We start from the raw sequence: 72089 nt of genomic DNA on the forward strand, positions 1-72089 counted from the left end.
TGACGTCCCCCAATTGTTCGATCCTATGCTCCCCAGCAATACTAGAATCTCCAGCCGTCTTTAAAACGACATCCCCCAGCTGTTTGTTAACGTTTTCCACCGAAAGAGGCTGTTGTGCATGGCAAACTTCCCTCATATCGCTAGCATCTCCCAGCTGTTCGATTCTATGCTCCAAAGAGGTATGCATAGTGACAGCAATATCCATGCCCTTCTCTCGAGAATCCTGCTCATTGTTCTCCAAATCCTCATGGATCATAGAGTTCTCAAGTATGGGAAATCTGTTACCATTTGGAGACCCCAGCTGATTGTGCTTGTTCCCCGAGCTCCGATTACACAAATTTTCGAGAAGATCAGGCCCTGAAAATTCCTTGGGCTCACTCACCTCCTTAGCCCCATCTTCCGACTCCGAATCAGAAGCCACCTCTCCATCGATAGGCTGCTTGTCCCTGGCATCATTATCCTCCACAGGCTGCCATGCCGGGCCTTTAATAGATTTCGCCTCAAGCTCAACTTTTTTCCCTACTTTTCCTCGCCGACACTTGTCCGGCGAGTGACCAGTTATCTTACATTTAGTGCAATATAAGGTAATATATTCATAACTGAATTCAATATTGAAAAAATACTCGCCTCCATCAATTGTCATGAATTCAGGAAGAGTTTGAGAGAGATCTATTTCCACTAAAATTCGCGCGAAGTGCGCCACTTCATCATCAATGGAGGTACCATCGATCTTCAATGGTTGCCCCAACCATCGACCAATGCCCGAAAGGACCTCCGGGTGCCAGAACTCAACCGGCAGATAGTAGACTCTCACCCAGACTTGCGCCAAAGAGGACGACTCTTTATAGGGGTTGAAATAGCGAACCCAATCACGGAGACGTATCGAACCAGCCGGAAGATCCCAGATCACATGACGTTTAGCAGTAGCCTTATCTTCCTTGTTTAGGAACTTCAAGGTATAGAACCCTTTTTCCCATCGGCATGAGGAACCAAGGAGATTTAATCGCCCACAACGATTGTAATTCCGCCTTAAGTTCTCTGGTGGTCCTAAGTTTTTCACCCTTGTTCATCATGAAGCGGCCAATAAGCGCATGTTGGAATTTCGAAGCTTGGAAATTCTGAATTTCGCGGGGGACTTTGAGCACAACGTTTCCGTCTTGAGCAAAGGGCTGAAGCGCGCGAAATTTATGTGCCGGGAGGTCCGGCTTCCTGGCTTTTTGGGGTGCCGTGACATGGGCATAAGAGGTCGTTCCAGCAACTTTCACGGTGGAGGGGGAAGAACCAGGCAGCGGAAGTTGCTTCTTCTGAATAGGCACAGCGGGCAAACTAGGGTTAGCCCTTGGATTAGTAAATGCGGAGCCAGCAGCGTCCGGGTAAGCGGCTTTGGTGAAGTTGTTAGACACTTGGGGCAGGTTAAGACCACCCCTGTCAAGCGAGGGCTGCGGGAGTTCGCCGGAAGACATGATCGGAGAAGAGTTAACGATGGAAAACTAGGGTTAGGGCACGCACGGTATAGAGAGACGACATCTGCTTTTTCCTTGTTAATGGTGATTGTATAATGAAGTAAATAAGTATTAAAATTTTAAAGCACATATTTAAGAATATTTCTCTGCATATGTCATTAAATGAATAAAACGAGTGGTTCTTGTTATATATATATATATATATATATATATATATATATATATATATATATATAGGGGACCGCTCCAATGAGACCCCCTAATTTTAGTGAGATCTAGGGCACGATCTGGTGCATTTATTTTATCAATCCTATGGCTGATATTGTATCTGGAGGGTGATTTTTTTTCGCAGGGTTCGAATCCTGGAGGGAGCAGAATATTTTAAATTTTGTTATTCATCAGTATATACTGCATTGTTCATCAGTATATACGGCCATGTTCATCAGTATATATGTCTTATTCATTACGAATTTTTTAAATTTTATTTTTCATCAGTATATACATCTTGTTCATTAGATATACGTTTTGTTCTTTAGTATTATATGTCTTATTCATTGTCCTAGTGTTTCACGAAAAATATGGGGTCTCACTGGAGCGCGCCCCTATATATATATATATATATATATATATAGGGGCGCGCTCCAATGAGACCCCCTATTTTTCGTGTAACATGAGGACAATGAATAAGACATATAATACTAATGAACAAGATGTATATACTGATGAAAAATAAACTTTAAAAAATTGGTAATGAATAAGACATACATACTGATGAACAAGGCAGTATATACTGATGAACAATGCAAATATATACTGATGAATAACAAAATTTAAAATATTGTGTTCCCTTCAGGATTCGAACCATGCGAAAAAAAAAATCACCCTCCAGATACAATATCAGCCATAGGATTGATGAAATAAACGTACTAGATCGTGCCCTAGATCTCACTAAAATTAGGGGGCTCATTGGAGCGGCCCCTATATATATATAGTGAGAATGCTATTTTTCATGAGAAATGAGAATGATGAATAAGTGACATATGCTGCTTGTAATTACTGAACAACAGTATTTAATTAATTGATAAAATTTTAGCTCTCTCTAGGATTCGAATCCAAGTAAATTTTTGTTCCCTTTAGGTAAATAGCATATTTAAAAATCTAACATTACAAATTCATTCTCATTTCTATAGACATGTATTTCAAAAAAAAATTAAGTACGATACATACACTACAAGAATTCAGGTCATAGCAACACGATATAGACAACAAGGTTTGAAAATCGTTGTCTATATGTCAATAGACAACGGTTTATAGCTTGGCTGTTGTCTATAATCGAGAATTCAGACTACAGGTACTCGAAATCATTGTCCAATATACATATAGACGACGCTTTCCATGCCTACAACCTTTGCATTCTAGGGTTTACTATGACTCAATCAGTCAGGATGACCTGAAGGCCTCTTTTAAGACTATATATATCAACAACTTATACCAACCTAATTACTCCCTCTGTCTCACTATAAGTGAGAATCTTTCTATTTTGGGTGTCCCACCGTAAGTGAAACTCTTTTCTTTTTGCATAAAAGTTTTATCCTTTAAATGTCTTTTCACTTTTTCACCTACACACAAAATACATATTTTTTAATTCTCGTATTAAAAAAAAAGGTCTCACTTATAATGGGACGGAGGGAGTACCTTTTAATAAAAAAATCATTTCTCTCTTTCACACACACAACACAACAAATAATTTTAATAAAATTAATTGAAGAATCCAATAACATGATGCCACATGTCAACATAATAATAAGAGTGCCTCAATTGTCAGAAGTTGGTCTGCAAACCTTTTTTTTGTTTTTGTTTTTTTTGTCTTCTTACTACAACGTATAACAACCGATTGTCAATATACATAGCCTAATGATCAATTTCTCTTCAATACAATCGACCAGGTCGATCAGATTCTCTTATTCTTTTGTTATGCTTCAATTATTTATGATTGGATTAATAGTGTTTTATGTCTCGAATTTTCAGCATTTTTTATAAAATGTCCTGAATTTTTATTTTCTCCTAAAAATCCCAAACTTTCAAAAAAAAAAAATCCCATAAAAAGTTCCGCTATACAAAATCTGATGACAGGAAGATGACAAAAAATTATGAACTTTTAGCGTTTTTCAATAATGGTGGTTCCTAATAGATTTTCCAACAATTACGATGTTCAAAATATTTCATTCGGTGAGATAAGTCATCTTTTCGTCACCGAATTTTATATAGCGGGACATTTTATGGAAAAAACTGAAAATTTGAGGTTTTTTAGAGAACAATGAAAGTTCAAAACATTTTATCGAAAATGTTGAAAGTTTGAGACATAAAACACGTTTAACCCTTTAAGATTTTATTATTGCTTTTCTGTCGATTACTTAGAATATGTATTGATTTGAGTGTGGAGTGAATTTTAAGACCTTGTCGTGCAACAGTGAAGATTTAGAGGGTGTTTGGCTGAGCTTATAAGCTCCTCAAAACAGCTTATAAGCTGTTTAAGAGCTTATAAGCTCCTTCAAAGTGTTTGGCAAAATAAGCTCATCAACAGCTTATAAGCTCCAAAAATAAGCTCCAAGAGCTTATAAACTCCCCAAAAAATAAGTTCCTCTACCCCCAACTTATTTTTTTATAATCTCATATGCAACAATTTTTACAAATATTTTTTAACTATAATTTATTATTTTCATCATATATTATTTAAGTTCATTTTTTTCGATTTTCTCTCTCTAGCCAAAAAATTCTCTCTCTAGCTTATAAGCTCAATTATCCAAACACTTTGACAACTTATAAACTCTTAAAAATGATATCTTATAAGCTCTTGAAACATCTTATAAGCTCCAAGAGCTTATAAGCTCTTTAAAATAAGATTAGCCAAACACCCTCTTAGAGCAACCACAACGGGCTACTCGATGCCCTTACTCGAGTGGCTATCGAGTAGCCCCTTACTCGAGTAGCCCCATTGCAGAGCTTGCCTACTCGAGGTATACTCGATTGTTCGAGTATACCCGAGAATCACCTTTTTTTTTTCTTTTTTCTTTTCTTTGAAATTAGATATTTTAATGTTAGTTTTAAATATATTTTTTAGGATTTAAGTAATTTTTAATGTATGTCTTTAGGTGTTTTTTGATGTAATATTTATGATCTTTATTTAATGCAATTTTAATTATTAGTAAATTATTTTATTTAAATTTGAGCAATTAAATTTAAATGAAAAACATAAAATCAAAACTAATGTTATCAAGTAGGCTATCAAGGAACCTCAATGCAGCACTACCTACTCAATAACACAACCACTATCAAGTAGGCTATCAAGTAAGCTATCAAGGAACCCCATTGCGGATGCTCTTAGATCAAAGTTAGATTCTGGTTTTGACCTTTCTCCTTTTACTTCTTGTTATAGTCTCGGTAACTGAATTTGCAATTCCACTGAATAAAAATTAAATCAAGATTCACAATAAATAGAGAAATTATTTGCTTAATCATAATTATTTATTTTTTGTCCAAATCAAATAAGAAATCATTGTAGTTAAAATAATACTTTCTCTTTCCACATAGTATACAACAATTGCCTTATTTGGTGTCAACAAAGAGTATAATACATTTCCTTTTTAATACATGACCTCACACTTTCTCCTTATATTTCAACTTTACAAACACCTCTTATTTATCAAAAATTACATGTGGCTCATATTCAATTCGACCACAACCACTCCCTTTTATATAACAAGACCTTTTATTCATAAGGGGGCAATTTGAAGTATTAGAGCACCCGCATCGCGGGTACTCGAGGGTGTCCTCGAGGAGATGGCCGGCTTCGAGGAGGGCGATGCGGCGTGGAGGTCCTCGAGGAGTACCCGAGTTATCGAGGAGCCTCGAGTAGGCGCGTGCTATGCACGCGCCATAATTAAAAAAAATATATATATTTTCCTATTTTCGATTTTCGACCGTTTCTTCAATTTTTCTTTTTTTTTTTTTTTGCTTTCCAACGGCTCTTTCAACGGCATTCTTCCATTTTCCTTTTTTTTTTTTTTTTATCTTCTTTTCTCTCTATAAATAATACTTCTCCCTACAACTCATTCACCTACAATTCATTCATCACAACTCACTTTCATTCATCACAACTCATTCCTTCTTCCTCCTACAATTTTTCTTCCAAAAATGTCGTCACCTGAACATGATTCATCGCCCGATTCCGACGAAGTCGCTGAAAAGTTCATGGAGTTGGTTGAGTTGCAGAAACAAGTGCTTCAATCATACTACCCCCAACCGGCGCCGGAGCCGGCGCGTGCGAAACGTCCCCGATCATACGTCCACCGTGATCGTGAAGAGGCCCATGTACGTCTTATGCAAGACTACTTCGTCGACAATCCAACGTATGGCCCTACTTTTTTCCGGCGTCGATTTCGCATGCAGAAGGAGCTCTTCTTGCGCATCGTCGATGCTGTTCAAGGTGAAGATATTTACTTTCATATGAGCACTGATGCACTCGGTCGAGATTCTCTTTCTCCTTTGCAGAAATGCACGTCGGCTATCCGCCAATTAGCCACCGGGGTTAGTGCGGATGTGTTCGATGAGTATCTCAAAGTGGCGGACTCAACCGGTCGTCTATGCCTAAAGAAGTTCTGCAAGGCGGTCATACGGGGCGTCTAGCAGTGGTTCGACGGAGAGTGCTGGACAAACACCGGTGGCCTTCGAGGAATATGTGCGAAGGGATAGCCTTCTCCGAGATAGACAACTACATGCTCAGCTCCGATATGATTTGACTGAGCACCTTTGGGCACGTTTCGGACCTCTAGGGCCAGAGTAGTTAATTTTTAGGAATTGTTTTTATTTTATTAAAGTTTTATGTAATATTTAGGATTTTATAATTAATGCAATTTAAATTTGTAATAAATTGTGTTATTTAAATTTGAGCAATTAAATTTAAATGAAAAACATAAAATCAAAACTAATATTATCAAGTAGGCTATCAAGGAACCCCAATGCAGCACTACCTACTCAATAACACAAACACTATCAAGTAGGCTATCAAGGAGGCTATCAAGGAGGTCCCAATGCGGATGCTCTTAGCCTTGATAAATAAAAATAGTAACATTGATCTTTTGTTTATTTAGATGTATTAAACCTTTGAAATATTCTAAAACCCTTTATTATTTCTATCATTTAAATTAATTTTGCTTCTTGAAAATAAAATTACTCAATCACACGTCTTATTAATTTAATGAAACGAGTAATTATTACATAGAATCCTTTTATATCGGTTTTTGTTCCGTGAAGATTTATTCGATACACTTTTATTCGTAGGTAAATAGCAATCAATGTTTCTACTTATTTTATATTCTTCATTTGCCCAATATTGTGGTCTCGTTTGTCACATATCTATTTAGAGTTATATAGTAATGACTATTTTCCATTTTTATTTTCGTTCCTTCTTGTGACCTTATCTGCCAAAGTTTTCATTTGGAGGTTGTTACCTATGACCAATCTCCAAAAAAAACTTCCTTCTCGCAAATTCACCTATCTATCATTATTATCCTATTTTGCTAGCTACTTTTCCTTTAGTATACATGCACATATTTTTTCTTAATTTTTTATTTTTATAAATATACCCCTTATTTACAAAAAAAAAAATCACCTTTAGTTCAATTTCAACCAGTCATTTCATAAAATAACGAGTCGATTTTTCTACTACATAAAAAATACCATTCATTTTTATTAAGTATTAATTATCAATCATATTTTGCAATCTTATATACGTTCATTCTCGCAAATCTCAACTGCCAAACTTTCATGTGGACGAAACTAGACGACCATTAAAATCTATTTATTATATGAAAACACAGTTTGTGGCAAAATTGTAATTAAAGAATCAATCAAATGATATTTATAAAACTCAACAAATCTCATATCCCATACATTTTCTCTCTCCTCTCTTTCATCATACGCATTCTTCAATTTTCTATTCTCTCTCTCTCTCTCTCTTTCTCTCCCTCTCATATTCTCTTATTCATATTTTGATGATTTTTTTTAAAATCAAATTTTATTTATAAAAAATATTCTATATATATATATATATATATATATATCTTAAATTAAAGATGAATGCAAGATCTTTGATTTGGTATCAAATAATTATTCAACTCTTTTATTAGTATTCTAATAAATTCTAATAATATAATTTATTTTCCTACTTATCAATTGAAGCTTTTCTAATAAGATGACATAGGTAATGAGCTAACTTGGAAAAAATTAATTTTATGCATGATTAACTTATGTTTTAAAACTATATATTGTGATGTGAAAACTCTTTTTTTTATTGTTTCTTCGTTTCTTTTAATTTGAATGATGTGTTTATTCTATAATTTTAGGAAGAAAATAAAGTTTTCCATCAAATAGATGGAAAATTAAAAATGATACTTTTCAAAATTATAAAATAAAATTAAGGATCTTTACTGAGTAATTGATGTAGATTATTTTATTTTTAAGAAAAAATAATTTACATTTACTTATATTCTAACTATATTTAATATTTATTTTTTATTTATTTGATACATCATTTAATTTATTTATTTTTGATAAATTAACATGATTAAATAAAGAAATTTAAAGGCCGCGCCACATGGGCTCGAACCCAAGACCTTGGTTTTTAGACATTAATCCCTAATCGCTTAATCGATAGACACACTACATCGTTTAATTTTAATGCAAAACTATGCTTGTCGTGCATCGCACGGACAAATGTACTAGTTAAGATTTATAACAAATGCAACTGTTTATTTAAGGAAAATTATTTATCGTTCGGTCAAATTAAATAAGAGGTTGAAAAAATTATTATTATATGTAAATTTTTTATATAGGTTCTCCACTCAACCAATGCTACTTTAAATTAGTATGAGTTTGAATATTTTAGATATTTTATCTAAAATCTTCAAAATTTTATGTAGGATAAAGGATTATTGTGGTGCATTGTATTATATGTAATCTTTTTATGTAGATTCTTTATTAGGTGATAATCACTACTAAGGGGGGTGTATTCGTTGTGGATTTCCACAGACTTTAAAAAGTTCATGGATTTTAAATTCTATGGAATTCACATAGATTCCAGACGACTTTCAAAGAATTCGTGGTTGGATTTCACCCCGATTTTCACTGATTTTCGAAGAATTTGGGGGATAATTCTGGAATTGAAATCCATGATGCCAACGCCCGCTGAGTCCCAGCACCATTCATAAAGTATTAAAAACATAAAACCAACAAAACAATGTACTCATAAAAAGATGGTGAAACAAAAATAAAAACATAGTTCAAAAAACATGACTAAACTATCCTCTATTTCCTAGTCTTGAATTCTATCCATCTTTTGCGTTGAGGAACAATCATTTTCATAAATCCATCTTTTTGTGACTTTGTAACAAGCAAGTCAAATGCTGCGTATTGGTCATCTTCACTCAAATCAGGAATTTCTAAGATAGCATCCCAAGTTGTAAAACTTTTTTCCTTTTCTCTTTTCTCCATCATAGTATCTCGTTTCACGAAGAGGCTTTCAACTCGATCCATTGTGCTAGTGACTTTTTTAATTTCTACCATGAGCTCCTGATGCGAACTATTTTCAGTGTGGCCTGAATTTGTCTCAAACTGGCCTCTGCTTCTTTTGGCGGAAGCTCTTCTCTGAGTGGACTCCACAGGCACTTCAGTGGGCTCCAAAGGTGATTTGGAGGCGGATAACGGTGGATCATCTTCACCAGTACTACAAACGCCTCAGTAGCAGTATCGTAATTCAACTCCTCTATGAGCGGACCTCTACTTTCATCAACTCCTATTGTCCTAGCATCAGTAGCACTGCCCACTCCAATTGCGTTTCTTCCTACAGCTACACCGTTTCCAACAGCAAGCCTCAATTCATCATAATCCGAAAAACTCCCAGTGCGTAAGTATGCATCTTTTGGGTGAGCCTAAAAACATAAATAAGAAAATTATTAATTAACTATATTATTTAAATTAAATTGTGTTTAAAAAATAATTGATAACAAATTTACCTCTATATACGCATCCCATACTTCATCTGAGGCCGTGAATTTTTTGGTGTCGTTGTCATAACCAAAACCAGAGTTAAACTTCAACAGTGTTGAATACGCATTCCAACGGCTCTTAAACCATTTGATACGACTTTGGTAGTGATTATAATTTTTATTGGACCTAAGTTTTTCATTGAGAACATGCAATATCATTTCCTCTACTGTTGCTTTGCTAAATATACCACTATTATCGCGCCGTCCCCTAATTGCAGATTCAGCCAGAATTCGTAACAAGGCATCACTTTGTTCCTGCGTCCATGCTTCATACACTGCCCTTTTTTTGGAATCTTGTGGTTGAGAGTCTCCCATAATAATATTACTAGACACCGAACAGTACTATATGAATGAATAAAAATAAAAAATAAAAAACATCAACAAAAAATTAAAATCAACTCACATGCAATAGAAACACAATATACAATTGCTAACAATTTATAAAGGTACAAGATTCATGCTATAGAAAAATTGCATAATTAAAATACTATGAAGATATAAAATTTATGAAAAAATATCTGGCTAAAAGCTAATATAGAACCCTGAACTGAACTTGTCTTCTTTTTTTGAGGGGTGGTAGGCGTCTGGCGAATGTGTGAGGAGAACCCTGAACCTGGGTATTTAAAAGCGTTGCTGGGCTGGGCTGCCTGGGCCCAGCGACCGCTGCAACCCAGCGGCCACTGGGAACCCAGCGCACGCTCAAACCCAGCGAGCGCTGGACATTCTCAACGGGTGCTGAGTTCCGGCGCTCGCTGGCTTCTTGGCCGCGGGCGCTGGAACTCAGCACTCGCTCAAAAATCCATGGATTTCAATTCTCGTGGTTCTTGGCCGAATTTCGTCGTGTGTATTTTTTTGATGAAATCCATGAAAGTCATTCCGGATTTGAAGTCAATGGAATAACGAATACACCTAGATTTGTATGGATTTTAAAAAGTCTGAAACGAATACACCCAGATTTATATGGACTTTTAAAAGTCTTGAACGAATACACTCAGATTTCTGCAGACTTTTAAAAGTCTGGAACGAATACACCCAAACTTTTAAAATCCATAGAAATCTATTAAACTCCACAACTAATACACCCCCTTAAAACTTTGATGTGAGAATTAAATTTTTTAAAAATAAATAAAATAAAAATTTTAAGATAAATATTAATAGACGATAGAAAAATTAAGAAGATATTTTGATTCCGTAATCGTATTATATAAATGATGATGATGATGATGATTACGTATCTCTCTTCCTTTAATCTTGGACTTGGGACTTTTTTTAGAACGGACTTGGGAAAATTTTAAATTCAAATATTTCTTATAGTAGGCTCTCGGGCCATTTGATTATGGGCCAATTTCTTTTTTCGTTAAGGGCTTTAAAGCCCACATTGGGAATCGAACATGCAGTATGCAATTTCGGTTCTATTATTATTTCGTGCTTAACATATTGAGTAAGCACCGCTGCACCGGTATTGCATATTTGCATTCATTATACAAGTGTGACAACAAAATTAAAAGAGTCAGAGTCTAAGTTGAAAATTTGAGAACGTTGAAAATCGTCCAACTCGTAAATTGAATTAAATTATAAGAATCGTACCAAATTTGCAGGTATTCGAAAGTGTCGTGACTTTTGGCCAATATTTATTATTTCTGAAAACGACGTCGTTCCATTTTACACGTGGCAGTTATCAGCTGACACGTCAAAACTCAATCTATTGGAAAAACTTAGGGATATTAGAGCATCAGCATCGCTGGGTGCGATGGCCGGATCGAACCCGGTCTATCGCACCCAGCGCCGTTGCTGCACCCGGGTGTGAGGGGGGGGGGGGGGGCGATGCATCGCACTCGGCTGAGACGGGAGCGAAGGAGGGGGCGTGTTTACACGCGCCCCTTTTCAAACCAAAAAAAAAAGGAAAATTAAAAAACAAAATTTATGTTTGTTTTAATTTAAGTAATTTAGGATTTTAATTTCTTGTATTGCAACTTTATTTCAATCAATGTAGGATTTGAATTTTAATTCAATGAAATTTTAATTTATCAATTATTGTAAATTTAAAATGGAAACTAGAATAAAACTAATTCAAAAATAAAATAAAATCTATTGCACCCAAGTGAGTGCAATACCATTGTTGGAGTGGGTGCAATAGAAGTGGGACCCCTTCTATTGCACCCACTATGGGTGCAAGCATTGTGGATGCTCTTAAGATTGTGCTAGCATTGTTTTTTTTTTTTTTGGATAGATAGCACGCATTTAGAATTAGTTAACACAATATATTGATTAATGTATGAGTAAAGATAACCGTCATTTTTAGTCGTGATATTTATTAAATTGAGGTTTTTTATAAAAAGAAAAAGAAAAAAGCCTTTGAAAGCACAGTAATGCAGACTAGAGGCACGAGACTCGGAAAGGAGCTCGTTAAACAGGAAACAAAGCAAAAATCGATTTAAAAACCATTCAAAAAATCGTCCACCTCCATTTCGTCCGACCAACGGCCTGTGGCGATCATTTTTAGTCGTGATAATAATTGGGTGTTAAGAATTATAAATTCACTCTCCCCCCAAAAAAAGAAATTTATAAATTCACCATGCCTTCTCAAAAAATAGTCTAACTTGTCATGAAGTGTAAATTTCATATCGTGCAACATGTTATAAGAAAATGTGAATTTTAGAAATTCTCAAATGAAAATGTTGGAATTGTCACTTATTCAAACATATATAATCTCGTATCAAATAAAGTAAGTGCTTCTGATGATACAATATCACAAAATATATTAAAAACAGTAAAGAACAACATGCTAAGAATGATTACCTAGTTCAGTGATAAAACACCTACATCTTGGGGAGGGGGATCTCACCTAGGAAAAACGATCCACTATATGAAGTTAAGATAAATATGGACTTATAATAATACTCGATTTTACTTAACTACTATATCTTTCCAAAACCTCATCAACGGTGAATAATTGGAAACAAGACAACGACTAACTTTTTAGGCGTAAACACAACTCTTCCACCACCTAATCCCTCACAAAAAATTCATCAACTGCTAAGTGAAATAAAATAATTCACGAACACAAAATTGAACAACCTAAACAATCTCTCATAAACACTACGAAAAAGCAATTCACAACACCATGCATAAACACAACGTATGATCTGAAAACTCCACGAAAAATACTCTATCAACTGAAAAGAATATCTAAGCAGTAATTGTGAATGGATCTTTTCTTCGCTTTATATAGATGTTGCTTTACATAAGTCCAGCTCGATAAGAACTCTTTCAAGATAATAATAGTCGAATCCTCTCATGATTATCCTTCAAGAATAAAGAGTCCAATGATCTGCTGTTGATCAGATTTGTAGAATTAAACAACCTGTTAAAATATATCTGATGTATAATTTCACTTGTATAAGGAATCTTGTGCTTATCCATAAGTTTATCATAACTTTTGAACGTGTATCACTTCATATACCTCTGCAGGTACAGACTACATAATAACAAATACTCCCTCCGTCCGCCAAAAGTAGACCATTTTTACTATATTGGGCGTCCGCAAAGAGTATATCACTTTCCTTTTATGGAAATGGTCCCACCACCCACTTTAATCTTTTATCCTTACAAACACTCATTATTTACAAAAAAACTCACCCCAAATTCAATCTCAACCACACATCTAATAAAGTGATGGGACCCTTTCTCCACTACATCAAAATCATCACCAATTTTATTAATTCCCGTGCCCAACCAAAGTAGTCTACTTTTGGCGGACGGAGGGAGTATATAAGAATATTCATACTCCAACAAACGTTATTCATGACTAGTTGTTAGGTACAATTTACATAATAACAAATATATAAGAATATTCATACTTTAACAAACGTTATTCGTGACTAGTTGTTACCGCTAATATTTGTAACATTAGCTATCTATATTACAATAATATATATTTCAATAGTTTACCAATCGTTGTCCAACTTGATTTCCATTAATGGAAAACTGATATAAGCTTAATTCTTATGCTTCCTTTGTCCTTCATATTTATACCTTTTTTTTGGTACGTCCTTCAAATTTATGTGTACCTATTTTTGGACACATTACAAGAATTTCGCTAATAGACAACAAGCAAAAATTGTTATCTATTAAAAAAACGTCTGTCATAAATGGTGGTGTAGTCTATTTAGGAGCACTGATAGACAACGGCCAACTGACATATTGATCGTTGACCAAATGTTTATCAGTGAATAGGCAATCTGATGAGGGATAAAGATTATCTTTAGCGCATAACTCTCTGGCCAAAGATTATTCATACATAATATTACTATTTATTACTCTCTCCGTCCCATGAATCTTGACATGTTTGATTTCGGCACGAAAATTAAAGAGTTGTAGATTTGTGATTTAAGTGTGTAATTAATAAAGTAGGAGAGAGAAAGTAATAAAAGTGATAAAGTAGGAAAGATAATATAATAAAAGTGATAAAGTAGGAGAGAGAAAGTAATAATTATTACCTTATTTGAAAATATGTCAAGATTCGTGGGACGACCCAAAAATGAAAACGTGTCAAGATTCGTGGGACGAATGGAGTATTATATACGTGGAAAGATACTAACCAATGCAGGCTTAAATGAAGACCTGTGACAACAAAAGGAATTCAAAACACCTGCGCAGCTGAGAGAGCTTGGAATTCTACTACATAGAGCCTGCGCAGCCTCATCATGGACTTCTATTACATAAAGCCTGTGCAGCCCCGCGGAATTCTATTACATAGAGTCATATCTGCGCAGACTGTGGAGCCTCATCAGCACAATCTACTAAGCTACGTCTGCGAAAGACCGTGAAGAGGAGCGTATCTTGACCTCAATGCCTGCGCATCCCATCATAGAGACGCATGCGCAGTCCATCCAACCACCTTCTAAACAAAGGTGAAAAGCTGCAACACCATTAGAAAAAGGACAATCAACAGAGATAGCGACACCGGAGAGTGCTCCGTGCATGAGGAGTGCGTGTGTAGGAAGAAAAAGACTACCTTGCCCTTCCTTTTGTATCACCTATAAATACCTCGTCTGTTATTGTAACAAGAGGCGGATCATTGTTACTCACTCTCTAATCAAAATAAATATACTTTCTGCATCTGGAAAAGAATTGTGCTTCAAGAAACTTTATTATTCCCGTGTTTTATACTCCAGGTTCATATTTCATCTTGTCTCGTTATCTTAATCTTAGAGTTGATGAATGTAGCCTTCAACACAATCGTTGCTTGACCGTTGTCTATTAATGAATAAACAACAAGCCGTATATCGGTATAGACAATGGGTAAAAAATGTTGTCTATGAAGCAGTAGACAACGCTTTTTAGACAATAGTTTCTTACACAGTTACCATATTTTCAAGTGACTGCATATATAAGCAGTTAGTTTATATTCTTACACAGTTACCATATTTTCATTGTATTAATATTCCAAATAGGGTGTCATCGAATCGAGCCGAGCTCCGAATAGTTCGCGAGCTGCTTGGTTTGTTTACAGCCCTAATTGCAAAGTTCCCCCAACTGCATATATAGTTGTTTCACTACCAGAAGAAATTAATATAAGTATAACCTACTTGGTTTAATATTTCAAATAACTCATCCACAAAAAGGCCACTCCTCAGAATCCATCAATGCCTGTAATTTGGTGCTTGATTGCAGGCTGCCAAAAAGGGCAACTTACAACTGATGATAAAGTTTAGGTGGCTAACTCCAACGATTTGAATTAATGTGTTAAGACAGGACAAAAGCTTAGAGAAATTGCTCCCAAACCCTTACCTCAAATGTTACTCCCTTTCTTGCTTTTATTTTACTTTATTGCGTACGTAATTTTTGTTAAAGAAAATAGGCAGTCCTATCTAATTCATTTGTGTTAAATGTTTAGTTCAATATTTTATCATTAAAGCATGAAAACTCACGACACAAACACATACAGCATATAATCCGCTTCAAGATATCTCTACAGCAATAAATGGAATGAAACAATCCATTTCTCAACCTAATCCTTCATATCTAGTACCTAGATACATACTTATCTATTGTAATTAGGGATGTCAATCGGGCCAGCCCACCGGATTTTCGGGCTAGCCCTATCGGATTCCGGGTTAGTCGAGTGCGGGCTAATCGGGTTGGAGATTTTTTCGGGTTGTAAATCTGCAACCCTAACCCTAAACTTTCGGATTTCGGGCTAGCCCATCTGGCTAATCAGGTTAAAGGCGTAAAAATAAAATTATCATTTGTATTTTATTATTCCTAATGATCTAATGTACGTATAAAATATACATAGATATTAAAGATATAAATTATATAGCAAAACATGAAATGCAAAAATATAAGATATTCAAGATTGCATAAACAAAATTATATTAAAATGAGATAGTAAAATTTAACATGTATCAATGCACTATAATCAATCTGAATTATTATTGAATAATTAGTGGATTTGCCATGCACGTCTCATTGACAAAAAAATTAAAAAAAATTGGTATCACTTTAAAATGAGATACTAATAATTAATTTCTAACTAATGAGATACTAATAATCAATTTCTACAAAAAAAACCGTAATTAATTTCACTTTTTTTAATGAGATTGCGCGCACACACACATATATATTCTAACTAATTAATTTCACTTTTTTTAATGAGGCTACATATATATATTTAAGCAAATTAATACCATAGATCTAAACATAGCAGAAGTTGTAACTGGATGCATCAGTCACAATTCTGTCAGCCCACCGGGCCAGCCCATCGGATTTTCGGGCTAGCCCTATCGGGTTCTGGGTTAGTCGGGTGCGGGCTAATCGGGCTGAAGGTTTTTTCGGGTTGCGATTTTTCAACCCTAACCCTCTAATTTTGTCGGGTTATTCGGGTCGGCCCACGGGTTTCGGGCTGCATTGACATCCCTAATTGTAATCATGACTCCACACATAATTTTCACAATTTTACTCATCTAACTTACATTATTTACCCACAATCTATTTAATAATACCACATTAAGACCGTTTCTCCATAATCAATACTCTAAATAATTTTTTATTAAAATTTGTATCGAAATCATCTATATTTATGGGGGAGAGAGAGAGACAGTATAACCCGCGTACTAATCTTAGAAATTAAACAGGCCAAGACTAAAATTAATTTCGGAAAAGTAGTAATATCCAACTTTCTCTTTGGGGAAATACAAATAGCCTAACAGATAGCATCACCTAACAATACTAAATTGCAAACCGTTCATTTGTAATGTCGAAATATGGCAAAAATTATAGCGACTCCTAACTTTCTATGTACTTCCAAAAATGATCTTCAATCACTTTCTGATGGGTTACAGAAAATATTTACAAGGATATATAAACCTCAGCGATATGTATATATCGTTTTAATGAAATAAAATAAAATAAAATAAATCGCTCTTTACGTCATATGATGGCATGCAATTATACACACTATAACGCATTATCTGATGCGACGTGCTCATCCTATAATTAAGGTGCTAATTAAAGTTGAATTTAAGACTTTGGTCAAGTGAACCAAGTTCACTGGTCATCCTTAGATTCTTCATTACATAGTACTATTATTTAGTTTCTTCTCAGTTCATGTCGCACTGTTAAGTGTAAGAGTGTGTTTGCTTTTTATCACTCCAAAATTAAAGGATAATATAATGAGGTATAAATTTATCACTTAAAGTATGGATTGTTGAGGTAAATCCACCTCTTGTTAAGATGTCCCACAAGCCTACAATGTTTGACAAAGGTTGTGGAGTAATAATGTTGCATTAATTGCAATATTTGATTTGAAGAAAATTGGCAGCAACATATTGCTGCAGCCTACCTCAATACTCGGCAATATGGTGAATTTGCCAGACTCCTCCTATTACAGCATTCTATAATTGCGGCTATAGGGTGGTTACACGGAAAGACATTTGCAGCTCAATTCCTTTATAAATTGAGACCAATTCTGCCAAATGAAAGTGTCCAAGAGTGCAAGAAGAATGAGGCAAAATAAGAGAGACTTTGGTGAGTGCATTTTGACAGAAGAAAAGTGTGAGTCTCTCTTAAAATAGTAGTCAGTCCTTTGGTGTTTTCCAAGTTATTAAACTTGAGATTTTTGTTTCCCCTATTTTGTGTAGGGAGAATTTTGTAAGCCTATTATATAAATAGTGGAAGATTTCTAGACTACGGTCTCGTGGTTTTTCCCAATTTAGATTTTTCACGTAAACATTCTTGTCCCATATTTCCTTATATTTTGCATCAAAATTATTTTCTTGGTTTGGTCCCATTTTGTAATCCAGCAAGAGGAAAAGAATTATCCTGGTTCCGTTGTGAAAGTGTCATTTATTTTGACACTCTTGGATATTTATTCACCACTTTTCCCAACAAGTGGTATTAGAGCCACCTTGGTTTTGAGGCGGATTAAAAATAGAGGAATCGTCGTCGCTTGGTGGTGTGTTCAAATTGAGCGGATCAAATTACTCAATTTGGAAGCCAAGCATGTTGGATCTTCTCTATTGTAAGGATCTCTCTATTTACCCTTACATGGAGATGATGCCAAACCAAAGGATATGAGTGATGATGAATGACTCATCATACACAGGAAAACAGTTGGTTACGTTCGGCGCTTTATTAAACACAGTATTTTCCATCATTTTGCTAATGAGGAAAAAATTATGTTCTTTGGAAGAAAATGGAAGCTGTGTTTGAAAGGAAAAACGCCTTAAACAAACCTTCCATCATTAGAAAAATCGTTCGCTTGCGATATGTGGAGGGTGCTAACATGACAGAGCACCTAAATGCATGTCAGGGTCTTATCAACCAATCCATCAACATGAAGATTGCTCTTGATGATGGACTGTAGCCACTCAGTTCTGCCGGACAGTTGGGACACTCTTGTAGTGTCAATCAGCAACTCAGCTCCAGGTGGAGCACTAACCTTGCAGATGGTCAAAATTTGTCTTCTTAATGACGAATCTAGAAGAAAAGATCAAGAACGTTCTTCTGAAACAAAGGCGATGAATGTTGAAAACGAAGATCGAGGGAGAAGTAAAAGTAAAGGCTCTCAATACTCGAGAGATAAATCCAGGGGGAAGTTTAAACCCAGAAAATACTTCAAATGCCATTATTGCGGTGGTCCGAACCTCTACGAGAGAGACTGCAAAAAGAAGAAAAGAGATCAAACGCGTGGAAATAATAAAAAAGCTGAGAAAGACACAACAACAGTTGCAACTGATGGCGATGTTGTCATAGTTTACGATGATGCACTTGTGTGTTCGTCATGCCAACAAACAGATTAGATCGTTGATTCGAGGGCATCATATCACATTACACCACACAGTGATATGTTTGCATCTAGGGATGTCAATCCAGTTCGAAACCCGTGGGCTGGCCGGATTAACCCGTCAATCCGAGAGGGTTAGGGTTGAAAATTTTCAACCCGATAAAAATTACAACCCGACTAGCCCGTAATCGATTAACCCAGCACCCGATAGGGTCAGCCCGACTAACCCGATGAGCTAGCCCGAAACCCGAAAGCTTAACATAAAATATTTAGATAAAATTTTTTAAAAAATGATAAAATATTATAAAGTCTCATCATTTCACTTTTTTGTATTTTTAAGATGCTTTGATTCTATGAGTTCAAATTATTATTGGATATTTTATTATTTTTTCTTTAACAAAGTTGAACATTTTATTGTTACCAACTTATTTTATATGTTAATATTGATTTTTGTTCTTCAATATCTTATATTTTTGCTTTTCATGCTTGCTATATAATTTATATCTTTGATTTCTATGTATATTTTATACATTATACATTAGATCATTAGAAATAATAAAATATAAATAATTATTTTATTTTTACGCCTGTAACCTGATTAGCCCGATGGACTAGCCCGAAACCCGAACATTTAGGGTTAGGGTTGAAAATTTATAATCCGACAAAATTCTCAACCCGATTAACCCAAAACCCGATAGGGTTGACCCGAAACCCGATGGGCTGCCCGATTGACATCTATATTTGCATCCTACACCGGTGGCAGCTTTTGCAAAGTCAGAATGGCCAACCATGGTGTGACAAAAGTTGCTGGTATAGGAGACATTGTCCTGCTTACTGACACCGGATGTAAGCTTATCTTAAAAGATGCCCGACATATTTCTAATATCAGACTCAATATTATTTCTACTGGCAAGCTCGACGATGATGGCTACATCAACCATTTCAGCGAAGGAAAGTGAAAGCTAATCAAAGGCTCTCTAATTGCAGCAAAAGGTAGAAAGCAAAATTCTCTCTACATGATGCATGCAACGATGTCCAATGGAGAGGTGAATGCAGTCATAAAAAATTTCTCCATTGAGATATGGCATAAAAGGCTTGGGCATCTGAGCCAGAAAGGTCTAGAAATCTTGGGTAGAAGAAGCCTCATTCCTGAGGTATGCACTTGGAAACCTGTATTGATTGTTTGGCCGGAAAACAACACAGAGTTGCATTCAAGAGCTTCTCTCCCTCAAAAAGAGCTCAACCTCTTGATTTGGTGCACACAGATTTGTTCTACATGAAAGACAGAACTCTTGGTGGCACACTATATATCGTCACCAAAAACTAAAGACGTGTCTAGGTGGTGACATTCCAGATAGAGTTTGGTCAGAGAAAGACGTGTCTTACAAACACTTGAGAGTGTTTGGCTACATGGCTTTTGTTCACATTCCAAAAGATGAGAGATCCAAGCTTGATGATAAAACCAAACCATGCATCTTCTTGGGATACGCTCATGAAGAGTTTGGTTATAGATTATGAGACCTAGTTAACAAGAAAGTCATCAGAAGCAGGGATGTTGTATTCCTTGAAGATCAAGTTCCTAATGATGCGAAGGAAAACCTGACTCTAATTCAGAAGTTCTTGTCAACTTAGATCCAGTTCATTCACAGACACTCTAGGATTACGGAGGAGATACATAATCGGAGCATGGTGATCCGGTTGATGACGAAGCAGGTGACAATAATGTCCCTCCAGTCAGAAGGTCAGCTAGAGAAAGACAACCTTCTACCAGATATAGCCAACATGAGTATGTAATGCTCACCGATGGAGGAGAGCCGCATAGTTTTGTAGAAGCCATGACACATGACCAAAATGAGAAGTGGTTAGAAGCCATGAAGGATGAGATGAACTCTATAGTTGAAAATCACACCTATGACTTAGTGAAGTTGCCAGCCGGCAAGAGATCGCTGAAAAATAAGTGGGTCTACAGATTAAAGGCTGAGGAGAATAGCTCACAACCACGGTACAAGGCGAGATTGGTTGTGAAGGGTTTTAGTCAGAGAAAGGGTGTTGATTTTGAAGAGATTTTCTCACTAGTGGTGAAGATGTCTTCAATCAGACTAGTGCTTGCAATTGCTACCAGTTTGGACCTGGAGATTGAGCAACTTGATGTGAAGACTGCATTTTTGTATGGAGATTTAGACAAAGAAATCTAAATGGACCAACCTGAAGGTTTCTATTGGGAACCCCATGGAATATCATTTCTTGTTTTGATGATACCAAAATCCTTAAGTTTAATTTGCAATAGACTAGAACTATTTTGAACTCAAGTGTTAGAGTTCGTTTCTAGTTTAGGTTGCGGTTCTGAAGACTGAAGACTGAGGTTACCAACTGAAGTATCAGTTGAAGAATCAGTTCAGAACTGATTACTTAATGCGTGCTCCGTGGACTCAGCGGACTGATACTAAAGTCAAGTATCAGTTAAACATTCTTCCTCGGACTGAACTTCCAACGTTCAAAAGAAGCCACGTGCTCATATAGTACAGCCGCATTAAATGCAGAGATCTCAGGATCATCTCTCTCTGCAGAGGTCATTCTTATTTGGTGGCTACTTTATCAGAGACGTCGCATTTCCTGTTCATCAAGATAGCTGTTCCCACCAAACAAGGAACCTCGAAGATTGAAGCCTCAACCCAAATTTAAAAAGCTCTCCAACGGAAGAAATCTTGAAGACGTTCTCCGCCAACGGATCTATTCAGGATCTCTCCTATAAGTAGCGCTCGAGGATCAACTTCAATCTTCACCGATTCAACAACATAAGCTGAAGCTCTGCTAAAATTGCTACTCAGCCCAAAGCTTAAACTCCCCAAAGCTTGAATCGAATAAGAGAATTCCAAAGCCAAAATCAGTCACTGCTGATTACACACATTCTCTTAGACCTTAGGCATATATCTGTTTACCCAAAAGCCCAGGTCAAAACTTGCTCCAAAGAACTTGTTCTTTGAAGTCTAGTTGGCAAGTTTTTGAAACCTCATTTCGAAAGAAAGAAATCGAGTGTTTGAGTGAAAAAGGAGTTCAGGAAGGTACTCTGACTCCGTGAGATCCTAGTGCAAGGTCGTGCTAGGAGTGAGAAATCCGACACGAGTGAAGTGTGGGTCTGAAGAGTGGACTCTTCAGTGAAACGGTTGTGTGCACCCGGCAAACACACGGTTCGATTTGCAGTGCACCAGTTAAGCACTTGCGGAGTGGATTGTTGGTCTGATCAACCGATCGTGGATGTAGGAAAGTATTTTTCGAACCACGTAAAAGTCTTTGTGTTATTTACAGCTTTCAGTCTTTACATACTTATCTGTGTTCTTACTCTTGATAAACTGAATACTGAATAACTGCAAAGCGAAACCTAAGACTAACAATGTGCTCAACTGAGGCTATTACGAAACAAAGTTATTTCCACTGCGTGTGATATCAGTCTGACTGATCTATCATCTGATAGTCAGGAAGACTTATATCATCTCTGTTTTAGCAAATATGTTATTTATATGTACAGGTTTCAGCTAGAGGATCAGTAGATCAAGTCTTCTAATAGTTCATGAAGAAGAAGTCCATAGATCACAGACCAACTGATAGAAGTCCTTTAAGATCAAGGACACTTGAAGACAAAAGATCAAGTGAAAACTAAAAGCTAAGCATGAACCCAGTCTCCCACATCAGCTGATCAACTGATCAACTACCAAGGTCTACTAAAGAAATGCAAAGTCAAACATGTTGGTCCCGAGTGAGTACGTATTGGTGTATGTAGATGGGGGAATATTGTTGGTCCCGAGGTGAGTATAAACTGGTGTATGGGGGAGGGAGGAATACACCAGTAAGCAACTTTTGCTCGTTTTCTCATTTACTCAGAGTTTTGAACAGTATACCTAATAATGTATTTGTTCAAGTAAGTGAGCAGTTAATAATCTTAGTGACTGCTCGAAAGTTGATCGGTTAGACTCTTAATTGAGATGCGGAATATGGTGGCTAAAGAACTCACAAGATTGAAGATCTTAAGGTTATCTTTAGACTTAGTCAGTTTTCAGCACAGAAGATATGAGAGCATGCAATAACTTGTAAATAGAAAAATAAAAACACAATCAGTTTTTACGTGGTTTGGAGAACTCTCCTACATCCATGTCTTGGTTCGCAAGAGAATTCCTTCACTAAGAAGGACTCATTATTTTTCAAGCTATAAGAATAGTTTGACCAATTAGATCACCTTAGACTGATCCCACATATTATGTTGTGGTGACCATTTTAGCAATTTACACGGTTGCAATACCGTGACTTTTCTTCAGTTTTCAGACTTCCAACATGAAACTTACTGACTTATTACCTTTTAACTTTAGCACTTTTGTCTATGAGTTACAAAGATTTTTCCAACTATGAGCACACTATTTGCAATACAATCAAAGTTTTCAAAAAATGTGCTACGCTCTAGGTTGAGAGACAATATCAAACCTAAAGTTTAAGGGAATGTATGTAAGCTAGAGAAAAGAATGTATCTTTGAATAAATGCCTCAAACCTTTTTTAATACTAGAGATTTTCTTCTTCGAAAATACGTTGAGTTCTTTGAGGAAGATAGAATGCTTTGGAACTCTTTTGAGATTAAAATTTCGCAGTGTTTTCGGTAGTCTTCTCATTTGAATCCTCTAGGGTATATATAGACCATCTTTGAAATAGTTCCGTTGGAGGATAACGTCTTTTAAAAAGAGTGGTAGTTGGCTTTGAAAATAATCCCATTGAATTCTGATAGGGGACATTTCTCGTATTTTGAAAATCCGAATAAGGTGATGTAGACGTGTTGCACTGTTCCTCGTACCTTTTTGTCATTTTCTATTGAAAAGGTAAGATCTTCATTAAATGTCATATCTTTGAACTTGAGTGCTGCAAATTGCTCTGAGAGTCTCTTGATATTTTCAGTTTGTGGCGGTGAGGGAGTATCTGCCTTGCTGTAAAACTTATTAGTCTAGATTATATATCCTCAGCAAGCTAAGCTACGAGGTTAAGCTTGATAGAGCATTGGATTGACATCAATCAGAGGTTTTGGAATAATTCAAAATATCTTCTAATTTTTTCTAATACACTAGTTACAAACTTTTCGTAGCTTTACAAATATAACTTAAGACAAGATCAAATAACTGAATAATAAGTTGACTGATAGTCTAAATAAAAGTTATCTATCTAAATTGATCAATTAGCAATCCTACAGACTGTTGAAAAGTTGGTCAATTGGACTAACAACTGATGTTGTGTGGAATGTGGTGGTTAAACTACTCACCTATTATAATTTTTTTTAAGTATTTAAGTTTAAGCTTAATCAGTATTAGTTTGACTAGCAGGTTGAGTCTGCTAAAAATTGAGCTTTCAGCTTGTGCTGAGTTTTGATACGTTAATAGTATGTGTGCTAATAAGTGACAGTTTAGAAATTCTTAATGTAAAAACATAAGTTAAAGCACACAAAGTTTTAACGTGGTTCGAAGATAACGCTCCTACATCGACAGGCCTTGGTTACAGGCGAATCCACTTAACTTTAGGGTTCCTTGTTGTTAAAGCTTGCAAGTCAGCTTGACTAGCAAGTTACGTTATATTGATCCACGAGTTACGCAGCCATGTCTGTTTTTTGCGATTTACTTGGTCGTTTCTGATTACAACATAACTTTCAGATTACATATGAATCCTGACATTCTAAGCATGTCTTGTACTTTATCTGCGCCAACTCCAGATTTCACGTGATTCTCATTAAATGATCTGTCATTTGTATGCAATTATCACAAGTTGACTACGTCTTTAAAATAACCTTTGACCTCGGACTTATGTGGCATAAATCAACTAGGGTTTTGCAATATGTGAGTTACCAACGTCGTTCAGCTTCAGCTAACTTAAGACAATTTCGTCATTTCACCTAAAAGCTCGTGATATTCTCTATCTCACTTTTGGTCTCATAAAGTCTGTGTCTCATTTTTAATTTCTTTAGTTTTTAATCATTTTTTTTCAAATTTAATTTTTTTATATTTTAGCATAATTTTAAGACTAAAATAAGGTTGTATAATTTTTAATTATTAATTTGAGTTCATCAATCCATGATTAGGATTCTTTAATGATAAATCTTAACTATAGGATTTATTATATAATACTTCATCCATTTACGACACATCTTTCTAATTTTTTATTTTTATCCGTCCAGGAAACATCTTCCTAGTCCATTTTTGAAAATAACTTCACTCACTATCACCTAATAAGTACATGGACGATTACGAAATACGAAGACGATAAGATACTGTTCTATTTTCACAAAAATCATGATACGATATGTCAAAAATACATTTTTAGTTTTTTATTTAATACTCCCTTTGTCCCATAAGAGAGTATCACGTATGGGATGGCACGAATTTTAAAAAAAGGTTGGTAGATAATATGTTGAGTGGAATTGAGTAATTGTGATTGAATTGATTGTGGTACATAGAAATGAATAGTCGTGGTTAAAAAGAGAAAGTGGGAACATGTCCCAAAATGTAAGTAATGCTTTCTTATGGAACAGACGATAATGAAAAATGAAATATTTTTTTATGGGACGGATGGAGTGTATATTTACATATATACTAAAAATACGTAGTTCATGGGTTGACATATTCATGTCAATTGCAATTACTAATCAATTTCTAAAATCCTATTATAAGTCTATTAAAACTCATGGGTTGACATATTTTTTTGGTATGTCCCCAAAAATTATGAATACCATATTTTTGGACACTACCCCATATGTAAGTCATACAATTTTACCCGTTTAACTTACATTATTTACTTATAATCCACTCAACAATACACTCAATGTGGGACCATTTCTCCACTATCATTACTACAAACAATTTTTTTATTAAAACTCGTGTTGGAGTCAATCATACGTAATTTTGGGGGATGAAGGGAGTACTTCCCAATAAATAATAAAAATAGAAGATCCTGCCAACTGATTGAAGATAGTGCGAACCCAACGATGGCGGCAGTGGACCCAAAATACATCGATCGCAGTAACGTGCGTGAAGACAATTCAGAGTGAGTTCGCAACAAAGGGGGGGCTGAAGCTTGAGGACGACGCGAATCCAGTGGACGATGATGTGAACCCAGACGGCGGTGAGCCTAGACGGCGCGGAGACCATCCCGCGTTTGCGTGAATAGCTTCAGAGTCAGCAATGAGGCGTGAATGAGGTTAGAGAAGAATGAAATGCGTAGACACAAAATAGGGGCTAGGGTTTCCATCGTATCTCTTTATGGTCAAACGTACTTGATAGTATCTTAAACGTATTTTTAATTAATAAAAGAATTTAAAAAATAGGGTACTAAAAAGACATCCCCAAGGACGTATTGTCTTCGTCCCTTGGACGTCCTCGGAATGGATACGGGCTACTAGGGGCGTCCCGGTGCTTCATAGACTATCACTCTTATAATTCTCACATTGTCACTAATAGATTCACAATTTTTGAAAATAATTTAATTAATTATCACCACTATTTCTAATTTGTGGGATTCTTTATCCACTCACTAAATACACATTTTGCTTTTCTTAAAACCTAAGTTCACTCCACTTAAATAGATATTTTATGGATAGAGAGAGTAATATTATATTTTATGTATTTTTATTTCTAAAATAATAAAATTAAGGGAAAATGTGCAGATACACCCTTATAGTAGTAGCCCCTATAGCGTGTGGCTCCCCATAGTCGACATTGGATCAAATAGACCCCCGAAGTCTTAAAAATCGATCAATTAAGCCCACCGACCACACGGACGTTTTTGTCCGTTAGTTTAGTTTTTTTTTCAAAATCTTCACCTTCTTCCCGTAGATCTGCCTCATCTCCGTCGCCTTCTTCTCGTGGACCACCGCTGTCGCGCGCCGCCTCAACATCCCCCGTATCGTCTTCTACGGCACCAGATTTGGTCAGCCCCGATGCCGAGGAGGGGTCAGAATTCTTCGCTGCCATGATCGAGCTCATGAATTGCTTCGGCCAGCCCAACATCGTCGATTTGTTCCCGTGCCTCAGGTGGCTCGATCCTCAAGGCTTGTGGTGGAAGATTGATCACGGAATGAGGAAGGCGTTGAAAATTGTCGCCGGATTAATCAAGAAACGGATTAGAGAGAAGAAATCAAACCCTAATTCGAAAAAGGATTTCCTAGAGGTGCTTCTAGAATACCGCGGAAATGGCAGCGACGAGGAGCGAGCTCGCGCGCGTCGTCGGAGAGGGCAAGAGATTCGAGGAAGCGCACATCAACAATCTCCTGTACCTGCAGGCGGTGATGAAGGAGACGCTCCGCCTGCATCCGCCGATCCCCTTCCTGGTGCTGCAGCGGGCGGTTCGAGAGGTCAATTTCATGGGGTACCAAATCCCTAAAAACAAAGCCTGGCACATTGGTCTGTTTCAGACGGCTCAGTTGCACGAGATCGCGCGGCGCTAGAGAACTCCGGCCAGGAGTTCATCTGGGTGGTCGAAAAGACGTGCGGTGACGACGGAGAGGATGGTCGGCTGGCGGTGGTCCACGGGAAGAAGGCGCCGGAGATGAGGAAGACTTTGAAAAAAAAAATTAAACTAACGGATAAAAACGTCTGTTTGATCGGTGGGCTTAATTGATCGATTTTTAAGACTTCAGGAGCATATTTGATCCAATATCAACTATGAAAAGTCACACATTGTAGGGGCTACTACTACAAAGGTGTATCTACACCTTTTCCCTAAAATTAATAGTGAAATACGATGAGGCATAGAATGAGATCCGATCAGAACTGTACAGTCTTTAAATTTGTGGCTAAAAACAAAATTTTGATTCGCGGATGAGTATTTACCCGTATTTGATATCGCGACTTTGTAATATGATATTATGATGACCTGGTGGGTAGATTATGTAATTTATTTGATTTGGTCTATCTACTGTAGGTATTCCATATTTAATGCCCTAGATTGGTAATATACATTTCTACCCCTCTCATTACTCTGTTACATGGGCAGCCTCGCTATTAATAAACTGTATATGCCGACAGAACTCCTCCAAAAACAGAAGATCACAATTAATCATGTACACTCTCTCCCACTCACACATCTCAATCTCTTCTTCTTCTTCTTCTTCGCCCTCTCCCTTCCAACAAAAACCAGCTCTGGCATGGCTCAACCAGCGCTCTAAACTACTAGGTTCCACCATAACAGTAAGTACATGCATCAAAGCATCACTGTCATACTCCCTCTCCAACCCTCCCACTCCCAACAACGCCCTACTCCCTCCAGAAACCAAAACCGCCGAGAAGGTACAACCCAGAAGATCAGCAAACTCAACCCCTCTCACACCTCTCAACTATCTGGAACGAGCTGCCGTCGTCTACGGCGACTGCCCCGCCATTATCTACAACGACACTGTCCGCACCTGGTCGGAAACCTACACCAGATGCCTGAAACTCGCGTCGTCCATCGTCGCCCTGGGCGTCAAGCGGGACGACGTCGTCTCCGTGGTGGCCCCGAACGTCCCCGCGATGTCGGAGCTCCACTTCGCAGTCCCAATGGCCGGCGCCGTCCTCAACACGATCAACCTCCGCCTGGACGCCAACGCCATCTCCAATCTTCTCCAGCACAGCGGCTCCAAGCTCATCTTCGCGGACTGCCAGTCGGAGTCCCTCGTTCATGAGGCCGTCTCTCTCTTCCCTCCGCATTTGCACCGCCCCATTCTAGTCCTCATCGGCGATGATGCCTGCGAAAGCTGTTCCGTGGATTGCTGCATCGATTACGAGAACATGGTGGAGAGCGGCGACGCGGCGTTCCAGTGGCTCCGCCCCCACAGCGAGTGGGATCCCATCACCCTCAACTACACATCCGGCACCACCTCCTCGCCCAAAGGGGTGCTGCACAGCCACCGCAGCGCATTCATGATTTCGGTCGACTCGCTGCTCGACTGGTCCGTCCCCAAGCAGCCCGTCTACCTCTGGACGCTGCCCATGTTCCACGCCAACGGCTGGAGCTACGCCTGGGGCATGGCGGCGGTGGGCGGCGTCAACGTCTGCCTCCGCCGCGTCGATGCGCCCTCCATCTACCAGGCCATCGACAAGTACGGAGTCACGCACATGTGCGGCGCCCCGGTTGTGCTCAACATGCTTACAAACCACCCCGGCGCCAAACCGCTGAAGACCCCCGTCAACATTATGACCGCCGGAGCGCCGCCTCCCGCGGCGGTTCTCGGGCGGGCCGAGAAGCTCGGCTTTGTGGTCAGCCACGGGTACGGGCTGACGGAAACCGGCGGACTGGTGGTGACTTGCGCGTGGAAGCAGGAGTGGAATCATCTAAGTGGTAGGTGGAAATTAATTCATAATATCCGACAATTATGGTAGTACTTGTTTTGAGTGATAATAAATTTGATGGAAAAAAAATGGCAGCATCGGAGAGGGCGAAGCTGAAGGCTCGGCAAGGAGTGAGGACGGTGGCGTTCGGCGAGATGGACGTGGTGGATCCGGAATCGGGGAAGAGCGTGGCTCGGGACGGGGCGACGATGGGGGAGATCGTGCTGCGCGGAGGGAGCGTGATGCTGGGATACCTGAAAGACCAAGAGGGGACGAAGAGGAGCATGAGAGAGAACGGGTGGTTCTACACGGGAGACGTGGGAGTCATGCACAGCGACGGCTACTTGGAGGTCAAGGACAGGTCCAAGGACGTGATCATCTGCGGCGGGGAGAATCTCAGCAGCGTCGAGGTGGAGGCCGTGCTCTACACCCACCCGGCGGTCAACGAGGCCGCCGTCGTGGCTCGCCCCGACGCCTTCTGGGGGGAGACGCCCTGCGCTTTTATCAGCTTCAAGGAGGGGGCGCCGGAGAAGCCCACCGAGAAGGAGATTAGGGAATTCTGCAAGGCCAGGCTGCCGCTCTATATGGTGCCCAGAACCGTCGTCTTCAAGCCCGAGCTGCCCAAGACTTCCACCGGCAAAGTTCAAAAGTTTCACCTTAGAAACCTGGCCAAAGATTTGGGCAAGATTTTTGTCTAAACATAACCATCAAACTGTTTCTATTTTTTCTTTTTCTTTTGTGTATCTTGTATTTCATATTGTTAAATGTTGACGCACGTCAAATATAATATTCGGAACTGCCTATGATAGCAATGTTTTTTCATTTTTTGAGAACATTATGAAAGCAATGTTATTAATTAGGGAACAATGGTGAGGTTGGTTCGTTGAAACGATTTTAAGAACATCTGACAACTCTTGCGCGTGTAAACATTTGTACATCAGATATATAATTAAAATAAATATACACGCACGATACATGCATATACATTTATGAGAGTAGAACATGCATATACATTTATGCACAAGTGATGGGGGAGTGGGTTTGCGTGTGTGTAACGTCTTTAACAGTTACTCTTTGGACTTGTAAAGGTAAAATATATCTACAAGTATTTATTTTTGTTTCACTAGCATCTTATCTACTTACTAATATCTTATCTACTTACTCCCTCCGTAAAAAAATATTATAATTTTGTCCCAATTATATAAACTAGAATTTATATAAAAATTTAAAAAGTCATTAAAATAAAAACATACAAATAAACTTCTTAATATGCCCATATTTATTATTTAATGATAAAGTAGAATTAAAGTAAATTAAAAAATTAAATATGAATATAAAAGTTAAATGATACAAAAAACATTAGTAATTTTTATGGAAACAAACCCTATATATTTAGGATATCCGAGAAATGAAAACACACATATCACTGCAAAAAAAAAAATCGCAATTAACGACGGAAAATTCCGTCACAAAAACATCATTTTCCATCGTTAATTAAATTTACGACGGATCTGTTCCGTCTTTAAACCTTTCGTGAATAACTCAATTAACGACAAAAAAATTTATCGTTAAATTTAACAACGGATTAACGACAGAAACTTCCGTCGTTAATTTGAAGTTGTTTTTTTTTATATTTTATTTTGGGAAATTGTGCAGATTGGCCCCCGAAGTAGTAGCCCTTATAGCGTATAACCCCTCTTACTCACTGTGTGTGCAATTAAACCCCCGAACTCCGAGAAAAGGGTGCAAATTTCCCCCTCTGACCTAACGCCATTAAGTGTCCGTTAATGTTTGGGTTTAATTGCACCCTCTACTTCAGGGGTGGATCTGCACCTTCATTTTTTTTTATTTTTTTTTATAATTTCAGCAACCCACCTCCGGCATCAACTTAACCACCCCGTACTCATCGATTCGGACTTGCACCTTGTCAGCTCGCACGCTTCGGGGGGGGGGGGGTGAATACTAGCATTTTTGTTTAAGGTATTTTTTTTATTAAAATACGAGCATAATACTAATAATAACGAACAATATTTTCATAGATTATATAGTTTTAATATATCACAAAACTTTTTTGGACGTTCCGTATATTTAAGACATTTTTTATTAAAAGACAAGCATAATAATAATAATAACAAACAACATGTTCATAGATTATATATTTTCTATATATTACAAATTAGTTTCAATACATTATATTTTTTTTTAGCATTTCATACATATTAGGCATTTTTTATTAAAAGACAAGTATAATAGTAATAATAACAAACAATATTTCATAGATTATATAGTTTTAAATAACAAAATTATCCTTAAATTAAGTATACATGAGAGAATATAATAACCAAATACTCTTTTATAAAACAAAATTATTTTATAATAGGTATAAACATATATCTTTAAAAAAAAAAAAAAAAAAAAAAAAAAAAACTCAAAATTTGGGAGGGGGCTCTAGCCCCCTCCTGGCTCCGTCAGTGCACGCGCCCAATCTCTTGGTTGTCGACTGCCCACCGCTTACATGCAGTAACGCCACCAGCTTGTTCACCGCCCCGCACAACAGCATCTCCTCCAACACCTTAACCTTTTAGGCTTATCTTATGATATTAATTGTGTATATATTTATCTATATAATATATATTTAAATTTTATTTATTTATTTTTTAATAATTATTAAAACTCTAGATAATAATTATGATTTTATTTTTTGTTGTAAATTTATTTTAAAAGAGAAAAAAGAATGGATCCGGGTCAGGACTCGAGACCCTGTGAATCTAATGGATCTGAACATGAATCTCGTTTTTTTTGTCCTAATGGATTTGGACCGGATCCTGACATAAGTAAAAAAATACGGATATGGATTTGGACCAAGCAGGATTCGATCCAAGTCCACATTTGGAGTTGATGATGCTGCTGCATGTCGGCAGTAAGCAGTCGACGATTAAGAGATTGAGCGCGTGCGAGCTGACAAAGTGTAAATTAGAGCCGATGAGTACGGGGGGCGGTTAAGTTGATGCCGGAGGTGGGTTGCTGAAATTATAAAAAAATTAATAATAATAAAAATTAAGGTGCAGATCCATCCTTGAAGTAGAGGGTGCAATTAAACCCAAACATTAACGGACACTTAACGGCGTTAGGTCAGAGGGGGGAATTTGCACCCTTTTTCTCGGAGTTCAGGGGTTTAGTTGCACACACAGTGAGTAAGAGGGGTTATACGCTATAGGGGCTACTACTTCGGGGGCCAATCTGCACCTTTTCCCTTTTATTTTTAATTTTTAGTTTATTGATTTCAAATGAAGGGATTTTATTTTTATTTTTTTAACGTATTTTGTACTAAATTGTATGCACTTAATATATTTCTCAGTGGGTCACTCATCTTAGAAGTGCTCTAGGTTAAGCACGATTAACCTTGAAGTTTCTTTCGAATAGTCACTAGTATAGAATAGGCAAATTATTAGTATTATACTCCCTCCGTCCACCAAGAGTGTAACACAATTACCCGATTTGACGTCCACAAAGAGTGTAACACTTTCCTTTTTAGGGCATGACCTCACTTTCTCCTTTTAATTACAACCACTCATTTTTTTATGGCCCCACACTCCAGTCAACCACAACCACTCATTTCTATTTTATACATATCTACCAACTATTTTTCTTAAAACTCGTGTCCACCAAAAGTGTTGCACTTTTAGTGGACGGAGGGAGTAACATCTATCAATTCATTTAAACTCATCTTTAATACTCCCTCCGTCCGCAATATCGTTTCCACATTTGCCATTTCGGTCCGTCCGCGATATCGTTTCCACTTCCATTTATAGAAGTAGGGTCCACAAACTTCCACTCACAACAATTGTGGGACCCAAACTCCACTCACTACATATCCACTACTATCCACCACTTTTCTTAAAACCCGTGCCGTCCACAATGTGGAAACGATATTGCGGACGGAGGGAGTAGTATATAATTTCATTTATGCATAACCTAAAAATATGTCGAGATGTATAACTAAAACTTGTTAATTTTTAATAATGATCGATTTTAAAATAACTATCGATTTTAAAATAAAAAAAATATTACTCTTAATTTTTTTATAAAAACTAATATTATCGTTAAAAAACTAAGGGTTAAGGTGCAGATAGGCCCCTTAAGTGGAGGCCCTTATAGAGTTTTGCTCCCCTTACTCACTGTGTGTGCAATTTAGCCCCTAAAGTACCAAAAATCGCACAATTAAGCCCCTCTGACTTAACTCCGTTAGTCAACGTTAGTTAGTAATTTTTTTTTTAATTCTAATTGTGGGGCCCACCTCCATTTCTTCTTCTTCTACCTTTACACTAATGGTCGCCGACGACGACGATGATGGGGAGTTGGATGCCTTCCTGATCTTGAGCTGGATGCCCATCGACTCTTGGAAGTAACGGTGGCAGATCACCTACAGACATCGCGTTTCACGGATGCCCCGAAGCTAAGATGTCATCGGCTCCGTCGAATTTTAAAGGGTGCGGCGACATTTATGTCGTGCTTCCAGCAAAAGAGAAGGATAGATGGGAAGCTGTTGCTGCGGGCCTAGGAGGAGGTCATTGACGGAGGCGGCGTCCGCCGAGAACAGGAGGAAGGTGACAAAATTTTGTTGGAGTTTTTTCTTCCCCTTCTATTTTGTGTGTGTAAATGTGTGGCAGAGGGAAGGATCAATGCCACTGATTCTAGGCCGGCGTGATCCCAGCCAAGGTCGAGCGGCGAACGCAGCGCCATTATACCTTTCTCCCGCATAAACCCTATCTCCAGTGACGGGTCGTGCGCGAGTCAGAGAGACGAGCTGACTGTTCATGTGTTGACAAAGGTGTTTTAATTTTATTTTGTAATTCTCTAATTGGAGTGTAAATTCCCCAATCTTTGATTTTTGTGGTTTTCTGATTTTGTGATAGTGATACAATGGCTGCAAAGATAGGTCCGGCGGCTATGTCCGGGGAATTTTGGCTATCTGAAAAAGACGGTGGTGTCTAGCTACGGCCGAGGCCAGAGAGCAGCTACAGGGGGCTTTTAGAATAAAAAATAAATAAATAAATTACTAACTAACGGTTGAATGACGGAGTTAGGACGGAGGGGGTTAAATGTTCGATTTTTGGTACTTTAGGGGCTAAATTGCACACACAGTGAGTAAGGGGAGCAAAACGCTATAAGGGCCTCCACTTAAGGGGCCTATCTGCACCTTAACCCAAAAACTAATAACCATCACTTGTACACATAATTATTATATGTATTAAATAACGTGCGGAGCCATTTTATTTTATTTTTATTTGACCGTTTGGCAGCAACGGCTCTCCCCATTTTTATTTTTTATTTCCTTTTATTCTCTATAAATACCACTTCTTCTCCACTTCATTTTTCACATCCAACACAATGCTCTTTTATTCCCTCACTTTTTCATCTATTCTCTCATATTTAGTTCAAAAAGTGGATCGTGAATTTAACGATTACATGGTGAATTACTCTCAAGGTGCGAGTGTTCCTAGTTCCAACCCGATGATGGGGTTTGCGCCTTTCTCTCAAGGCTCGAGCATTTTCTCCCCAGGCTCTCTTCCAACCCCCGAACTCACCGCTTTTGTCGTTGAAGCCGAAGTCAAAACCACCGAAGGCCCGAAGCCAAAGTCTTCCAAGCCTCGCACTGGGTACACGTCCGTGGAGACGGAGCTCATCTGCATGTTGTGGGCGGAGGCTATCCACAACTCAATATTGGGGAAGGGCCAAAAAGCTATCCAATATTGGAGAAATATCACTCAAAGATTCAACGATACTAAACCAGAAGAAGCTCCTGTAGGTGAGAACAAGCATATCAAATCTCAATTTCAACGCGTCCAAAAGATGTCAAGGTGTGGGAGTCGATCTACGACCAATGTAATGCCAGTTGGGGTAGCCGAATGAGTGTTGAGAAAATCACTGAGCATGCGCAAGAAATCTACGAGGCCAACAATAGAGTTAGATTCAAGTATTTCAAAGCTTGGATGATTTTTCGCGAGTGTCAACAGTTCGTGTGTCAGGGCGAGGATGTGCACTCTTCCAAGAAATCGAAGGGCTCGAAAGGGCAGGTCACAACGTCATCTTCCGAGCCAAGTATTACGACAAGGCCCCAAGGCTAGATAGCGCGGCAAAGCGTGATAAAGGCAAGGAAAAGAAAGTGAAATCCTAGAAGAAGAAAGCGCACGAAGCACGGGAACACGTCACACAAGGAATCAAGGAATTTACCACTGAAACCAATTCCATCGCTGAAGCAAAATTCAAACAAACCGAAGCAAAGGCTAAAGCTGCCGAAGTAAAAGCTAAAGATGTCGAAGCAAAAAATTAGAGAAGCCGGGATGAGAATGAAGGAGCTCGATTTCAAAATCCTCAACACAGACATTTTGAATATGTCGGAGGCTCAATTCGCATAGCACAAGAACATGGTTGAAGAAGTACTCAGGCGTAGAGGATTCATGTAGTGTAGATTTAAATTATCGAATTTTTTTTAATTAATGTTGAATTTTGAATTTTATTTATTTAAATTATTGTAATTTTATTTTAATGAATGTAATGTTTAATTTTAATGAAATGTTGAATTTTCAAATAGAAGAGTAAAAATGGGATTATATGAAAATGAATATTATAGCGCCACTTATAATGTCAATGCATTGGAGAGAGGATGCGTTATGGTGGGGACAACCTTATAACACCTCCCCTCTTATAAATTTAATTTTAGAGGGGTTATGGCCAAAACGTACACGAGCTTTGGAAAAAGTTATAATTTTCACCTGAATTTTCAATTAAGCCAAAAAAATACATGAATTTATATTTTGGTTGCAATTTTCACATGAATTTGACTTTCGGCGAAATTAGAGCTTAGTTGGTAGTCGCAAATTCACCTGATGTTGGTCTAACTTTTGATAATTGTTCGCTATTATTTCGCTATGCCGCAAGTATACGGTGTAGTTGCAATATGAAGGAATCAAGGTCGTATTCCACAAGGATTAGTAGTTAGATCTAGTAATTATCATAATTCATCATGCTAGAGCTATTTAGACTAAACAATAAGGTGAATGGTTTGATTATCTAATTGACTACCTAATAAGTTCAAAGACAAATAAAATCAAATAAGCAAAGAGAATTAATAAGGCAGTTAAGGTGATTTAGGGACTAGGCATCAATGGACAAGCAATAGACTTCAATTTAGCTCAATATTAATCTCGATGTTCCTAATTATCTAGAGTGATCTCCCAACTAGTTCTAGCCCCCTCCCGGACGACTAAAACGGTAGATTACGGATCATAGTTACTGTCCCCGGTCAACCTCTAACCTATAACTCCCAAAAGCACACAAAGATCGATAAACTCTCACCCAACTCTCAACCTCCCGGTTTATTGATTCGATATATTTCAAGCTCCTAATCTATTATGATTATCCTCTCCCGATTCAAATCACAAATTAGAAATGCATAGAAAGTGGCCAACAATCCATACAAGATATAAACCTCGGGCTTGAAAAGGATAATAGCAATAGAAACAAACAAGATATATATTGAGCATAATATTCAATCTATTACAACATCCAAATAGCCTAATCCCCAAATCAAAGGGGGATTTTTAGCCTAACATGTTCACAAACAATAATCCAAAAACAAAGAGATACATAAATGAAAGAGAGAGTGTTGGGAACTTAATGAAATATCCTAGCCCTAGTTTTGATGATACCAAAATCCTTAGGTTTTCTTTGTAATAGACTAGAACCTTCCGAACTCAAGTGTTGGAGTTCACTTTCTAATTTTTCTAGTGTTCTGAAGACTGAAGACCGAAAGACTGAAGACTGAAGACCTCAACTGAAGTTAGTTGTGAAAAGGCCAAGTCAAATACTGACGTTTTGACTGAAAGAGTTGCTTACTGAAGAACCAGTTATGGCTTAAGTAATAATGCAGGCCACGTGGATTTAGCGGACTGATACTCAAGTCAAGTATCAGTTGACATTCTTCCTCGGACTGAAACTCCTGAGTATAAAGGAAGCCACACACTTTCAAGTACAGCCGTATTAAATGCAGAGATATTGAAGATCGTCATTTCTCTGCAGAGTATTCATTTTTAGTGATAACTTTTCAGAGACGCCTTACCTCTTGTACCTGAGACGCCGTTCTTCACCAAATTAAGGAACCTCGATGATTGAAGCCTCAGGCAAATTCAAATTACTCTCACAACGGATGAATTCTTGAAGACCATCTCAGCCAACAGATCTATTCAAGACTTCTCCTATAAATAGAGCTCGAGGAACACTACAATTTTCACCGATTCAAACGCACAAGCTGAAACTCTGCCAAAATCACAACTCAGCCATTCACTGCCTTCAAAAGTTTTGAATCGAAGAAAAGAATTCTCAAAGCCAAAATCAATTCTCTGATTTCATACATTCTCTTAGTTCCTTAGGAAAATTCTTTGTAATATCCAAAGCCTAAGTTTCCGATTACGGACAGCCTGTTCTCTGTAATCTAGTTGGTACTTCGAACCTCCTTTCAACCGAGCGAAAAGAGTGTTTGAGTAGAGAGGAGTTCAGACCAGTGTTCTGAATCTAAGAGATCTTAGCCACCCGCTGGAAAAGGCACTTGTGTCTTAGCGTGCTAAGAGTGAGCGAGAAATCTAACCCAGAGTGTTGGTACTGGAAAATATATTTTCAGTCTAAGGTTTGTTGTGCACCCGTAAGCACAAGCCCAGAGTGATTGTCAGTGTGTTTAACTGACCGTGGACGTAGAAACTTGTTCTGAACCACGTAAAAATCATTTGTCGTTTATCGCTTTCAGTTTTACTTTCTTATCTGTGCACAAACTCGTTTTTAACTGAAACTGATTAATTACAAAGTGAAACTATAACATGACAATGTGTTAATCAAAGGCTATTTCAAAAGTTAAGTTTTCCGCTGCCAATATTATTAGTCTAACTCGGATAATCGGTAAGATTCATAACACTCATCTGTTTCAAATACTGACTGAACTCCTTTTTTGGATACAGTCAAAGTTTTGTTATTTAACTGAAACTGTTTAACTGCTCTTCTCTTCAAACTCTTTCAGTATCAGTTGATACTATTTCAGTTAACACCAAAAGTTAATCGGTAAGATTCATAACACTCCTCTGTTACAAATCCTGACTGAATTCCCTTTTTGGATACAGTCAAAGTTTTGTTATTTAACTGAAACTGTTTAACAGCTCTTCTCTTCAAACTCTTTCAGTATCAGTTGATACTATTTCAGTTAACATCAAAAGTTTTCGAAAAAATAGCCTACATGTGTATCCCCCCCTTATACACCTGTTCAGCAACCCTCCGGGACCCAACAGAGAGTAAAGTGACAAATCCTATTTCAAGATTGCTTTCTTCCTTCTCTCCTCTTCAATGCTTCTTCAAAATGGTAGTTGGAAGTAGTAATGAGGCTAGGGTTTCTGATGGAGTGTTGGGGAAGATGGAATTGGGTGTGTGTGATGAATGATATGAAAAATGAGGGAAAAATGTGTTTTTGGGGGCTGAATTCATGTCTGGGCCCACCAAAGGGAGAAATCCCATCTTTTTCCCACGGTCATGGCAGTGACCGCGAATGGGAACGTGGTGCAGGAGTCAGGGGCCCGCGGCCGCGGCCCAGACCGCGGGTGTAGCGGATGCAATCTGTATCAAAACGCCCAGGAAGCCGCGGTCACGCCTGTGGCCGCGGGTGGTGACAGTGGGGCCCTGGGCTCTTTGCGCAGTCCGTTCATTTTACTCCGGTCTCCCTCGTCCGGACTCGGATTTGGTCGCCGTTTGCGCTCACGAATTACTCTCGAGACGTACTTCAATCTCATGTCTTCAAAATCCTCCAATTAATCTTTGAGTTTTTTTTTGAAATCACTCCAAAACTACACCAAGGAATCAAATCTTCATAAAACTCAACATTAGGGTACAAACACGCATTTGCAAGCAAAATATGAAGGGAAATGACAACAAATCATGTAGAATTGAGGTACAAAAAATATGTTTGTCAATAATGATGAGTATTTAGAAGCTCGGAGGTATAGAAAAGCAAAAATTAATATATTTGACTTAATTCGACTGCCAACTAAGCTCTCGTCGAAAGTTAAATTTAGGTGAAAATTGCAACAAAAATATAAATTCATATATTCTTTTTAGCTTAATTGAAAGTTCAGGTAAAAATTACTCCCTCCGTCCACGAAAAATATGGCACTTTTGCTATTTTGAGTGTCCATAAAAAATATGACACTTTCCATTTTAAGACATGACCCCACCACTTTTTCTTATCTTTTATCCTTCCAAACACTTCTTATTTAAAAAAAAAATAATAACCAATCTTAATTCATTTTCAGCCACTCATTTTAAATTTTGGTGGATCATTTCTTCACTACATAAAAATTATCACTATTTTTATTAAAATTTATGTCCACGTGCCATGCTTTTAGTAAACGGAGGAAATACATTTTTTTCCAAAGTTCGTGTATTTTTTTGCTATAACCCCATTTTTAGAAACATGACCAAGTAGCCACTAGCTACGACCTGATTCTCATGCATAACAAAACAAATTAATTGACCAATATAAATAGGATGAGATTTTTTATTTTCAATAATTTTGTGTATATCATTATATTTATTTTTAATTAATTTTTTTATGAAAATAATATCTATTAGTATAATATTATAAATTATATTTTATATTTATTTCAAAAAAAATTGAATCAAAAAAGTTATATACCCTAACTTTAGATTTATCTATCAATCATAATAATAAATTATTAACTAATAAAAATAAAAATAAATAATAAAAATCGTTATATATCTTGATTGGATGAAATAAATCTTAATTAATAAGTATAAAAATTTGAAAATAATATAATAAATATGGTACACTAAATCTTAAATCAATATAAATAATTAGGTCCACCTAGGGGGACATATAAATATATAATATACGGAGCATTTTAAAACAATAAATGATGAAAATTTTTATTAAATCCGATATTCTTAAATAATTCCATTCAAATAAATATAGTTACAACCTATTCAATAATCAAAACCTGCAACAGTGAACAATTTATCCTACTTCTTTGGCAAGAAACAACAATATCTTCTCTTCCCGTAGAAATTTCAAAATCCGCAGTACTTCTCAGTTCTCCTTCTTGACGAAAAGCTATTCGAATAAATAACGTCCGTCTACGAATTAATATCTACCAATTCTCTATTTTTCTAATTTACACACACACATGTATGACTGTCTAAATCTTAAAAAGTCAATTGTAAAATAGAATCGATTGCACGAATGATCATAGTAGAAGAAGAATTATAGAAGTATAAGAGCTAGCACCCATACTGGGTGACTCGATCCCACCTACTCGAGTCACCCACAAATCGAGTAAGCTGCTGTGGCTTCGGCTGATTCGAGGTTTACCTGATTTTTTGGGTAAGGCACGATGGCTTTAAGGAATGGTGTGTGTGTGACACACGCGCCTAATTAAAATAAATAAATAAATAAATAAATATTTCAAATTTTTAAAATTTATAACTGCTATGGGCAGATTTCAAAAAAAGAATCTCCTTTTCATTCAACGGCTTTCTAGCCGTTTTCTCCCCTTTTTTTCTTTTTTCTTTTTTTTTTTACTTCCCTCCCTATAAATACCCCTCACTTCTCCGATTCATTCACACTTTCAATCTTTCTCTCTTTCTCTACTACATTTTCATTCTCTTTTTCCAAAAAATGGCCGAATGGTTCGATGATACTTCATCGTCTTCGTCCGACGGGGTAGCGCAAGAGATCATCGATGAGATCAAGTTGCAAAAACAATTGGTTGCTCAAATATACTCCCAACCGGAGCTCGAACGTGTTGTTCATCACCGGTCTTACTTCTACCATGATCGTGAGGCTGCCCATGCAAGACTACTTCAACGACAATCCGACGTACGGGCCTAAATTTTTTCGATGTCATTTTTGGATGCAGAAGGAGTTGTTCTTGCGCATCGTCGATGTCGTGAAAGGTCAAGATACTTACTTCCAGATAAGCCATGATGCACGAGGTCAGAACTCTCTCACGCCTTTGCCGAAATGCACGGTGACTATCCGCCAATTAGCCATCGGCGTCAGTACGGATACTTTCGACGAGTACCTCAAGGTCGCCGACACGACGGGGCGTCTATGCCTAAAGAGATTCTGCAAAGCTGTCAACCGGGCATACGGAGTCGAGTATCTGCGACGTCCTACGGCGGTGGACGCCCAATGCCTTCTTCAGATGCACGAGGCGCGACACGGATTTTCCGGGATGCTCGAGAGTCTTGATTGTATGCATTGGGCGTGGAAGAATTGTCCAAAGGCGTGGCTTGGCGCATATACACGCGGTGATCAAGGGGATCCCACCTTGATCTTGGAGGCCGTTGCATCCCACGATTTATAGATTTGGCATGCCTTCTTCGGTGTCGCCGGTTCGAACGACATCAACGCTCTGAACCAGTCGCCTCTGTTCTCCGACGTGTTGGATGGAACGGTGCCGCCGGTGATCTTTGAGGCCAACCGACACTACTATACCAGATGGGCTACTACTTGTGCGACGATATATATCTGGATTGGCGTTGCTTCGTCAAGAGTCCACCGATGACGGCCAATCCAAAGGAGGTGAGGTTCAAGAAGATGCAAGAATCGGCACGGAAGGATATGGAACGAGCCTTTGGAGTGCTTCAACCTCAATGGAAATCATTCGAAGTCCGGCGCGGAGTTGGCACGTCGAGCATCTCAAGGACATCATGATGTGTTGCATCATTCTCCACAACATGATTGTGGAGAACGAAGGTGAAAGAGCTACCTATTGGAGAGATGACAACGCAGGCACGGGGCGTCTAACAGTGACTCGACGGAGAGTGCTCGAGCTATCCCGGTTTATTTCGAGGAATATGTGCAAAGAGATGAACTTCTCCGAGATAGACAGATACATGCTCAGCTCCAAAATGATTTGATCGAGCACGTTTGGGCATGTTTCTAACCTTTAGGGCCATAATAGCTATTTTAGGACATGTTTTAAAATTTTTAAGATTTATGTAATTTTTTTATGCAATTTTTAGGATTTTAAAATTAATGCAATTTAAATTTGAAGTAAATTGTGTTATTTAAATTTGTGCAATTAAATTTAAATAAAAAATACAAAAACCAAAACTAAAAAAATCAAGTAAGCTATCAAGTCATCTCACTGTTGCCTCCTTACTCATTGTGGTCCCCCTTCTATCAAGTAAGCTATCAAGTCATTCCCACTGCGAATGTTCCAATGCAGATGAATGCTCATAGGAGGAAGAAATATAAGTATTAAAAAGATCGGCATAGAAAAAGAATGCTTTAAGATTTCAAACTTTTCACAGTATATGCAACAGTTACAATTTGTCAATTACAAAGAAAGAAAATTAAAGGCCTTCAAATTGACGTAAAAAAGCCATTGGACATGTAATAATTATGCATCCATCTCTGTGCAAACAAGAAAGTCTACAAAAAGAAAACTACCAGGGTGTTTTGGCTAAGTTGTCAAATTGTTCGGATAATTGAACTTTATAAGTTAATTAGATACTAATTTTTTTTACTAGAGAGAGAAAATATTTGTTAGAGAGAGAATCGAAAAAGATAGGGACTTGAAATGGTATAAAATGAAAACAACAAATTATAATTGAATAATATTTATAAAATAATCGTTGCATATAAGATTATTAAAAAATAAATTGGGGTAGTGGAACTTATTTTTTAAGGAGCTTATTTTCAGAACTTTAAGTTGTTTAGAAATTTATTTTGCCAAACACTTTGAAGGGGGTTATAAGATCTTAAATAGCTTAGAGCATTCGCAACGCTCTACTCGATCACTTACTCGAGTAGAGCGTTGCGCTCGAGTAAGGGCGTTACGGGCGGGGGGGGGGGGGGGGGGTTACTCGAGTGTTCGGGTAGCACTCGAGTAGGCGCGTGCAGCTCAAATAAAAAAAGTTAAATTTTTAACATTCCAACGGCTATTTGGCTGATTTTTTTTTTTAATAGCCAACGACTATTTTAGCCGTTTGGCAATTTTTCTCTTTTTTTCTCTCTCTATAAATACTAATTCTACCTCCCTCATTCATCACACCCCACTCCTTCTGCTACCTCCTTCAATTTTTCTTAAAAAAGTTCCATCTTTGTTCTTCCAAAAATGGCGGAACCCCAGCACTATTCTTCGCCTGATTCCAACGATGTAGCTGAAAGATTCATGGAGTGGGTAGAGTTGCAGAAACAAGTGCTTGCTCCATACTGCTCCCAACCAGCGCTAGAGCCGGCGCGTGTGAAATGTCCCCGATCATACGTCCACTGTGATCATTTTCGAATGCATAGGAGTTGTTCTTGCGCATCGTCGAGGCTGTTCAAGGTGAAGATAGTTTCTTCCAGATGAGCACTGATGCAATCGCTCGAGACTCTCTCTCCCCTTTGCAGAAATGCACATCGGCTATCCACCAATTAGCCACCGGGGTTAGTGCGGATGTTTTCGACGAGTATCTCAAAGTCGCCGACTCCACCGAGTGTGTATTGTTTACCTCATTTTTGGGCAGTTTTTGCGTTTGTTCTGCTGTGCTTTTGGGCGTGTTTCATGACTTTTTGCCTTATATTTCACGTGCTCGATGATCTTTTTGGGTATACTGTCGTCGTGTACAGGATTCGAGAGTTGTCAAGTATTTTCAGCATCGATTGGAGCAAATTTCGAAGACAACCTCACGGCCGCCGTCTCGACGGCGGCCGCGGCCCTACGGCGCGGGCCGTGCTTGTTTTTGGAAGATCCTGCGAAAGGGCCTCACGGCGGCGCCGTCCCACGGCGGCCGCCGTCCACGGCGCCGCCGTCTCACGGCGGCCGCCGCCTCTGTTCAAATCCGACACTTACGGATTTTCATATAAAAACCCATTTTTAGGGTTTTACTTGACACTTCCGATCAGAACAGCCTCCGGGACGAATTCCATACATTTTCCATTGTTTTTAGAGTTTCAAAACACTTACTTTCACTTGTGGATTCATTGGATCACTTGTGATTCCAACTATCCATCAAGTTGTTTAATTTACTTGTTTAATTTACATCCATCAAGGCATAAGCTAAAGAATTCAAATAAACCAAAGGATTCAAATTAACTAAGGAAAATAAAGAAGTTCTTACACAACGTAGCAATCCAAGAAAAACTAATCTGATGAGATGATAGTTGGAATCACAAGTGATCCAATGAATCCACAAGTGAAAGTAAGTGTTTTGAAACTCTAAAAACAATGGAAAATGTATGGAATTCGTCCCGGAGGCTGTTCTGATCGGAAGTGTCAAGTAAAACCCTAAAAATGGGTTTTTATATGAAAATCCGTAAGTGTCGGATTTGAACAGAGGCGGCGGCCGCCGTGAGACGGCGGCGCCGTGGACGGCGGCCGCCGTGGGACGGCGCCGCCGTGAGGCCCTTTCGCAGGATCTTCCAAAAACAAGCACGGCCCGCGCCGTAGGGCCGCGGCCGCCGTCGAGACGGCGGCCGTGAGGTTGTCTTCGAAATTTGCTCCAATCGATGCTGAAAATACTTGACAACTCTCGAATCCTGTACACGACGACAGTATACCCAAAAAGATCATCGAGCACGTGAAATATAAGGCAAAAAGTCATGAAACACGCCCAAAAGCACAGCAGAACAAACGCAAAAACTGCCCAAAAACGAGGTAAACAACCCCCCCACACTTAAATCCTTGCTTGTCCTCAAGCAACAAACACAAAATAGAAAGAAAACCCACAACCGATTCTTCTCACCAAGCAAACACAAACCAATCAAAGTCCTTCAAGAAATCAATGTCCCTCAATCAAGTGTTCAAAGCTAAGATTTAAAAGTGCAACAACAAGGTGATACAACTCAATCCGATCAGACCCAGTTCTCCGCTAAGGGCGAATTTCCTAATGCAATTTCCTTTACAATCATGTCTTATTCCTTTTTCATATTCTTTCACTTTTCGCATTCTCTCTCTTTTTTTTTTTTGGTTAAGTTATTTTCGCTCTTAATAGATGGGCCATAATTCACGAGATTGCACTTTTGGAGGTGATCCAAAATGTTCTCGTGTGGTTTCCCATGCTCATAATGAAATCATTAGAGGAGCAGAGACCCAGACTATCAGAAACTCAACAACCAACCAAACAAATCAAAACAGAGACAGATATTAGGAAATTGCACTGAAAACACTCCCCTTAGCATCTACCGGACAAATCACATCAAGAGTTGCTCATCAGGGTGTTGCACCAAAACCTTAAACTAATTACACTTCATTGGGAACAAATCAATCAAGAAAAACGAGGATAACAAACCAAACAGACACAATCCAGAATCGCCAGTGAATTACCATCAATCATGTGATGTACTTAAAAACAGACAAGAAGACAAGAGAAGGGGACCATTCGCCCCTAAACAAGCAAAACAGGGCACCACAACCAAGCATGCATCGTAATGATAAAGCATCCTAAAATCCGCATGCAGCACAATCAACAACACCCACCAAGACAAAACCATAAAACCCCCACAACACATAAATCACACCCCTCCCCCACAGAGAAAGACTTGCACTGTCCTCAGGGCATAAAACAAAAAAAGAGAAAGTTTAAGAACATCCCTGGATAGGAGTGCAGCCAACACGGCAAAGGCGGTGCAGACGGCGGCGGCCGTGGAGACGGCGGTGGCTGTGGGACACGGCGGCGGCGGCCGTGGACGGAGGAAGATAAGGCTGCTGGGCTGCGCTGCGGCTGTGTGGCGGCGGCGGTTGCAGACGGTGGCCGGGATGGAGGCTGATAGGGAGTGTGGGTTGCGGGCGGTGGCAGGGAGTGGTGGTGGTGATGGTGGGTGTGGGCGTGGTGGTTATGGAGGATGGGAGAGAGAGATAGCTGGTGAGGTGTGGGTGGCGGTGGTAAACGGAGGTTGGTGATGGCGGTGGATAGGAGGAGGTTGGTGGTGGTGGACGGCGGTGGTCGGATGTGGGTGGTGGAGGTGGTTATGGAGAATGGAAGAGAGAAAGAGGTTTGCACTTGGGTGGTGAGGGGGGGCGGGAGGGGGCTGATGGTGGGGGAGGAATTAGGGTTTAGATTTTATAGGGAGGGGGCGGGCTGGGCTGTGTTGGGCGGGCTGGGCTGGGGGTGACGGCGGCCGCCGTGGCACGGCGCCGCCGTGCACCCCCTACGGGGTTTTGGCTTGAATTTGGGGAATTGGGTGGAAAAAATGGGGTGGTGGCGCCCGTTGTGACACGGCAGCGCCGTGGACGGCGGCCGCCGTGGGACGGCGCCGTCGTGACCCCCTTTCGGCTTTTGGTGTGGAGTTTGAAACATTTGGTGGTGCGCAAGCGACGGCGGCCGCCGTGAGACGGCGCCGCCGCCCCTTCCCCCTTTCGGCCTTTTGATAATTTTGCTGTCCGGCAGCAAAATTCACCTCCTTCAAGCTCGGGGACTGTCCGGTACATCTATTTCCTGCAACACCACAATAAAACACCAATGAAAACCCAACTAAATCCAGCAACAACAGGATACAACACCACAAGAACTCACTCCACACAAAACAAAATGGAAAATAGAAAAGAAAGAAACGTGGGTTGCATCCCACGAAGCGCTCTAGTTAAGGTCGAGAGCTCGACAGTAAAAAGCTTGTCAAAAAGGTGGGTCGTGGAGTGCTTGAGACTCCACTACAACAGCAACCACTTCATGCTCCAGGTAGGGCTTCACCCTATGCCCGTTGACTGTAAATTGCTCATCGGTGCCTTCCTTGGTCAACACCAGGACTCCATGATTGAGCACTTCTTTGATGATGAATGGACCAATCCAACGGGACTTGAGCTTTCCGGGGAAAAGTTTCAACCGTGAGTTGAACAACAGTACTTTCATGCCCGGGTGGAAGTCCTTTTGCACGACACGACGATCATGCATTTTCTTCACTTTGTCTTTGTAGATGCGCGCATTCTCATATGCTTCATTGCGCAACTCATCAAGCTCTTCCATTTGTAAAGCTCGTTGTTTCCCTGCGGATCGAAGGTCCAAGTTGGCGGCCTTGATAGCCCAGTAGGCACGATGCTCGATCTCGACCGGCAAATGGCAAGCTTTGCCATACACAAGACGGTAGGGACTCATCCCAAGAACCCCTTTGAAGGCGGTCCGATATGCCCATAGGGCATCCGAGAGCTTGATGGACCAATCCTTGCGCGATGGTTGCACGGTCTTTTCAAGTATGCCCTTGATTTGCCGGTTGCTGGTTTCGGCTTGCCCCGAAGTCTGTGGATGATAAGGAGTTGCAACCTTGTGGGTGATGCCATTCTTTCGCATGAGCTTCTCAAACAATTTGTTGCAGAAGTGTTTTCCCCCATAACTAATGATAGCACGGGGGAACCCAAAACGGCACAAAATGTTCTCCTGCACAAACTTCAGGACAACATTAGCATCACAAGTCCTCGTGGGGATTGCCTCAATCCACTTGGACACATAATCAACCGCCAATAAAATATATTCAAATCCATAAGAAATGGGAAATGGCCCCATGAAATCGATGCCCCATACGTCAAAAATTTCCACAACTAAAATGTTAGTTAGGGGCATCTCATTCCTACGGCCAATATTTCCCACTCGTTGGCACCGATCACAAGCTAAATAGAACGAATGAGCATCCTTAAAGAGAGTTGGCCAATACAAACCAGATTGGAGCACTTTGTGGGCCGTCTTTTGGCCGCCGAAATGGCCTCCACAATGCGCGTCATGACACCACTGTAAGACGCGTTGTTGCTCCTCGTTGGGCACACATCTTCGTATCACCTCGTCTTTTCCCAACTTGAACAAATAGGGGTCCTCCCAATAATATTGCCTGCAAAGAGATAGAAAACGCTTCCTCTCTTGGGAAGTGAGGTTAGGTCGGATTTCTTCGCAAGCAAGATAATTGACAATATCTGCAAACCACGGGACCGAAGTCAATGCGTATGCATGCTCAAATGGGAAAAACTCATGAATAGCCACATCATTTGACTCACCCTCATGTTGTTCAAGTCTAGACAAGTGATCGGCCACAAAGTTTTCACTTCATTTCTTATCCTTAATCTCAACATCAAATTCTTGCAACAATAAAATCCAGCGGATAAGACGTGGCTTAGCTTGGGACTTAGTCAACAAATATCTAAGAGCGGCATGATCACTATGTACAATTACTTTAGACCCGATAATATAAGCACGAAACTTATCTAAAGCAAAAACCACAGCAAGCAACTCTTTTTCAGTGGTGGTGTAATTCACTTGTGCACTATTGAGAGTCAAACTAGCATAGTAAATCACACGCAACATCTTATCAACACGTTGACCCAGAACTGCACCCACGGCGGAATTAGAAGCATCACACATGATTTCAAAAGGCATTGCCCAATCGGGTGCAACCACGATTGGAGCCGTGCTCAACTTGGATTTTAGCAACTCAAAAGCATGCATGCAAGAATCATTGAATTCAAAAGGCACATCTTGGGCAAGTAAACGGCATAAGGGTTGACTAATCTTAGAAAAATCCTTAATGAAACGCCGGTAAAACCCGGCATGACCTAGGAAACTTTTAATCCCTTTCACATCAATAGGTGGAGGCAACTTTTGAATGACCTCTACCTTGGCTTTATCGACCTCTATGCCATTTTTAGACACGACGTGGCCAAGAACAATGCCACTAGTCACCATGAAGTGACTCTTCTCCCAACTCAAAGTTAAACCACTAGTTATGCACTTTTGCAACACCAAATCAATTTTTGCCAAACAGTCATTAAAAGAGAAACCAAACACGGAAAAATCATCCATAAAAATCTCAACAAAATCACCTATCATTTCCGCAAAGATCGACATCATGCACCGTTGGAAAGTCCCCGGTGCATTGCACAAGCCGAACGGCATCCTCTTCCACGCAAAGGTGCCGAAGGGAGTGGTGAATGCCGTCTTGTCTTGGTCCTCTGGTGCAATGGCTATTTGATAATACCCTGAAAGTTCATCAAGAAAACAATAAAAATTATGACCAGCTAAATGATCAAGCATTTGATCAATAAAGGGGAGGGGAAAATGGTCCTTTTTGGTGGCTGCATTCAATTTCCTGTAGTCGATGCACATGCGCCATCCCGTAACGGGGCGGGTTGGCACCAACTCTTGATCATAATTAAGGACGACAGTGATCCCTCCTTTCTTCGGCACCACGTGCACCGGACTAACCCACTCACTATCGGCGATCGGGTAGATGATCCCCTCCGCCAATAGCTTGAGGATTTCCTTGCGTACCACCTCCATGAGGACCGGATTCAATCTCCGTTGGCCATCTCTCTTGGGCCTCGCCCCTTCCTCAAGGTGGATCCTGTGCATGCAAGTGGCGGGGCTAATGCCTTTAATATCAGCAAGACCCCAGCCGAAAGCTGCCTTGTTTTTCCGCAAAACCTCCATCAATGCCAACTCCTGTTCGTGCGTGAGCTCGGCAGATATGATCACGGGCTTTTCCGCCTCTCCCTCCAGGTATACATACTTGAGGTTCTTGGGGAGCTCCTTGAGCTCCAAGGTTGACTTCATCTTCGTGGCATAGTCAATCACCACGGCCTCATCAATGGGGAGCTTAGCTCTGCGGGCCCGCTCTCTTTCTTCGTCTTCACGGGCAAACTCCTCCATGTCCGCAGACCCTGCAAAAACCTCAACAACTTCTTGCTCCTGCACAAAGAACATCTCGGCCAAGCCATCAATAGCATCAATGTAAGAACATTCATTAGTGAGTGAGGAAGATGGCATGGCTCGATTATGATGCACAGAGAAAGACACTGACTCTCCTAACACAGTCATTTTAATGGTGCCATTTTTAACATCTATCAGTGTGTTAGTAGTTGCCATGAATGGTCTTCCTAGCAAAAGAGTATGTTCTTTGCCATTTTCATCCTATCTCCAAGACAACAAAATCAACAGGTACAATCAACCCACCCACTCTAACAAGGATATCCTCAACTACCCCATGAGGATACCTCACCGACCTATCGGCTAATTGCAAGCACATACGAGTGGGTTTCAAATTTCCTAACTCTAATTGCTTGAAAATAGAGTAAGGCATTAAATTTATTCCAGCCCCCGAATCTAACATCCCTGATGCTTCCTTACCGTTTCCCAAAGCAATATTAATGACAAAGCTACCTGGGTCTCGTTGCTTGGTCGGTAAGGGCTGTTGCATTATGGAGTTTGCAACCTCGGACACCAAAATCTTCTCGTTGTCCTCGAACCTCCTCTTTTTGGAGGCCAACTCTTTAAAGAACTTCAAGTAAGCTGGGACATTCCGGATCACGTCTAACAACGGCAAGTTCACGTTCACCTTTGCCAACATGTTGTAGAAATCGGTGAACTGTTGGTCCAGCTTTTCATTCTTCAACCGGCTTGGGTAGGGGACTGGTGGCTTATATGGCTTAGCAGCCTTGTGGAGCTTCACTTCGGGCTCCTCCTCTTTCTCCTTTTCCTCCTCTCTTGGCTGCAGCGGCTCCTTAACTTGCTCTTCCATGCGGGCTTCCTTGGGTGGTTCTTCCACGGGGGCTTCCACTTTGTTGTTCACCACCTTCCCACTGCGTAAAACAGTCACTGCTTGAGCTTGGTGAGGCTGCAATCCTTGACCATGTAACTTCCCCGGTTGTTGCTGCTGTTGCATCTGGTTCAATGTTCCAGAGAGCTGCCCCACTGTTGTCTCAAGACGCTTAATTGTGGCCGACTGCGACTCCATGCCCTGTTTAGTCATCTCCATAAAAGATTGCATAGTGTCCTCGAGAGACGGCTTCTGCGGTGGAGCTTGCTTCTGAAACTGTTGGGGAGTACTCTGGAATTGCTGCTGCTGTTGAAAATTCCCTTGTTGCATAGGGAACTGTTGATACTGCTGATACTGCGGGGGTTGCTGCTGCTGATAAGCTGGAGGGTAGCTCTGCTGCTGAGGAAAGGGGAACTGCTGTTGAGGAGGGTAAATAGGCTGCTGGTTCTGATACCCGAACTGCTGTGGAGGTCGGCGGAACTGATTGCCTTGGTTAGGTCCTGATCCTTGGCCTGGGGCCTGATTCCTCCATCCAGAGTTCTGCTGGGTTCCCCAACCCGAGTTGGAATTTTGTTGCCCTTGGTTATACATGGGCCTCTGTTCAAATTGAGGCCTCCCTGGGTATCCCTGAGCAGCATAGACCTCTGCCTCCCCTTCAGGCGTGAACTCCCCCATTCGGTGGCACTCGTTGGTTCCGTGGCTAAAATCGCCACATATGCCACATCCTTCTGCTGGCGATGCCTGAGCTGGCAGTGCTTGAACTGGTGGTGCTTGAACGGGTGGGGGCTCCACCTGGTTCATTCTTAGATGCTGAACTTGCCTCATCAAGTCCGCTACTTGCTTCTGCAGTTCATTGTTTGGGGCTACAGCATGGGCTTCGACCCTCCTTCCTCTGACTGATTTCTGTTGAGAGCTCGCGGCCAGTGTGTCGAAGATCTCCTTGAGCTCATCAGCTGTCTTTCGGGCAATGTTGCCCCCAGCGGTACTGTCCACCATGAATTGTGCCGTCTGAATCAATCCGTCATAGAAGAACTGCATCAACATGACGGGTGCTAACTGGTGTTGTGGGCACTAGCGAAGGAGCTCTTGGAATCTCTCCCAAGCCTCGTGGAGAGGCTCGTCAGCTCCTTGCAGGAAGTTCATTATCTGGCTCCTAATCTCCTGTGTCTTGTGGTTGGGGTAGTACTTGTTTACCTCGTTTTTGGGCAGTTTTTGCGTTTGTTCTGCTGTGCTTTTGGGCGTGTTTCATGACTTTTTGCCTTATATTTCACGTGCTCGATGATCTTTTTGGGTATACTGTCGTCGTGTACAGGATTCGAGAGTTGTCAAGTATTTTCAGCATCGATTGGAGCAAATTTCGAAGACAACCTCACGGCCGCCGCCGTGCCACGGCGGCCGCCGTGCCACGGCGGCCGCCGTCGAGACGGCGGCCGCGGCCCCACGGCGCGGGCCGTGCTTGTTTTTGGAAGATCCTGCGAAAGGGCCTCACGGCGGCGCCGTCCCACGGCGGCCGCCGTCCACGGCGCCGCCGTCTGCACAACCGCCGCCGTTCACCTCCATCCACCTCATCCCATGGCGCCTCTCACCACCTACAAGCGCCGCCGCCACCTCATAGTCGACGAAGACGAGGATGAGGCCCCACCTAGCCCTCCGGCCTCTTCTAGCCGCCAGCCGGCCTCACCTATCCGCCCTCCTCGTCCTCCCACGCCACCAACGGACAACCGCCATGTCTACAATGCCCCGTTCACCATCTTTGAAGATTGGGAGGGTACTCGGTGGAAGGCACTAAAAGGGAAGCAAGTCACCCAACCTCGCTGTCTCGATTGGCCATTGCTCCGAAGGGTGAAACTTGCCTAGGACATAGAGACACATTTGAAGAATTTGGGACTCTTCAAGTTTTCATAAACCACGCCGCCGGGCTTGCTTCCATTGCACTTGGAGTTCCTTTGCACCCTCAATATGACCGCCGACAAGTCCGAGCTTCACTGTCGCATGCTCAATACGCCATGCGTCGTCACCTACCAGATCATGAATGAAGTTTTTGGGTTTCACCCGAGGCGTTTGAAGGGAATCCCAGATACGTGGGTGCCCTCTAAAGCTTGGACAGAATTGACGGGTTTACCCACTTGGACCGGCTAGGGTGCCCCGAGCAATCAACTCATAGACGCCGACATCGGCGTGCTACACAAGTTCTTGTCTTTCTGCATTGTGGGCAAGGAACAGGCGAACAAAGTGAATGCGACCGAACTCTATATGATATGGTGTGCAAAGCGCAAGAAGACGATTGACGCCACCACCATCATTTGGAACCAGCTTCACAGCATGGCCCGGTACGGGGGTTTCAAGCCCTCCCTGTCACCTATCTCTACCGCCCTGGCCCTCCATTTCCGCCTCTTCCCGCCGACCTAGGTCCCCGCCCACCTGCGCGCCTCTGAGACAAGGACGATTGATCGCTCTGAGCTAAAGACATTTGTGGCCTCTGATTTCACCATCATTCCACAGGCCAAACGCCCCAAGGTTTGTGCAATCTTGAAGCAATTTAACCGGGGCGAGGGCATGTCATCCTCGGTGCGACATGTTTTAGATGACGATGATGAGGACGATAATGCCGAGGAGGAGGAGCCCGTGCCGCCACCTGCTTTCATTTATGATCCTGAGGCCGGCCCCTCCAATGCCTTTCAGCAGTTTCAGGCCCACTTTGACGAGTCCTTTGGCCAGTTCCGCCAGGAGGTCTCCTCCCGTTTTGATACAGTGGAGGACTCGGTGGGTGGCATCTACGCCAGGATCGACGACATCTATGGTCATCTGGACCATCTCGGGGGCCACGTGACGCCCATGCAGCAGCAGTTGGGCGACGTCTATGGACGTGTCAATACTATAGGCGGAGAGGTCACGCGTCTGCGTGAACAGGTGTCGTCATATGATGCTCGGTTTGCCCAATACAACCAGGGCCTCACTGACGCCAACCAGGGACTCACCGACACCAACTACTACCTCGCCGACCTAGAGAGACAGTGGGCCGCCTTCTCTTTGCAGAACCAGGACCAGTTCTGGCACCCTCCCCCGGGCCCCCCTCGGGGCCCCAACTGAGCGTCCCTTTTACCCACTTTTGTACATATTTTCTTTGCTTTCTTTTCTTTCTTGATTTATGCTGTCTTCTTTTGTGGGTTTTTGTGGTTGCTCGTTTTACAGGTTGTGGTCGTCGCCCTCTCTACCGCCGTCGCCGTGTTGGCTGCACTCCTATCCAGGGGTGTTCTTAAACTTTCTCTTTTTTTGTTTTATGCCCTGAGGACAGTGCAAGTCTTTCTCTGTGGGGGAGGGGTGTGATTTATGTGTTGTGGGGGTTTTATGGTTTTGTCTTGGTGGGTGTTGTTGATTGTGCTGCATGCGGATTTTAGGATGCTTTATCATTACGATGCATGCTTGGTTGTGGTGCCCTGTTTTGCTTGTTTTGGGGCGAATGGTCCCCTTCTCTTGTCTTCTTGTCTGTTTTTAAGTACATCACATGATTGATGGTAATTCACTGGCGATTCTGGATTGTGTCTGTTTGGTTTGTTATCCTCGTTTTTCTTGATTGATTTGTTCCCAATGAAGTGTAATTAGTTTAAGGTTTTGGTGCAACACCCTGATGAGCAACTCTTGACGTGATTTGTCCGGTAGATGCTAAGGGGAGTGTTTTCAGTGCAATTTCCTAATATCTGTCTCTGTTTTGATTTGTTTGGTTGGTTGTTGAGTTTCTGATAGTCTGGGTCTCTGCTCCTCTAATGATTTCATTATGAGCATGGGAAACCACACGAGAACATTTTGGATCACCTCCAAAAGTGCAATCTCGTGAATTATGGCCCATCTATTAAGAGCGAAAATAACTTAACCCCCCCCCCAAAAAAAAGAGAGAGAATGCGAAAAGTGAAAGAATATGAAAAAGGAATGAGACATGATTGTAAAGGAAATTGCATTAGGATATTCGCCCTTAGCGGAGAACTGGGTCTGATCGGATTGAGTTGTATCACCTTGTTGTTGCACTTTTAAATCTTAGCTTTGAACACTTGATTGGGGGACATTGATTTCTTGAAGGACTTGGATTGGTTTGTGTTTGCTTGGTGAGAAGAATCGCTTGTGGGTTTTCTTTCCATTTTGTGTTTGTTGCTTGAGGACAAGCAAGGATTTAAGTGTGGGGGGGTTGTTTACCTCGTTTTTGGGAAGTTTTTGCGTTTGTTCTGCTGTGCTTTTGGGCGTGTTTCATGACTTTTTGCCTTATATTTCACATGCTCGATGATCTTTTTGGGTATACTGTCGTCGTGTACAGGATTCGAGAGTTGTCAAGTATTTTCAGCATCGATTGGAGCAAATTTCGAAGACAACCTCACGCGGCCGCGGTCCCACGGCGCGGGCCGTGCTTGTTTTTGGAAGATCCTGCGAAAGGGCCTCACGGCGGCGCCGTCCCACGGCGGCCGCTGTCCACGGCGCCGCCGTCTCACGGCGGCCGCCGCCTCTGTTCAAATCCGGCAGTTACGGATTTTCGTATAAAAACCCATTTTTAGGGTTTTACTTGACACTTCCGATCAGAACAGCCTCCGAGACGAATTCCATACATTTTCCATTGTTTTTAGAGTTTCAAAACACTTACTTTCACTTGTGATTCCAACTATCATCTCATCGGATTAGTTTTTCTTGGATTGCTACGTTGTGTAAGAACTTCTTTATTTTCCTTAGTTAATTTGAATCCTTTGGTTTATTTGAATTCTTTAGTTTATGCCTTGATGGATGTTATGATGATGAATGTGATGATTTGAGATTGTTGACGTTGATCTTGATGAATTACGTGAATCGTTGGATTGTTATTGTTGCCTTCGGATTTCTTTTGTTGGTGAATGTTTAATAATCTCTTCTATGGTGATTGAAGATTTCTGTGAGTTGAATTTGATGCTTTATTTAGTTTCTTGCCTAGGTAATCATTAATTGTTGATGTTATTGAGTTTATGATCGTTTGGTTCAGAGTTCGAGATTGAAACCCTAGTTGATTTCGTTAATGTTTAAACGCCATGTTCTTAGTTCTTATATGTGTTCTTATATGTTTTCTGCATTAGTTAATGTTTATTGCTTCATTTCAATTATGTCTTGGTGATAGAGTGAGAAACAATGTCAGACCCAACTACCCGATTAGAGTGTTTAGGTTTATTTCCTGTTTTCTGTGAGTAACACGATTAGAGCCCTGCTAAGTCTTCCTTGTGAGACGACTTGAGTCACCTTACCACCCTAGGACGACCTCGTATAAATTCGAGTCCATCCGCTAAGTGTTTTTGGATGAGTCATGTATGCCTCAAGAAGTTCTACAAGGCGGCCATTCAGGCTTTCGGAGCCCATTACCTGTGCCGTCCAACGCCTCCTTCAGATGCACGAGGCGCGACACGGCTTTCCCAGGATGCTCGGGAGCTTAGACTGTATGCATTGGGCGTGGAAGAACTGCCCAAAGGCGTGGCACGACGCCTACACACGCGCTGATCATGGAGAGCCAACCTTGATCTTGGAGGCCGTCGCATCCCATGATTTGTAGATTTGGCACGCCTTCTTCGGCGTCGCTGGTTCGAACAACAACATCAATGTGCTGAACCAGGCGCTTCTCTTCTCCGATGTATTAGGAGGAACAGCAGCGCCGGTGGTCTTTCATGCCAACCAGCGCGAATACCGGATGGGCTACTACTTGTGTGACGGCATATATCCGGAATGGCGTTGCTTCGTCAAGAGTCCACAAATGGCGACCAATCCGAAGGAGGCGAGGTTCAAGAAGATGCAAGAATCGGCACGGAAGGATGTCGAACGTGCCTTCAGAGTCTTTCAGGCTCAGTGGGGAATCATTCGAAGTCCGGCGCGCAATTGGTACGTGGAGCACCTCAAGGACATCATGTTGTATTGCATCATTCTCCACAACATGATTGTAGAGAACGAAGGTGAAGCGGCTCTCAATTGGAGAGATGACGACGGGCATCTAGCAGTGACTCGACAGAGAGTGCTCGACAAACACCGGTGTCCTTCGAGGAATACGTGCGAAGGGATTCAATTCTTCGAGATAGACATCTACATGCTCAGCTCCGAAATGATTTGGTGGAGCACCTTTGGGCACGTTTCGGACCTCTAGGGCCGGAGTAGTTAATTTTTAGGAATTGTTTTTTATTTTATTAAAGTTTTTTGTAATATTTAGGATTTTATAATTAATGCAATTTAAATTTGAAATAAATTGTGTTATTTAAATTTGAGCAATTAAATTTAAATGAAAAGCATAAAAATCAAAACTAAAAAAATCAAGTAGGCTATCAAGTAACTCCAATGCAGCACTACTTACTCAATGTGATCCCCCACTATTAAGTAGGTTACCATTGCGAATGCTCTTATAAATTATTTTAATTAATTTATAAGAGTAGCCGAACACCCTCTATTTTTTTATAAGTAAAATCAACTAAACACCCAAAGGGTTAAAAATCAAATTTTGTAGATGTGCACCAATAGTTCTTCAACAAATTCTTCGTGGACAAAGATTGTTTGGCACTGCTGCAAATTTTGAAATTTCAATACCGTTTCTTGCAGCGACCTTGAACACATTGATTTGGATGGAGTTATTCTTTCATTAGGATTTTAAAGGGTTAAAAGATTAAAATAGTACATTTATTATTATTATTTTAATTCATAAACTACAGTAAGTAAAAGTATGGGCTATGTAGAATCGCTCTTTTCCTCCTCTTCTTCTTCTTTTTTTTAATTAAAAGTATTAAATAGGAAATTCGAACTTGAGACCTTTGGCCTCAAACAATAACCCTGATAACACTCATGTTTCCATGGTTTTTAGTGTTCTTATGATGTTAATTTTATAGGAAATTGAGTGTTGGATGATTGTTTTGTGCTTAAATTGTTTTATCTTGTGAAATATGTTACTTTCTCGTACTTTGATGAATTTTACAGAAATATGGAGTTCGAATTTGGACTGTTGATCTTAATGAAAGTTGTAGTTCGTCTCGATACGAGTTCGTAGGCGCAAACGGTTCGCAAATCCGAGTTCGGACGAGGAAGATATGGCCGAAACAAGAAAGTTGCGCACAGCAGTGAATAGTGCCCGACGGGAATTTCCGAATTTTCGGGATTTTGCGGGATTTTCGGATTTTATCAGTATTTTCGAGCTCTACACTGTATTTATCTCCTGTGCCTATATATAGGTCCTTTCCCTGACCTATTAGACACATCTTTTCACATCTCTTTACCTCTTTTCATATTTTTCAGTTTTAGACTTATGATTTTAATGCTTTCATAGATTAGATTTCTTTTCCTGCAAGATTCAAGATTCAAGCTGTTCATCCAGAATTTCTTCCGGGTTTTATCTATTTTATTTATTTCAATTGCTTTCTTTTATTTATGCTTTATTTTATTTTATTATGTCCAGCTAGTTCTTTCATCTGAACCTAGGGTTTGTACATAGCTGATTAATTATGTGTGTATGATTTATTGATATCAATTTGCCCTCCAACTTGTGAGTGCTTAATTTCTTGTGAATTATTTGGTCAATAATTTACATGTCTATCTGTTCAGTTTGAGTCTTGAATGCGATAATTGTTCAGCCGATTCAGGAATGCATGTTATAGTAGTAGCCTTGACACTTGAATGGGATAGGTGAAACTATAGGGAGCTATTCTTTGTGTACGCTTGGGAGTTAATTTATTCCTTGGAGTCTTGAATGTGAAGGGGATAAATTAATCTACTTTCATAGGTGTTCGTTAGAGAAGCTTGTGAATAGTTTTGTGATCTCTCATCAGGGTTGGATTAAATTGGTAATTGAATCAATAGGTTAAATGCATGTAGTTAATTAGTAAAAGTACATCCCTAGGGTCAGAGTCTTTTATTATTTGAATTTCCTAAGTGTTTTTATTTGTTATTTGCGTTTTAGTAAATCAATCTTTATTTTCGTTTGCATGTCTATTATTTTAGTTTGTTTAGGAGATAGCTAGAGTGATTTCGATTTTCCAGTCCCTGTGGATACGATACTCGGTTACTAATTATTTGCTACAATTACACCGTGTTAATTGCGGTATTTGTTGCTAAGAAATTAGTGATCAAACCCGTACTGTTTTGACCAACGCACACACTTTTTTTTTTCTCAGTAATGTCTGAAACATGATACATTAGTCTGATGACTTCGGTATGAATATTAAATGCATCTCGTAGTTGACTATTGACTGACTCCATAAATATTACTGTTTGTGTGGGTGGGGGCCCAAATTACTTTAGTTATTTAAATTTTGCACCATCTCGAACCAATAGTTCTGTGAAAAATTGAATGAGGTATAAATCATTGTGAATATGCGATGTGGAAGGAACAACTCAGTAAATATAGTAATACAGCTTAACCTCATATGCTTTTGTGCTATTGCTACATAATACAAATACATAGGTTCGTATTCCATGTGTTATAGGTGCAGCATCTTATTTTGACTACAACCATATAGTAAAAAAAATATATATATATATTTAGCCACACGGATTAACTTATGGAAATAGTAACATTTCTAATTAAAATACTAATTTTGGTGTTTAATAGTGTAAAATACATTATCACATATTTTTTTTCTATTTACACTTTACAAAATTGTATCATAATTGCGAAAATTGTGTAATAGTAAATTTTGAGCTGTTATACGTTTTTATTATTATTACACATTTTGTTAAAAAATTATGTAACTGTGTAAAATACACTTTTACACATTATATTCACAAACATATGCAAACAATGTTACACACTTTTTCACATAAATGTATAGCAATCGCAATTTATGAGAGAGTAGGAAGGGGTGGCGCCAAAAAATCTAGAGATAGAAGAGAGAGGCAGCGAAACATATCCTAATCAATGACGTCGGAACGACGACAGTAATGGAAGGGAAGTTTATAGTATATATATATATATATATATATACATATAGAAATGTTGTGCTTAGGGCTGTCAAGGGCCAATCGGAACCGGCGGTTCGACCCCGAGCCCGGAACCGTTGACCACCGGGCTGGTTCAGGGTCGAACCGCCGGTAGTTAAGGGCCGGTTTAGGTTCAAGCATTTGTCGACCCTGAACCGTCGGTCTGAACCGCCGGTTCGACCCTGAACTGCCGGTTCGGGCATGTAGGCCACTCAATTTTAATATTGAGCTCAAGCCCTTAATTATTACTCCCTCCGTCCCATTAAAGTTGGCCACATTTCCTTTTTGGGCGTCCCACTAAAGTTGGCTACTTTCCTTTTTGGGTAAAAATTACACCAAATTAAACTATATAATTAATCAACTAATCTACACCTAATTAAACCTATCTTCTACACTCAATTAAAATTTTCTAATTAAATCTAAATCACCTTTATTTAAAAACACACACACAAAACACACACTAACACACGCACACAGCCACCCCACCTCCCCCAGCGCCCCACCCCCTTCTCTCTTCTTCTCCGGCGGGTGCCACCCCCATGGTCGCCGCCGCCTCCTCTCGCCCCTCCGGCCGCCGTCGTCGTGGTCTTCGCCGCGACCACCGCCGACCCTTTCCCTCTCCCTCTCGCCCCACCTCTGACCTCCATGTCACCGGAAATAGGAAGAGCCGCGACTCCCTCCGGCGAGGCAGCCGTCGACCGGCCTCCATCTCCCAGACACTTCCGCCTTCTGTCTTCTTCTCCGGCGGCACGCCGCCCCCATGGCCGCCGCCTCTCTGGCCTGCGCCGCGACCGCCGCCGCTTCTGTCTTCTTTCTCTCTCTCTGTAATTCCGGAGTCGCAAGCCCTAAGCCTCTTCCGAATTCCACCTGGTCTCTGTAATTCCAGAGTCGCGAGCCCTAGCCCTCTTCCGGGATCTGGTTTTGCAATTTGAGATGCCCGGTGGTCGTGAGCCCTAGCCCTCTTCCGGGACCTGGTCTCTGTAATTCTTGAAGTTTTCTGCATGTTTTTGAGATGCCCGATGGTGGGATCTGGTTTGTGATTTGAGAAGGGGGCGAGGGGCGCCGGCAACGGTGGTGGTGGTGGGATCTGGTTTGTGATTTGAGAAGGGGGCGAGGGGCGCCGGCAACGGTGGTGGTGGTTGTTTTCAGATTTGAGGGTGGTGCTCTTGAATCTGAGGGTGGTCGGTGGTGGTGGTGCTCCGGTCTCCGGTCGCCGGTCGCCGGCGATGGCGACGGCGAGTTGCTGGCAGATTTACTAATTAAGCAAATAAACAAAAGTCATTTAAACATATGAAACCACTTAATTAACTCATAACAATATATTTCTTAATCTCCGTGCCGAAAAGAACGTGGCCAACTTTCTTGGGACGGAGGGAGTATTATTTTTCCCCCTTTTAGACAACTCTCTTTTGGAATTATTATAGTGAATTAGTTATTTAGTTAGTATTAGTTAGTTTACTTAAACAATTTTGAAGATTGTAATTTGTATCCTTGTAATATTTTTTTTGTACATAGAATAAATTCAATAAAGATATCAATTTTTATGCATTATTTTGATTGTCAATGTGTTAGAATTATTTTTCTTTTATTGTATTTCAATTTTCAACACAGGTCATTTCATTTAAAAAAATATTTTTATTGTCAACTTTATAAATTTATAACTTGTTATAAATTTTAAAAAATGACATGATATTAATTAAGATGACACAAGTATTACTTAATTTAATTTAAAAATATAACATAAAAAATATTACATGTTTATATTTTCAATTTCAACACATGTTTATATTTTATATTTTAAGTTGAATGAAAATTTTGAAATTTTCATCACAAATCATTTAATTTCATAAAAAAGAATACTAAAAAAAAGGAAAAAAGCCCGGCAACCGCCGATTTTCGGCCCGGAACCGCCGGTTTTCGGCCAGGCCCGGAACCGTCGGTTTAGGGTTCAAAAATCGGCCCTTCAAATTTTAGGCGGGTCAGTTCAGGTTCATGAAAATTTTGAACCTGAACCGCCGGTTCGAGCCCGGAACCGGTGGCAGCGATCACGATCATGTTTATCCCTCGTTTGTGTTATTTTTTTTTGTTTTATACTCCCTCCGTCCGCGATATCGTTTCCACTTCCATTTATAGAAGTAGGTCCACAAACTTCCACTCAAAACAATAGTGGGATCCAAACTCTACTCGCTACGATATCCACTACTATCTACTATATTATTCATCACTTTTCTTAAAACCCGCGTCGTCCACAATGTGGAAACAATATCGCGGACGGAGAGAGTTTATTTATTTTTATTCTAGTACTTCATAAATTGGATTAATATAATTAATTTTATAAATTATACTCCATCCGTCCCTGAAATGGCTTCCCCTTTGGGGACGGCACGGGTTTTAATGAAAAGTTGTAAAGTGTAATGATAGTGAAGAAAAAGTGATATAATTATTATTGGAAGTTGTGAAAAGTGTTATAATTAGTATTGGGAATGGTGAAAAGTGAAAAGTAAGAATAAATAAAGTAGTATTAGTGGTGGGGTAGGTGTCCAAAAATAGAAAGAAAGAAAGAGGAAGTTATTTGAGGGACGTCCCAAAATGGAAAAAGATGAAGTTATTTTAGGGACGGAGGGAGTATAAAAATCAAGGTCTGATTTGTTCTTTTTATTAATTATTTAAAGTTATAGAAAATATGAACAAAATAAACTTTGATTTTTATGTAATTTATAAAATTAATGATCTCAATAACAATGTATTAGAATAAAAATAAATATATAAAACAAAAAAGATAACGCTAATAAAGGATAAACGTGATTGGTGCTCACATATATAGCATAACATTTATATATATATATATATATATATAGGGGTGGGCTATCGTGAGAGCACATCTTAAAATAAGAAATAAGGGCAATTTTTAATGTATGAATTTTATGTAGAACACGTATGAATTCGCTGTATAAAGGTATGAATTGTAAAAAATAAATTTTTGCTACCTTTGGGATTCGAACTCATGACCATAAATCCATCCAACAGGATTACAAATCAACCGTAGATCTTGATGATCTAAGGGCTGAAAATGATTCTTATTTTAGCTCTTATATATAGGGGAGGGCTAAAATAAGAGCATTTCTTAAGATATAAAATAAGAATCATATTCAGCCCTTAGATCATCAAGATCTACGGTTGATTCGTAATCCTATTTGATGGATTTATGGTCCTGAGTTCGAATCCCAAAGGTAGCAAAAATTTATTTTTCACAATTCATATCTTTATATAGCAAATTCATACGTGTTCTACAGAAAATTTATACATTAAAAATTGCTCTTATTTCTTATTTTAAGATGCGCTCTCACGGTAGCCCACCCCTATATATATATAGGGGTGCACTCCAATGAAACCCTTATTTTTCGTGAGACACTGAGACCCTTATTTTTCAATGAATAAGACATATATACTGATGAACAAGGCAATATATACTGATGAATAACAAAATTTAAAAAATTGGTATTGAATAAGACATATATACTGATGAACAATGCAGTATGTATTGATGAACAATGCAGTATATACTCATGATGAATAACGAAATTTAAAATATTCCATTCTCTCCTGGGATTCGAACCCAGGACCACGAATTCATCCAAAAGGGTTACGAATCAACCGTTGATGATGATGATCTAAGGGCTGAAAATCATTTATATTTTATACACTTAAGAGTGTTTTTATTCTAGCCCTCCCCTATATATATATATATATATATATATATATATATATATAAAGGTTCAACAAAGAATGCTAAATATTTAGAGAATAGAGAATTTGTGAAACAAAAACGAACAGATCTATAATTTTGATGAATAAATCAATGTACCGTATGAACAAAAATTTGCCCCGAGTTCGAATCCTGCTGGTGGCGAGTTTTTTTCTTTTTTTTACTAAATACGTTTGTTCATTACTTATGTTGATTTGTTCGTAAAATGTATACACTTGTTCATTATGAACAAAAAGATAATTCTCTATAAAACTCAACCCTATATATATATATATATATATATATATATATATATATATATAGGGGCGCGCTCTAGTGAGACCCCCTATTTTTCGTATAACATGAGGACAATGAATAAGACATATAATACTAATGAATAAGACGTATATCTAATGAACAATATGTATATACTGATGAAAAACAAAATTTAAAAAGTTGGTAATGAATAAGACATATATACTGATGAACAAAGCAATATATACTGATGAACAATCCAGTATATACTGATGAATAACAAAATTTAAAATATTCTGCTCCCTCCGGGATTCGAACCCTGCAAAAAAAATCACCATCCAGATACAATATCAGCCATAGGATTGAAGAAATAAACACACCAGATCGTGCCCTAGATCTCACTAAAATTAGGGGGTCTCATTGGAGTGGCCCCCTATATATATATATATATATATATATATATATATATATATATATATAATTATACTATTAACTTTCCTTACAATATAAAATACGATCTATTTTAGCTTAGAATTCATTGAGAAAAACAATAAATTCGTATTAATTATATTGCTTGCCATCGTAGGCTCGAACCCACACTTAGAAGATTATGAAGATAGTGAATTAGTGATTAGATATAACATGCTGAAAAAGTTGACGAGTTCGTTGTAAAAATAGATAAATTCACGACTCTCTCAAATAGTCAAATTGTACATTAACATGTCAATGTAAATTTTTACAATCTAAGAACAAAATATAATCATATTTCTATAGTTTTAAAAACAGTTCTTATTTTGAACCAAATCCTAACTAGCTATATATATAATATACTCCGTCACAATAGTAACATCTCACTTTCCTTTTTAGGACGTCCCAATACAAATGTCTTATTTCATTTTCGACAATATATTCTCTCTTCATATATACCTAATATTTAAATAATTTTCACCAACTCACTTTATCAACTTTTTACACATTTCTTAATCTCTAGGCCCAAAAGCTATGAGACACACTGCCATTGGGACAGAGAGAGTATAAAAGAGGAGTTTCTTCCTTCCATTTTTTTTTCTCTCTCTTCTCCCACCATTTTTTCCACTATTTTTTTCTTTTTCTTTTTTTATATTTTAATATAAACATCGTCAAATTTGTTTTCATGAAAAAAAATCAATATGCATCTTAAATTTAATACTACTATAATATAAAAATCATCAAAATTGAATAAAATGAATAAGTTATGAAAAATTTAAACTTTAATATTTTATTTTCTATTTGTTCATTAAATATTTACGACTTTTTATTTATATTTGTGTATGAAAATATGTTATATGTATTATGACGTGTAATACTCTATTATTACTTAATGCTAATTTTCATTACCCGGTAATTTTTAAATTTAGTTAATAATTATAAGTTTTATTACAATTTATTCAAAGTTGAAAATTTACATTTTCAAATTTAGGATTTTATTAAGTAATTGATGTGGAACACTTTATTGTATTTTAAAACAGATTTTTATATATTTGTTTATATTTTAATTTTGTTTAATATTTATATTTATTTATTTAAATATAACGTTTAATTTTAATGTTCATCATGCATAGTACGAATGGACGTACTATTATTATTTCCACAACTTCAATGGTAGAATGAGTAATAAAAATAAAAAATGGTTAAGTATCAATTTCACCCTTAACGTGTAGGCCTTTATTACGTCTAACACCCTATGGCCAGAGGTGTGTCAACTAAGCCCCTGAAGCACCTAATTATCTCTAATTTAGCCATTCGCCTTAACGGACATTTAACTCCGTCTATTTTTTTATTTTTATTTTAATTTTTTCCGGTGGAATGATTTGGCGTCTCAATGATCCCCCCAGATCCTCGTCAAGACAACCGTGAATCCGCTGGCGAGCTGCTTTGACGATGAAGTCCGCAAATCACCAAGCGCCGCCGAGTCTTCCTTTGTGAAGTCCGCTGCCTCTCGAGATGAGGCAGAAATGTTGACGGAGATCTACAAACAAGTTTTTAGAGTGACACGAGGAAGATGCTGACAGAGTCAAATGGTGAGGCCCACCGAAAAAAATAAAAATAAAATTAAAAAAACAGACGGAGTTAAATGTCTGATAGGACGAAGGGCTAAATTGGAGATAATTAGGTACTTCAGGGACTCAGTTGACACATCTCTGGCCATAGGGTGTTAGACGTAATAAAGGCTTACACGTTAGAGATGAAATTGATACTTAACCCAATAAAAAATAAAAAATAAAAAAATAAACATAGAATTGAAGTCAGTTAGGTAGATCCATACTTAAAATCTGTTGGCATCTCAATAAATTCACTCGGTGGCATGGACTGTCACATCCATGCCATTTGCCATATTTATAGCTCACTACTTGTAACATTCATCCAACTATCTATTATCTTGCCAATTTCAATTGCTTTCCTACATCATTTTGCTTTTCATCTCATAATACTCTTTTTTCCCCATTAAGAGAAATACGTGCGAATTCTGCACCCGGAATAAAAGGAAAAAAATTAAAAATAAAAATGTTATCAATGTTTTCCCATAGTAGAGGTTTGGTATCTGCTCAGCATATGCAGTACAAGATATATATTAATCTGACTTTGTTTATATTACATTAGTTATTACGTACTGCTGAAGGTATTACTCCCTCCGTCCACGAAAAAGTGCCCCATTTGGGTGTTGGCACGGGTTTTAAGAAAGCTGAAAAAGGTGGTGTAAAAGACTAAAAGGGTAGTGTTAATGTATTGTGGTTACTTTTACTAATCTTGCACTAACTATTTGGCATTATTTTATTAGGTGAAAATTCAAAAAATAAATATATAAATAAAATGGAAAATAAATAAACTGGAAATAAATAAATAAATAAGTAAATAAACTGGAAATAAATAAACTGAAAATTCATAAATAAATAAATAAATAAACTTGAAATTCAGAAAATAAATAAATAAATAAACTGAAAATTCAGAAAATAAATATATAAAAAAATGGAAAATAAATAAACTGGAAATAAATAAATAAACTGAAAATTCAGAAAATAAATAAATAAATTGGAAATAAATAAATAAATAAATAAAATGGAAATAAATAAACTAAAAATTCGAAAATAAATAAATAAATAAACTGAAAATTGAGAAAATAAATAAATAAACTGGAAATAAATAAATAAATAAGTAAATAAACTGGAAAATAAATAAACTGAAAATTCAAAAATAAATAAATAACTAAACTTGAAATTCAGAAAATAAATAAATAAATAAACTGAAAATTCAGAAAATAAATAAATAAATAAACTGGAAAATAAATAAACTAGAAATAAATAAATAAGTAAATAAACTGAAAATAAATAAACTGGAAAATAAATAAACTGAAAATTCAAAAATAAATAAATAAATAAACTTGAAATTCTGAAAATAAATAAATAAATAAACTGAAAATTCAGAAAATAAATATATAAATAAAATGGAAAATAAATAAACTGGAAATAAATAAATAAATAAATAAACTGAAAATTCAGAAAATAAATAAATAAACTGGAAATAAATAAATAAATAAATAAATAAACTGGAAATAAATAAATAAACTTGAAATTCAGAAAATAAATAAATAAATAAACTGAAAATTCAGAAAATAAATATATAAATAAAATGGAAAATAAATAAACTGGAAATAAATAAATAAATAAATAAACTGAAAATTCAGAAAATAAATAAATAAGCTGGAAATAAATAAATAAATAAACTGGAAATAAATAAACTAAAAATTCAAAAATAAATAAATAAATAAACTTGAAATTCAGAAAATAAATAAATAAATAAACTGAAAATTAAGAAAATAAATAAATAAACTGAAAATTAAGAAAATAAATAAATAAATGGGATTAATTGTGTGGGTTAATTGCATAGATTAAATAAAAGTGTGGATTTATTAATGACATAAGTTGTAAATAAATTGAAAAGTAAAGGGTATAAATGTACAAAAAGGTAAACAGGGCACTTTTTCGTGGACAAAAAAAAGGGGTAAGTAGGGCACTTTTTCGTGGACATAGGGAGTATTGTATAAGACGTCACAAGCAAGAATTAATTGCCGTCAGATGTCTCTTTCCAAAAGATAGAATTGCCCCAAATTATATGGTAAGCCTTCAGCAGGTTAGAAAAAGCATGGCTCGAATTTAAGGAGAACAACTATAACACGAAATTTATGTACTATTTTAAATTGATAAGAACATGTACACCACCGCGGCTCGCTAGTGACTGTTTACAGCGGAGTGTCCCACTTTAAACTTTGATTTGTTTTCACATATAGACATAATTTTTTTTAATATATTTTGTCCTCAATCGTACGCTTCTCAAAAAAAATTTAGGAGTCACCCGTCTTAAAATTGCTCAAAGTCAAGAACGCTTTATTTTAAAATTTCTTCCATGTGGTCACCTGAATAGAAGATGCATCTTCTTAGTATGAATAACACCTACTAAATTATTTAAGCTCTCTTCGAATATATAGTCTCATATCTGCGTATTCTCATAATCCCTTTTTTTTGGTGTGCTTCGGTTTGTTCATGTACCTCTTCGTTTCAAAGCATTTGTAGGAGCCGCCCTTCGCTCGTGCCTTGTGCACCGACGATCACTCCTTAGGCGTCACATGTCCACCAGCTTCCGCTTGGTCCTTCCTCGAACCACATGATACTGTGATAGATTCGGCTCTGATATCACCTGTAACAGCCCAACTCCAAACTTGACAGCTGTACCCATAGATCAACATGAGTCTTTTCTAATGTGCTTTGTTCTCACTCGCATGCTCCCTAAGAAACTTCCCAGAGGGTCGAAGCACTTATAGGAGTCACTCTTTGTCCGTGCCTTATGCATTGACAATCACTCCTTACTTCTGCTACAGGCGGCACATGTCCACCAGCATCCGCTTAGTTCATTCCCGAACAACATGGTATTGCGATAGGTTCGGCTCTGATACCACCTGTAAGAGTTTGGCTCCAAACTTGACGGTTGTCCCCACAGATCAACACAAATTTTTTCTAGCGTGTTTTGTCCTCACTCGCACGCTCCCCTAAAAACTTCTCAGAGGGTCACCCATTCTGAAATTGTTTCAAGTCAAACACGATTAACCTTAGACTATCATTTTCAGTAACTATTCCAACCACCCAACCATCCAACCTCTTTAATATTTAATTGATTTCTCTCTTTTCCACATCACCAATATTAATCACAACCTAACCACACTTATTTTGAAAGATTTATCCATGACCACTCCAATCATCCAATCACAACATTTTATATATATAGTTATTATATGTTTTTAAAGCATAATTAAATAAGAGGTGGTCTCCTGTACACTCGGGTGTACCGAACACCCGAGTTGTACTCGACCCAGATATTGACCCAGTTGGACTATCCTGACCCAATTTTTCTTTAAATGACACTAACATTCACACAATCTTGGAATAACACTAACACTATTTTGTTTTACAAATGACATTATTTCGAAAATAACACTAACACTATTATGTTTTACAAATGACACTATTTTGAAAATGACACTAACACTATATTGAAATGACACTAACACTACGTGTAAAATGATACTAACACTACATGTAAATGACAATAACACTATATTGAAACAACACTAACACTTGACATTCGGGTAGGATAGTCCAGTTAGGTCGGATCCGGGTCAGGATTCGGGTCGGGTACGACCCGAGTGTACGCAAGTTTTGTGATTAAAAAATATTAAAATGCCAAAAAGTAAAATTGAAAAATAAATAGAAAATTAACATTACTAAGAAACCACAAACTAAATTAATAACGTAACAATACAAAATTACAAACAAAATAGATGAAATATGTTAGAAGAATGTATAATTTTACTATGTGTAGAATATAACAAATGTAATCTCTATTTATAAAGAAATTAAAATTATGAATTTTGATATATTTATATATATATATATATATATATATATATATGGAAGGGCTAAAATAAGAGCATTTCTAAAGATATGAAATAAGAATCATTTTCAGCCCTTAGATCATCAAGATCTACGGTTGATTCATAATCCTGTTGGATGGATTTATGGTCCTGAGTTCGAATCCCGAAGGTAGCAAAAATTTATTTTTCACAATTCATACCTTTATACAGCGAATTCATACGTGTTCTACATAAAATTCATACATTAAAAATTGCTCTTATTTCTTATTTTAAGATGTGCTCTCACGGTAGCCCACCCCTATATATATATATATATATATATATATATATATATATATATAGGGAATGGATCAATGAAGAATGCTAAATGTAGAAGGAAACAACGAAGGCTGAATAACTGAATACATTTACTGAATAAATCACGCAAGCGCATGAACGGAAAATGTATGTGATTATTCAATAAAATAACTATTCGTGCGGTCGAGTGATTTATTCGGTAAATTTATTGACTTATTCAGAACGAAATATAGTTACTTCTTCATAGATCCCAACCCTATATATATATATATTAAAAGCTATTAAATTTTTATCTTAATATTTAAATTAGATATATAGAATTAATCAATCAATGACATATGTCTTACTTTTTGGGAAAAATCAACGAGACCACACGGTCTCATTGTATTAGGAGGAGACCGCGGTCGGTCCATTTCTTTAATTGGAGATTTTTTTTTTAATTATCATATGCGGTCGACCAGCTGGGGAAAAGGTTGCTATGCATCTTGTTAGTATGAGTAGCACCTATCAAATCATTTAAACTATAATTGAATATGCAGTCTCATACCCACATATTCTCAGAATCTCTCTCTTTCTACTGTGTTTCAGTTCGTTCATGTACCCCCTTCGTTTTGAAGCACTTATAGGAGTCGCTTTCTGTCCGTGCTTTGTGCACCGACAATCACTCCTTACTTCTGCCCCGAGCTTCACAGGAGAGCCCCTTGAGTGGCTCTTAAATGATCCCCACCATTTTTGAACTTCTTCCCCACAGTGTGACTCTCTGCACTTGGGCTCTAATTTTTTTTCTCTTTAATTCTAATGTATTTTTTAATTAATTTAAATATGAAATTTAAAAAACATAAATTGATGCGTCTGCTCCGCGAGCCCCGTCGTGGATGCTTCTAAGTCTTCAACTTTTGCACCTTCTTTTCTCCTTATTCAAAGCCTGGTGACTGTTTACTATGCATTATTGATGTTTATCATGTAAACTTCTAAATTTATTGAGACAAATAATTAATTATTATAATAATTTATATTTAATTAATTAAATATTTTATAAATTTACTGTAAGAATTTGGGATGAGAAGTGGTAATTGTTGGGGTTCCAGAGGGTTGACTGAACAGGTGTATGGGGGGAGGGGGAATACACCTGTAGGTTATTTTTCGCGTAAAAAAACTAATCAATTTTCGGTTAGAAAATTGATCCAAGACTGATACTGAACTTACTTCAGTAATTTGACATCAGTCGAGCATTGAGCTTAACTGATATTCTTGAAAATCTTCAGTCTAGAATTTGTAAACAGAGTAGAGTTATTGATCTCATTGACTATCAGTTGAATTATCGGTAAGACTAATAACTCGGTGGCGGAAAATTAAACTTAACGTCAATAGCCTTTTGAAAAGGTTTGTCACTAGTAAAATCCTTAGTTATACTTTTCAGTTAATCCAGTTCAGTTGAAAACAGATTCAGCACGGATAAGGAAGAACTGAAAGCAAATAAAAAACACAAGGATTTTTACGTTCCTAATCCACGGCCAGATGATTAGTCTGACAAACACTCTGGGTTAATGCTTAAAGGTACACAGCAAACCCACCAACACCCTGGGTTGGATTTCTTGCTCATTCTTAGCACGCTTAGACACACTCATGCCCTATCAGCGCTTGGCTAAGATCTCTGGAGTCAGAACCCTGGTCTGAACTCCCTCTTGGCTTGCGGGTGCCAAGGAGCCTAACTGTTTAGTTTCCTGGTACTAAACAACCACAGAGTTCGGTCTCAGTCTCTAACTCTATTACATTCACTCTTCTCACTCGCAAAGAGAAGATTATGTAAAACACCAACTAGGATTACTGAGAACATAATCTCAAGTAATCATAAACTAGGCTAATGATAAGACTTGATTAACTGCCTAGAAGTTCTAAGAGAGTTTTTGTAATCAGTAGCACTGATTGTATTATTACTGATTACTCTCTTCATCGATTCAATGCTTGAAGATGCTAAGCTCGAATTGATCCCTTGATGTAGCTTCTGTATTGATGATTGAATCGAATTTTCTCTCTCCTCTTCTCGCCACATTTGGGGAGTTTTCCTTAGCTATCTATAGGCAACTCTGAGGAATAGATCCGGTGGAGATCATTTCTTCAAATCCTGCCGCTGTGAGA

The 72089-nt window shown here is 38.7% G+C and overlaps 3 protein-coding genes across 3 annotated transcripts; 1 reads left to right on the plus strand and 2 right to left on the minus strand.

Annotated features, from left to right (window-relative positions):
• Window positions 1–9079: 9079 nt before the first annotated feature.
• LOC131023506 (uncharacterized protein At2g29880-like) lies at window positions 9080–9883 on the minus strand. The gene is made up of 2 exons (XM_057953049.1): window positions 9536–9883; window positions 9080–9451 (listed from the first exon to the last, which is right to left on the minus strand). Exons 1-2 carry the CDS (start codon window positions 9881–9883, stop codon window positions 9080–9082), a joined length of 720 nt encoding a protein of 239 aa, XP_057809032.1.
• A 17868-nt stretch (window positions 9884–27751) lies between these two features.
• On the plus strand, window positions 27752–30002 carry LOC131023752 (2-methylpropanoate--CoA ligase CCL4-like). Its single transcript, XM_057953324.1, has 2 exons — window positions 27752–29193; window positions 29280–30002. The coding sequence occupies exons 1-2, from the start codon at window positions 27936–27938 to the stop codon at window positions 29879–29881; spliced, it is 1860 nt and encodes a 619-aa protein (XP_057809307.1). The 5' UTR covers window positions 27752–27935; the 3' UTR covers window positions 29882–30002.
• A 20110-nt stretch (window positions 30003–50112) lies between these two features.
• LOC131023508 (glutenin, high molecular weight subunit PW212-like) lies at window positions 50113–51543 on the minus strand. The gene is made up of 2 exons (XM_057953050.1): window positions 51124–51543; window positions 50113–50943 (listed from the first exon to the last, which is right to left on the minus strand). The coding sequence occupies exons 1-2, from the start codon at window positions 51541–51543 to the stop codon at window positions 50113–50115; spliced, it is 1251 nt and encodes a 416-aa protein (XP_057809033.1).
• Between the last annotated feature and the right edge of the window lie 20546 nt (window positions 51544–72089).

The sequence above is a fragment of the Salvia miltiorrhiza genome, chromosome 4, assembly GCF_028751815.1.
Source record: "Salvia miltiorrhiza cultivar Shanhuang (shh) chromosome 4, IMPLAD_Smil_shh, whole genome shotgun sequence".
NCBI lineage: Eukaryota > Viridiplantae > Streptophyta > Magnoliopsida > Lamiales > Lamiaceae > Salvia > Salvia miltiorrhiza.

Excerpts from the sequence above, each read along its gene's own strand:
- LOC131023752 (XM_057953324.1), top strand. The coding sequence starts at position 27,936 with ATGTACACTCTCTCCCACTCACACATCTCAATCTCTTCTTCTTCTTCT. Across the intron at positions 29,194-29,279 it reads GGAGTGGAATCATCTAAGTG|CATCGGAGAGGGCGAAGCTG; the intron begins GTAGGTGGAAAT and ends AAAAAATGGCAG.
- LOC131023506 (XM_057953049.1), bottom strand. The coding sequence starts at position 9,883 with ATGGGAGACTCTCAACCACAAGATTCCAAAAAAAGGGCAGTGTATGAA. Across the intron at positions 9,452-9,535 it reads TATGGGATGCGTATATAGAG|GCTCACCCAAAAGATGCATA; the intron begins GTAAATTTGTTA and ends TTATGTTTTTAG.
- LOC131023508 (XM_057953050.1), bottom strand. The coding sequence starts at position 51,543 with ATGAACCAGGTGGAGCCCCCACCCGTTCAAGCACCACCAGTTCAAGCA. Across the intron at positions 50,944-51,123 it reads AGCAGCAGAGCTACCCTCCA|GGCATGGAGTCGCAGTCGGC; the intron begins GCTTATCAGCAG and ends ATGACTAAACAG.